Here is a 72,089-nt window from a genome sequence, read left to right on the forward strand (position 1 = left end):
GCCGTGCCTGGAGAGGACTGGGGAACCCGCCTGTACCACTCACCAGGGGACTTGCTCTGGACCCAGAGGACTCTCTGAGCAGTGCCACACTCAGATGCCCTCATTAGGCCGCCAAAGGTGACCTGGGAAGAGGGACTCCACCTCATACCCCTGCAAACTGTGCACACAGACTTCATTTCTGCAAGTGAAGCTGTGTTATCTCCAGCAAATTGCCTCTTTAGGACTTGAACATTTATCTGTCAAGTGAAGGTAACAATAAATTATAATAAAGTTAGTCTTAGATGGAGATAACGCATATAAAGGGCCTAGGTTTAGGTCAGTCACATAATACATGCTCAATGTGTTTATTATTTATCGGATCATTTCCATTAAAAAGAACCCCCAATGCCTTGACATCTGAATTGGCTCCCAGAATTTCCTTGTGAGACATAATTTAGATTCATGACTCAATCAAATGCCCTTTTTTTGAAATTCTGACCTATAAAAAAGATGATAGTTACAATTCTAAATTATCTCACAAGAAAAATTTGAAATATATACACATAAATATACTACACACACACACACACACACATCTCTCTGCCTTCTCAAGATCTCCACTAGTTGCCTCAATAGAACCCTAAATAAATATACCCAAAACTACATCCTGTCTAAAAAGGGAGCTGTACATGGTGATTAAGATCCTGAGCTCTGGTCCTGTGATCCAGGGACAACTTCCCCGGGAGAACAGACGGCGCGCCTCAGGCTAGTGTAACGTCCCTCTGGCCTCTGCCGCCGCAGGCCCGCCCCACATCCGCAACCCTCCCTTCCCCCTGCCTGAGTGAGCCAGAGCCCCCGAGTCAGCTGCTCCTTTAACCCCGTCCTGTCTGAGCGAAGAACAGACGCCCTCTGGCGACCTACACGCAGAGGCGGGGCCAAATCCAAAGCTGAGCCCCTGTGAGCCGTGAGAACAAAGAAGAGAAAGGGAAACCTCTCCCAGCGGCCTCAGGAGCAGCGGATTAAAGCTCCACAATCAACTTGATGTACCCTGCATCTGTGGAATACCTGAATAGACAACGAGTCATCCCAAATTGAGGAAGTGGACCTTGAGAGCAAGATTTATGACTTTTTCCCCTTTTCCTCTTTTTCTGAGTGTATATGTGTATGCTTCTGTGTGAGATTTTGTCTGTATAGCTTTGCTTTCACCATTTGTCTTAGGGTTCTATCCGTCCGTTTTTCTGATTTTTGTTTTCTTTAAAAATTTTTTTTTCTTAATAATTATTTTTTACTTTAATAATTTTATTTTAATTTATCCTCTTTCTTTCTTTCTTCCTTTCTTTCTACTTTTTCTCCCTTTTATTCTGAGCCGTGTGGATGAAAGTATCTTGGTGCTACAGCCAGGAGTCAGTGCGGTGCCTCTGAGGTGGGAGAGCCAGCTTTAGGACACTGGTACACAAGAGACCTCCCAGCTCCACATAATATCAAACAGCGAAAATCTCCCAGAGATCTCCATCTCGACACCAGCACACAGCTTCACTCAATGACCAGCAAGCTACAGTGCTGGACACCCTATGCCAAACAACTAGCTGACAGGAACGCAACCCCACCCATTAGCAGAAAGGCTGCCTAAAATCATAATAAGTCCATAGACACCCCAAAACACACCACCAGACGTGGACCTGCCCACCAGAAAGACAAGATCCAGCCTCATCCACCAGAATACAGGCACTAGTCCCCTCCACCAGGAAGTCTACACAACCCACTGAAACAACTTTAGCCACTGGGGACAGACACCAAAAACAATGGGAACTACAACCGGCAGCCTGCAAAAAGGAGACCCCAAACACAGTAAGATAAGCAAAATGAGAAGACAGAAAAACACACAGCAGATGAAGGACCAAGATAAAAACCCACCAGACCAGGCTTCCCTGGTGGCACAGTGGTTGGGAGTCCGCCTGCCGATGCAGGGGACGCGGGTTTGTGCCCTGGTCCAGGAGGATCCCGCATGCCACGGAGCGGCAGGGCCCATGGGCCATGGCCGCTGGGCCTGCACGTCCAGAGCCTGTGCTCCGCAATGGGAGAGGCCACAGTAGTGAGAGGCCCGCGTACCGCAAAAACAAACAAAGAAAACAAAACGAAAAAAAACCCCACCAGACCTAACAAATGAAGAAGAAATAGGCAGTCTACCTAAAAAAGAATTCAGAATAATGATAGTAAAGATGATCCAAACTCTTGGAAATAGAATAGACAAAATGCAAGAAACATTTAACAAGGACCTAGAATAACTAAAGATGAAACAAGCAACGATGAACAGCACAATAAATGAAATTAAAAATACTCTAGATTGGATCAATAGCAGAATAACTGAGGCAGAAGAACGGATAACTGACCTGGAAGATAAAATAGTGGAAATAACTACTGCAGAGCAGAATAAAGAAAAAAGAATGAAAAGAACTGAGGACAGTCTCAGGGACCTCTGGGACAACATTAAATGTACCAACATTCGAATTATAGGGGTCCCAGAGGAAGAAGAGAAAAGAAGGGGACTGAGAAAATATTTGAAGAGATTATAGTTGAAAACTTCCCTAATATGGGAAAGGAAATAGTTAATCAAGTCCAGGAAGCACAGAGAGTCCCATACAGGATAAATACAAGGAGAAATACGCCAAGACACATATTAATCAAACTGTCAAAAATTAAATACAAAGAAAGCATATTAAAAGCAGCAAGGGAAAAACAACAAATAACACACAAGGGAATCCCCATAAGGTTAACAGCTGATCTTTCAGCAGAAACTCTGCAAGCCAGAAGGGAGTGGCAGGACATACTTAAAGTGATGAAGGAGAAAAACCTACAACCATGATTACTCTACCCAGCAAGGTTCTCATTCAGATTTGATGGAGAAATTAAAAACCTTACAGACAAGCAAAAGCTCAGAGAGTTCAGCACCACCAAACCAGCTTTACAATAAATGCTAAAGGAACTTCTCTAGGCAGGAAACACAATAGAAGGAAAAGACCTACAATAACAAACACAAAACAATTAAGAATATGGGAATAGGAACATACATATCGACAATTACCTGAAATGTAAATGGATTTAATGCTCCCACCAAAAGACACAGATTGGCTGAATGGATACAAAAACAAGACCCATATATATGCTGTCTACAAGAGACCCACTTCAGACCTAGAGACACATACAGACTGAAAGTAAGGGGATGGAAAAAGATATTCCATGCAAATGGAAATCAAAATAAAGATGGACTAGCAATTCTCATATCAGACAAAATAGACTTTAAAATAAAGACTATTAGAAGACACAAAGAAGGACACTACAGAATGATCAAGGGCTCAGTCCAAGAAGAAGATATAACAATTGCAAATATTTATGCACCCAACATAGGAGCACCTCAGTACATAAGGCAAATACTAACAGCCGTAAAAGGGGAAATCGACAGTAACACATTCATACTAGGGGACTTTAACACCCCACTTTCAACAATGGACAGATCATCCAAAATGAAAACAAATAAGGAAACACAAGCTTTAAATGATACATTAAACAAGATGGACTTAATTGGTATTCATAGGACATTCCACCCAAGAACAACAGAATACACATTTTTCTCAAGTGCTCATGGAACATTCTCCAGGATAGATCATATCTTGGGTCACAAATCAAGCCTTGGTAAATTTAAGAAAATTGAAATTGTATCAAGTATCTTTTCTGACCACAATGCTATGAGACTAGATATCAATTACAGGAAAAGATCTGTAAAAAGTACAAACACATGGAGCCTAAACAATACACTACATGGAGGCTAAACAATACACTACATGGAGGCTAAACAATACACTACTTAATAACGAAGTGATCACTGAAGAAATCAAAGAGGAAATCAAAAATACCTGGAAACAAATGACAATGGAGACACGACGACCCAAAACCTATGGGATGACGCAAAAGCAGTTCTAAGAGGGAAGTTTATAGCAATACAATCCTACCTTAAGAAACAGGAAACATCTCGAATAAACAAGCTAACCTTGCACCTAAAGCAATTAGAGAAAGAACAAAAAACCCCCAAAGTTAGCAGAAAGAAAGAAATCATAAAGATCAGATCAGAAGTAAATGAAAAAGTAACGAAGGAAATGTAAGCAAAGTTCAGTAAAACTAAAAGCTGGTTCTTTGAGAAGATAAACCAAATTGATAAACCATTAGCCAGACTCATCAAGAAAAAAAGGGAGAAGATTGAATAGAATTAGAAATGAAAAAAGAGAAGTAACAACTGACACTACAGAAATACAAAAGATCATGAGAGATTACTAAAAGCAACTCTATTCCAATAAAATGGACAATCTGGAAGAAATGGACAAATTCTTAGAAATGCACAACCTGCCAAAACTGAATCAGGAAGAAATAGAAAATATGAACAGACAATTTACAAGCACTGAAATTTAAACTGATTAAAAATCTTCCAACAAACAAAAGGCCAGGGCCAGATGGCTTCACAGGCGAATTCTATCAAACATTTAGAGAAGAGCTAACACCTTTCCTTCTCAAACTCGTTGAAGATATAACAGAGGGAGGAACACTCCCAAACTCATTCTACAAGGCCACCATCACCCTGATACCAAAACCAGACAAGGATGTCACAAAGAAAGAAAACTACAGGCCAATATCACTGATGAACATAGATGCAAAAATCCTCAACAAAATACTAGCAAACAGAATCCAACAGCACATTAAAAGGATCATACACCACGATCAAGTGGGGTTTATCCCAGGAATGCAAGGATTCTTCAATATATGCAAATCAATCAACTTGATACACCATATTAACAAATTGAAGGAGAAAAACCATATGATCATCTCAATAGATGCAGAGAAAGCTTTCAAAAAAATTCAACACCCATTTATGATAAAAACCCTAAAGAAAGTAGGCATAGAGGGAATTTTTCTCAACATAATAAAGGCCATATATGACAAACCCACAGCCAAAATTGTCCTCAGTGGTGAAAAACTGAAACCATTTCCACTAAGATCAGGAACAAGACAAGGTTGCCCACTCTCACCACTCTTATTCAACATAGTTTTGGAAGTTTTAGCTACAGCAATCAGAGAAGAAAAGGAAATAAAAGGAATCCAAATCGGAAAAGAAGAAGTAAGGCTGTCACTGTTTGTAGATGACATGTTACTATACATAGAGAATCCTAAAGATGCTACCAGAAAGCTACTAGAGCTAATCAATGAATTTAGTAAAGTAGCAGGATACAAAATTAATGCACAGAAGTCTCTGGCATTCCTATACAATAATGATGAAAAATCTGAAAGTGAAATCAAGAAAACACTCCCATTTACCACTGCAACAAAAAGAATAAAATATCTAGGAATAATCCTACCTAAGGAGTCAAAAGACCTGTATGCAGAAAATTATAAGACACTGATGAAAGAAATTAAAGATGATACAAAGAGATGGAGAAATATACCATGTTCTTGAATTGGAAGAATCAACATTGTTAAAATGACTCTACTACCCAGAGCAATCTACAGATTCAATGCAATCCCTATCAAACTACCACTGGCATTTTTCACAGAACTAGAACAAAAAATGTCACAATTTGTATGGAAACACAAGAGACCCCGAATAGCCAAAGCAATCTTGAGAATGAAGAACAGAGCTGGAGGAATCAGGCTCCCTGACTTCAGACTCTACTACAAAGCTACAGTAATCATGACAGTATGGTACTGGCACAAAAACAGAAATATAGATCAATGGAGCAGGATAGAAAGCTCAGAAATAAACTTGCACACATATGGTCACCTTATCTTTGACAAAGGAGTCAGGAATGTACAGTGGAGAAAGGACAGCCTCTTCAATAAGTGGTGCTGGGAAAACTGGACAGGTACATGTAAAAGAATGAAATTAGAACACTCCCTAACACCATACACAAAAATAAGCTCAAAATGGATTAAAGACCTAAATATAAGGCCAGACACCATCAAACTCTTAGAGGAAAACATAGGCAGAACACTCTATGACATAAATCACAGCAAGATCCTTTTTGACCCACCTCCTAGAGAAATGGAAATAAAAACAAAAATAAACAAATGGGACCTAATGGAACTTCAAAACTTTTCATAGCAAAGGAAACCATAAACAAGACCAAAAGACAACCCTCAGAATGGGAGAAAATATTTGCAAATGAAGCAACTGACAAAGGATTAATCTCCAAAATTTATAAGCAGCTCATACAGCTCAATAACAAATAAACAACCCAATCCAGAAATGGGCAGAAGACCTAAATAGACATTTCTCCAAAGAAGATATACAGACTGCCAACGAACACATGAAAGAATGCTCAACATCATTAATCATTAGAGAAATGCATATCAAGACTAGAATGAGATATCATCTCACACCGGTCAGAATGGCCATTATCAAAAAATCTAGAAACAATAAATGCTGCAGAGGGTGTGGAGAAAAGGGAACACTCTTGCACTGCTGGTGGGAATGTGAATTGGTTCAGCCACTACGGAGAACAGTATGGAGGTTCCTTAAAAAACTAAAAATAGAACTACCATATGACCCAGCAATCCCACTACTGAGCATATACCCTGAGAAAACCGTAATTCAAAAAGGGTCATGTACCAAAATGTTAATTGCAGCTCTATTTACAATAGCCTGGAGATGGAAACAACCTAAGTGTCCATCATCGGATGAATGGATACAGAAGATGTGGCACATATATACAATGGACTATTACTCAGCCATAAAAAGGAATGAAACGGAGTTATTTATAGTGAGGTGGATGGACCTAGACTCTGTCATACAGAGCAAAGTAAGTCAGAAAGAGAAAGACAAATACCGTATGCTAAGACATATATATGGAATCAAAGAAAAATAATGTCATGAAGACTGAGGGGTAAGATGGGAATAAAGGCACAGACCTACTAGAGAATGGACTTGAGAATATGGGGAGGGGGAAGGGTAAGCTGTGACAAAAGTGAGAGAGTGGCAGGGTCATATATACACTACCAAACGTAAATAGATAGCTATTGGGAAGCAGCCGCATAGCACTGGGAGATCAGCTCGGTGCCTTGTGACACCTGGATGGGTGGGATAGGGAGGGTGGGGAGGGAGGGGAGACTCAAGAGGGAGGAGATATGGGAACATATGTATATGTATAACTGATTCACTTTGTTATAAAGCAGAAACTAACACACCATTGTAAAGCAATTATACCCCAATAAAGATGTAAAAAGAGAACAAAAAGCCAACAACAACAATAAAGAGATCCTGAGCTCTGAGAGCTTAAACAACTTGCCCTGTGTCACATGGCTGGCCACACAGAATTTAATTTCCATATCTGGAAAATGTGGTAACAATAATGTGTGAGACTGGCTACCTAATTTGTGTAACCTAGTGCAGAGTGAAGTTTAAAGACCATTGTTCAAAGAGCAGGATAAAGCCATTAACGGTACTAAGATATAGAGCTTTCTTCTGCAGTCTGTCTCTTAAATTGTCATGGTATTATTTTGTGTGTTTTTGTTTTTTGTTTTTGCTATTTCCTGTCATGCTCCCTCAGGGGTGGAAATCCTCATGCAGACTCCACAGGTGGCCTAGTGTCACACCCTGTGAGGGCAGGTGACAGCAGGTCAGTCAGCTGCCAGACCAAGGCAACATGTCCCAGTCAATCTCCTGTCTCTGGGCCTGCCCACCCAGTCCCGGGCCAGTGGTGACCTCCAAGAGTTTTCATTCTCTGTGCTAGAATGTGCTTGGTGCCTGGACTGGGGTAGGTGAAGGGCTCATCCCTGAAAAGTCACCCGCGAAACACCCCGTGGTGCTGCCAGCCCTGGACAGCGGGCAGGGATGGCCAACACGTGTCTGAGCTCCATCCTATACTCTTGTGGAGGGGAGGGGCCTGCTGCGGGCACAGGACGATGATGGAAAGCAAGCCTTCTCAGGCCGACATGACTCCATCATTCCCCGGGGGAAAGAGTGGCTGTGGTCATGGGGCAGGGATGGAGTGGGGAGGTCTGGTAGGACCCAGGGTGCCAGGGTACTGGGAGCAGACAGCTGAGAACCCATCTGAGAGGGGCAGAGAGGGCAAAGGAGGCAGGACTAAGCCCCGGGCAGTCTCCATTGTTCCAGCCACATCTTCAGTCATGCAATGATCAAATTATTAGGAATTTCAAAACAGACAACACAGAGCCTTAAAACCCCGGTGCAGGGCTCTTCCACGTGCCAGGCACTTGCTGACTGAGCTGGTCCTTTGCAACATGCCCACAAAACCAGCCCTTAATCCCAGCCACATAGAGTGAGGCAAAGTGAGTTCGCATACATCAAGCGCAACGCCTGCCAAATAGTGTTCTCAGTACAAACCAGTCGCTGAGGTTACCTTCCGATAGCCCCTGGTCCTGCTCTTCTACCTGGGACCTGTTCTCGTAAGAGGGTATCTTTTAAAAATGCAAATCCAGTCATGTTGTTCCTTCATTTGAAATGCTGAAGTTACTTCTCTTTGCTCTGATAAGAAAGTTCAAATTCTTCACGTGGTCTGTGAATCCCTGGCACAGTCTTCCTAAGTCACCCCCCACCCCCTCACCTCAGGCCCTTTCCTCCCCCCTCACTGTCCTCTAAGCGTGCTACTCTTCATTCTGAGGGTCAGGCTTTTTCCCCCTTAGGCTCTTGGCCACAAGGGAAGGGAGGAGTTCCAGGCAGAGGGAACGGCCTGTGTGAAGCCTTACTCATTTTTAGGTTTGAAAATATCACTTCCTCAGGGAGGTTTGCTTTGAGCTTTCTGGCTAGCTAAAACAACCCCGCCCCATGATGTGCTCTCATAATACCCTGTATTTTTTCTTTATAGAACTTCTAACACTTCTAAGTAGAATAAACTATCAAAAGATTATTTATTGAATGTGTCTCTTTCTAATTGAACTGTGAGCATCTTGCAGGCAAGTTCCATAATTCTCTTGTTCACTGCTACATTCCAGTGCCTAGTTGAGGACCAGACATGTAGATTCTCTGTAAATATTTGCTGAAGTACTTAACATCTAGTGCTTAACTAAGATGGCCTGAGGTTATTATTTGGTAAAGAATGCTCTTTATATAGGTGAATCCTGGTTAGGTTTTAGAAGGAGGATAATCTTAGGTTTCTTTTGATTCTTGCTTGCTCTCCTGGACCTTCTGGATATCACCTCTTTTGGTCTAAAAACCTTGTCTTCAGCTATTTCCCAGTACCCTTTCCTGCTGTTCCCCTGTATTATCTTTCCTCAGCAAAAGATACGTGCATATTTCTTCTCCATAGTCTTTGATTCTCAACTTCTTCCCCCTGTCATTTGTGCAGTCCCTGACCCCTCCTTATATATTCAGTTGTTACTGTCTTTACATCAACATTTTCTATAATTTTCCTGTAAGCTGTCTCATATTATTTCAAGGTGGGAAGGGTACTGTGATGCAGCTTGCAGAAGAATCTCTGCAGAAGGAAATGTCTCATAAATAAATATACTGTTTTTTAAATAACCTTGTCATATAAGCAATGATGAATTAACTTGTGAGTTTCAGCTGTCTGTATTACACAGTTCGATAATCACAGAACAGGTGCAGAAAGCAGGGCCCAGGGTACATAGCCACTGAGTTTCAGGAGTATTTTTTTTTTTTTTTTTTTTTTTTGCGGTACGCAGGGCTCTCACTGTTGTAGCCTCTCCCATTGCGGAGCACCGGCTCCGGACGCGCAGGCTCAGCGGCCATGGCTCACGGGCCCAGCCGCTCTGCGGCATGTGGGATCCTCCTGGACTGGGGCACGAACCCGTGTCCCCTGCATCGGCAGGCAGACTCTCAACCACTGTGCCACCAGGGAAGCCCTCAGGAGTATTTTGAGATGATCCAGGATATATTTGTCATTGTCTACATCCTAATAAGACTGAGCTTCCTTTTCAACTCTCATTTTATCACTGCCTATAATAAAGGGGTGGATTAATTTCATCCGTAAACACAGATATGATAGTTTTATCCTGTGGCTATGAATGGTGCTTTAAAGAGTCAAAATGATAAACCAGTGTAGTAATTTACCATAATTACAGCCATGAAATATTACGTAGAATTAGTCATGGCAGTAACACATGGCTCAGGAAGTTCTAGTGAAATCTGTGAAGTGAGAGAGAACAAAAGGGAGGAAACAAGGTATGAGGACAGGCAAAGTTTGTAGCCAGTAATCCAGACAGTTGGGGAAAATAAATGCAAGCTGGAGGACTCCAGGAAAGATCTGTCCTGGGAGGAGATGCCCTTGTTTTCTCTGGAAAGCCCGCCAAGTTTAGGAGACTTGCCACAGTTTAATTAAAGTCTGCAGCTGGTGTGAAAGCAAAGGAGAAAAGAAATTAGGGCGGTGCAAAAACTAATGAAAGTCTCATTTTAAACTTTTTTCTCTATTATGAAAGAAATGTGACTTGTCAGCTGTGGCCCCATTCACCGTGACAAAGCCCTCAGGGAAGGAACGTTCTGGACAGCAAAGAGAAAAGACCTGTAGTCAGGTCTCTTTGGACTTGATTGCCACTGCCTTTTTCAGTAAAAACTCATCAAAATCCTTGTTTGTTTTTTAAAAAACAAATTGGTAAAAGAGAGCAGTACAGATTGAACAGCTTTTAACGACAGGAACTTTGAAATGAAGAACTGACCTTTGCAATCAGAGCTGGATTCACATTCAGACTTTATCAACTGTATTAGTCAGAGTCTTCAGAGAAACAGTACCAATAGGATACATCCTATTATGGGAGCTTATGAGTCCAAAACCCATATGGTAAGCCAGCAGGCTGGAAATTCAGGGAAGAGGTGACCTAGTCTTGAGTCCAAATTCCACAGGGCAGGCCAGACAAGCTGGAAACTCAAGCAGGTTTTTTCTTTTCCCCTTAAATTGCTTTATTTTTAAAAATTTTCATTTCATGTTGGAGTATAGTTGATTTACAATGTTGTGTTAGTTACAGGTGTACAGCAAAGTGATTCAGCTATACATACACATCTATCCATTCTTTTTCAAATTCTTTTCCCATTTTGGTGATTACAGAATATTGAGCAGAGTTCCCTGTGCTATATAGTAGGTCCTTGTTGGTAATCTGTTTTAAATATAATAGTGTGTATATGTCAATCCCAAACTTATAGTTACCCAAGGGGAAAGGTGGGGGAGAGAGATACATTGGGAGTTTGGGATTGACATCAAGCAGAGTTTCTATGTTACTGTCTTGTGGCTGAAACCCTTCTCCTTTAGGAAACCTCCGTCTTTGCCTTAGCCTTCAACTGATTGGATAAGGCTCAGCCACATGACGGAGAGTAAACTGCTTCATTGAAAACCTACTGACGTGGATGGTAATACCTCCACAGCAACAACAGCTAGACTGACGTTATACCAAACAAATGGGCAGCATGACCTAGCTAAGTTGACACATGAAGTTGACTATCAAACCAACTAATGTTAAGAATAATATGTTAGTTAATGTTTCTGTAACACTTCCTTTTGGCCAGGCACAATGAACTCATTTAATTCTCACAACGACCCTATGATCTGGGTAATATTATTATTCTCATCTTATGGATGAGATAACTAAGATAAAGGGAAAGTTAAATAACTTCCCAAGTTCACAGATGATAAGAGGCAGAGCTGGGATTTGAACTCACATAACCTAACTCCAGAATTTGGGTTCTTAGGCACCACAATATGTTGAATTTTGGCGATTGAATGAAGTTCCCCGACCTTTGTTCCTTTATGGGAAAACACATATAATAGCAGATAATGTGTGATTTTAGGGGAAGATTAAATTAGAAAATGCATGTGAAGATCTAACCATAATACCTAATAGATAGTAGGTTCTCCATAAGACTTAGCTCTCTTCCCCGACCTTAAAATTAATTGCTTTTATATTGTGTCTTAAGTTTAGAAATCCCTTCATTCTAGAGAGCCTCACTAAAACATTGAGGTCTTAATTTTTGTAATTATTGACTTACTATTAATTTCTCTAGGTAATCCCCAAGTTTCATTTGGGCTAGAGCCTGTGTTACCCCATGCGGATCTTCAGCACTAAACTCAACACTTGGCATATTGTAAGGTCTTCAATTTATGCACTAAATCAGTAAACAGATTTAGAAATTAATGCCTTTTATTGTCAGTTGATAGACAAGAAACTGAGGCACAAAGTGGTTAAATGACTTGCTCAAGGTATATGCAATCTATAGACTGGTATATCCAGGTCTCCAGAATTTCATTGTTTTTATTTGTTTGTTTCCTTCCAAAAGGCAGTGTTGGATGTAAGCAGAGGCATAGGCAATCTTAAGGTTCATCACCTCCCTGCCCAGTTGGAGTGTGAGAAACTTTAAATAACTTCCATGCCTGCTTTGGGTCACGATCAGTATCTGAGAGTTGTTGACTCCAAGAGCCCTCATTTGGAGTGGGCTTCTTCTCATCAGGCAGGTGAATAGCTTTAGAACTCAGTAATTAAGGGGTCAACGATTCACGCAAAGCGTTCCACATTTTTTTTTTTTTTGCGGCCTCTAATAAGTTTATTGTGTCTTCGAGACACTACAATGTAGACTCCTCTCCCAGAGAAGAGTCTTTCAGAGACAAGGGACCGTTATCCAGATGAGTTGTTCATTTGTCATTTTCATAGGCAGCTGGATTCTTCCTCTTGGATTTCTCAAACTCCTGTGTTCCCCACGTGTAGACAAAATAAAACACTACAAGTGGCGGCACGACGCGAAGGGTGCGCGCCTGAGTGCGGTGCAGCGTGTTGGGCATGCCCTTGCTGAAGCAGTGCGGGAAGGCGCGCTGCTCCAAGGGCGACAAGCTGTCGGTGATCACAGGCCGCGCCCGCATCAGATGCCCAGACTCGCGGCCCATGGTCGCTGCGGCGCCGAGGTCGCCTCTCCCTCTGCAGCGCAGGATCCACCGGCCTCCCATTCCACATTTAGACACAGATAACACGCACTTCAAAAAAGAGAAAAAACCCTCACCTTTAACCAACTTTTATTCCTCTTGCTCTCTCACTTTCCTGGAAACTGATGAGACGTACCTCTGTAACTTAAGCCTAATGACAAAGTGCAAAGTCATTGCCTACTTTTATTGAATTGTCTTCTGCTTTATGGACTAATCCAAGGAATGACGCACTGCTACACAAACCCATGTGCTCATCCCCATTCAGCCCAGCTTTCTCCTGCCTAGGATTTGCTGTCTTTGCTGTAGGAGACTGATCGTGGACTTGAAACACAACCACGGGACCAGTTCTGCCTTGGCCATTTATACTCTGAGTGGCCTCAAGTAAATGACTGAATCTGTCTCTGCCTTGCTTTCCTGACATAGAAAATGTGGGTGATAATTTCTACCCTAACTTCTTCATGGATAAGTGAGATTTCAATTAGGTAATTTATTTAAGAGTCCTTTGAATAAAATAATAAAACATATAAATAAAAAACAAAGTGTACAGACATAAGCTATTATTATTGTCGCCAAGGGTTTTTTGAAAGGAAAATGTATCCTACTCGGTATTTGTTTCCTTTACGCTATGACTTCAAAGTCCAGATGTTAAGTAGGGGTAAATAGATGACCAGCTCACATTCTTCCAGGCATTACCACCTTCTCATCATTCTGAATTTCCTCAGAATGCCAACGTTCCAGTCACCCTGTGTTTCCTGATCTCCTATAGATTCTTGGTTCCTATTATTTATACTTTCTTTTCAACACCTCAAATCAAAACTTTATTGTTTTCCGAGAAGTCCTGCTGTTTCCAGTCTCTCCTAGACTGATCTTCATAATGGCTTTCCACTGCCTGGAGAAAATTCCAAATCCCTTAGAACTCTGCAATTTGGAACTGTCAAGACATCACTGCTTTATGTTTCCAGGTTCCATAAGGAACCCCTCTGCCCCGCCCCCATCCACAAATCTGCTCGTTTTACTATTCCTTTGGAACTTCAGTGAGGCTTATTAGAGTCCTTCACAAAATCCTTCCTTCCTTAGCCTACAAACCATTCAGTACACTGGGGTCTTACACGTGCTATGAAAACTCTAGGATTATCATTTCTCTCCCTCTCCTGAAAACTTCTGTCAGACCACACTGTCCTTAGACCAGTATCCCTGAGAGGATTGTTAAGGTCCTTTATAACGTTCTTAGCTTATGCACTTCACCCCACACTTCTTCCCCAAACAAATCATTTCTTATCAAACTTCAACACCCCTTTGTTTCCTGACACTGCTCCCTGACCAATCTCTTTTCCTGGTTCAATTTCTCTTCCTGCCCCTTCTCGGCTTATCAGATTCTCAGCAGTCTTTATAAAAACAGCTCATGTAAAAATCTCCTCACAAACCTTGCTCTGTTGCTGCATGTTTTCCTTCACCGACCTCCAAGAATACAGAGGAGGTAGGATGGTGTAGGTATCTAGGTATTCTAGAAATAGAATTGCATTTGGGGTCACACAGAGCTGTGGTTGGAATCCCAGTTTGGCTTTTAATATTGGTGACTCCTTGGGAAATTTTCATAACGCCTTGAGCTTCCTTTTCCTTATCTGTAAAATAGAAGTATTAATTGTAACCTTACTTTGATTGTAGTGATAGAATGAGGCAATTTATATAAAACATCTGCAACATAATAGTTATTCCGTAAGTGGTAGCTACTTTCATTACGAGTACTGCCTCTGTCGCCCATTTGGCATCTACCATATGCCACCTTGTGTTATTGTTCAGCTACTTTATGAGTTTATATGTCTCCTCTAAATATGGTTTTCATAAACGTGCTGTGTATTACACTTATTTTGAACGTCCCAGAGTGGTAAGCCCAGTGATGGTATCCCCACATTTATTAGAAACCTAAGAAGCCCATCTCTTGAAAAATTCATTTCAATCGTATGTCTTGCAAGTTTAAGTACAACACTTATAAAGTGTCGGTAAGTAGAAGTCCTTTAGGGTTAGTTTGGCATGTTCATTGAGCATTGCTTTATAGTCCTATCCTGTTGTCTGTATGTCATCAGTTGAAACTTAGGAAGGGACTCAGACCATCTCTGAGGGTGATGATAGATCATTGAGTCCCCTCACCTCAACCACACTGAAGCAGTTTATAATTTACATATGTACTGAGCACATTGAGGGATTCATAATCACTCTGAAGTCTGAGAGCCCTTGATACAGAGGTAGCTGAGCAGCTTTGAGCCACACTATACCTCTCTGAACCATAATTTATTTTTTAAATATAAATTATCATAATTCTTTCTCATAGAGCTTGTATAAAAAAGAAGCTCTTAACCCATTGTCTGGTATGTGGTAGTTGCCTAAAAGCCATAGGTGTTATTATCCTTGTTAGATTGGAGGCTGTGACGATTGTGACCCAAGGAAGATGACTCAAAGACTTTACCAGCTAGATCCTTCTCAAAGACTAGTCTAGGACCAGAACCATGGGTGTCCTCTGAGAGCTTATTAGAAATGCAGAGTCTTAGGCTCTATGACTTAACAACTGAATTCAAATCTGCGTTTTGACAAGAGATCCAATGGCGCATTAAAGTTTGGGAAGCAGTGGTCTAGATCAGATTCTGAATCAGTAGGTCTAGGAAGGGACCCAGCCCTCCGCATTTCTGACAAGCTCCCAGTGCTAGTACCAGTGCTATTCACCACATACGACGCTATGAGTTACCAGGTTGGATCGCTGATCCCAAACTTGGCTACACACTAGAACCAACTTGGGAGGGGGCTTCAGAAATATGGATGATTAGTTTTCACTCTCAGAGGTTTCATTGGAATGGGATGCAGCCTCAGCCTCCAAACTTGTAAAATGAACTAGTTTATTCTAATATACAGAGAAGTTTGAGAACTGCTGCTGTGGATTAATTTGGCTGGGAACTTTTTTTTCGTGCATTAATCAAAAGCAGCATTTCAGCCAAGATATTGCATAAATCAAAAAAATTTAAAAATCCATCACTGAGATTTCACTAGGAATATTTCTGACAGAAAAACAAAAGTAAACATATATATGTACAAACACAAAGACATATGGACCAACATATATATGTACAAACACACAGACATATGGACCAACATATATGTGTACAAACACACAGACATATGGACCAACATATATGTGTACAAACACACAGACATATGGACCAACATATATGTGTACAAACACACAGACATATGGACCAACATATATGTGTACAAACACACAGACATATGGACCAACATATATGTGTACAAACACACAGACATATGGACCAACATATATGTGTACAAACACACAGACATATGGACCAACATATATGTGTACAAACACAGAGACATATGGACCAACATATATGTGTACAAACACACAGACATATGGACCAACATATATGTGTACAAACACACAGACATATGGACCAACATATATGTGTACAAACACAGAGACATATGGACCAACATATATGTGTACAAACACACAGACATATGGACCAACATATATGTGTACAAACACACAGACATATGGACCAACATATATGTGTACAAACACACAGACATATGGACCAACATATATGTGTACAAACACACAGACATATGGACCAACATATATGTGTACAAACACACAGACATATGGACCAACATATATGTGTACAAACACACAGACATATGGACCAACATATATGTGTACAAACACACAGACATATGGACCAACATATATGTGTACAAACACAGAGACATATGGACCAACATATATGTGTACAAACACAGAGACATATGGACCAACATATATGTGTACAAACACAGAGACATATGGACCAACATATATGTGTACAAACACAGAGACATATGGACCAACATATATGTGTACAAACACACAGACATATGGACCAACATATATGTGTACAAACACAGAGACATATGGACCAACATATATATGTACAAACACACAGACATATGGACCAACATATATATGTACAAACACACAGACATATAGACCAATTTAAATCCTTTTAACTCCTGTCTTGATTCTTGCGTGACAATAACAAAACAAAGTTGAAAGCCTGTGAGAGATTGTTCCAAGGTAGAGTTAGGGTGTGGCTTGAGTTGAAGGATTTTGGAAGGAAGCGTCACAGAACACTTGAAACATTAGGGAATTTGTTCACTGAGTTTCTGCCAGATTTTCACTTGTCAGTATATCAGAATTAAGGTTGAGCCAGATAAATTGTTAACAACGTCAAATTTGATTGTTTCAATATGTTCTAAATCATGGCTGCCAGGGTGAATCTTGCTGGCTTTTGCATCTTCCTCCCTAAACCTCAAAAGAATGATAGATGGACATATTCTTTTCAAAGCGTAAATGATACCTTTATTTAGAAACAAGTGACACTTTAGTGGGTGGGCTTGTGTGAAAATATTCCACCTACTGGTAAGACCCGTGAAAAATCGTATCAGGAGTTTCGTCTTTAAAAAAGATTGTAGCATCTCATCAGGATGGATATTTGTCCAATTTTAAGCAAAAGCGATATATTTTAAAGAAATTTGTTAGATCATACACCATTACTCTAAAAAATTCAGTGGTTGATAATACTCCAGATACGCCCTTCGTGCTAAAAAACAAAGAAACCCTGAAGTTAAAAGTAAATCCCCAAATTTTGGTTATTCACATTAAATAATAATATACCAAAAGGCAACTTGGAATATACCTAGTATGTTTTCACTTTTTAATAACTTCACTGATGCTCAACTTTACAGGGAAAAAAAATTACCAAATAAGTTGTACCCATTCATTCAAAAATATTCATTGAATGTCTACTACGTGCTGGACATTTTTTAAAGACCTTAAAATAACACTCTCTTCTATGCACTTAAACTTCCTCATGCAAAATGATTTCATTATGGGTAAAAGGTGATGTTAATAATGATGAAGATTTGTTGAGACCTGAAATGTGCCAGGCACTGTGCTTGGTCCTTTATGGCCATCATCTCTTCAGTGGTCATGGCAACCGTGTGGGGATGGAACTAATATTATCCAAGCCTTAGGATGAGACAACTAAGGAAGATTCAGGGACTAGAAAAATAGTAAGCAGCGGGGCCAGAATTTGAAATCTGACAGTGTGAATCTGAACCCAACTTCTTAATCATGATGGACGAAGCAAGTATATCTTAATTGTACTGGACGTGGTGTTCAAGCTGAAGGACTCCTCATCCAAGTCATACTCTATTTATTGTAAAATAAAAGTGACTCTTGTTCACATGGAGAATTGTCTCTACTCAGTCTAGAAAGAACTCCATAGTATCAATGCCCTCCAGCTAGAGCCCATCCTGAACACAATGGTAGTTGAAAAAAGTCTTGTTTATTACTCGTTGCCGTGAGCAAAAACATACACCATGGGGCCAGTGGGGTTTCTCAATAAGACAGTGTTATAAAGAACCTATTAAAGAATTTGGGCTTTAGTTGGGTAACAATAAATGAATGCCTATTGTTTATTAATATAATACAGTAACAACAACAAAAAACTTCCCAATCAAAAGCATTGTGGTCTTTGGACATCTGTTTGAGCAATAAAACGTATTGACTCCAAGAGCTTTGTGGAGCTTGTATCACCAGAATGCCAAGTTAGCTTTGAAAGCTGACCAGAGCGAATGACCCCCTAGGGTTTTCCGCATTTAGTACAACGAAATTATCATGTAGCATTGCAAGCACGAGGCTGGATTTCTCAGACTCCTGGGCATGGCTGAGTTTTGATGGTGGTGTGCCGGAAAATGAGAAACAGAATGAAAAATCCTCATCCCCTTAGGAAATATTCATCCTGTTCTAATCTGCCACAGTACCTCTGGATTTCTCCGGTATTGATAGCCCTCTTTATGCAAGTGAATTCTGAAAGCTGTCTCATTAATGCGGTGAATGGATAGTGGTGTTTAACCGATGCCGTTTTCCTGGTCTCTCTTATCAACGTGTAATAATCCATCATGGAGGTCAATTTTATTCCTAGGCATTTCTCACGGCAGAACGTGTCTTCTAGAAACCAAAGCTTCCCTTCCACTTCCCTTTATCATCACTCTTTTACAGAGGAGTTACTCCTGCTCTGTCTCTCTTCCTCTCTCCCTCTCTCTGAATTAACGCCCTCTGGGGTCATCTTTATGCTGCTTATGACGTGTTTGACAATCACTGATGCCTCCCTCGGCTTCAGCTCATGGGGTAAGCGATGGAAGCCTGAGCTTTCCTGACAGATTAGAAGGTGCTTTGTAACAAGGGGAAAATCAAATCAAATGCTTGTCATAGGGCATTCCAAGCTATGTTAGGAGGCAGAAAGGGCATGAGAGAAAAGGAGTAGCTGGGAGAAAGTGAAAATGCAGTCTAATATACGAGAAGAAAACTCCTGAAAAACAGCATCAATTGGTGAAACGATAGAGACACTGCTCTATTGCGTAGCAAGAAAGCTACGTAAATTTAGAAAGTACAAGGTAGAGAAGTGGTTAACAGTATCACCAATCAAAGGAATTTATGCAGCCATTAAAAATGTTACCATGCTACCTTATATTTGTATAACATATGCACAGCATACCAATACAAAACAATTGAAACTGACGAGACGCAAAATGACGCAAAAGGAAAATAAGTAAAAATGTCAGATGGAGCCACTCTAAGGTTGGTCTACCACATGCATGCCTTCTTCACATCTGCTGAGCCAGGGATGGAGCTGTTTGGGCATCAGTGGGAAAAGGAAAACAAAACCATTTCATACAACATAGTGAATAAAGTATTAAAACAAAAACGAAAGTGTTTAGGAAGCAAGTTATTTCTAGTAAAGAAACACCAAGAATTATCCATCATGGGTTATTTTAGACATCGAGTTCATGGGATGGTTACAAATGTGAGCCCAGGAGCCACGCTGCTTGGGTTTGAAACCAACCTGACATTTCCTCACTGTGTTGTCTTGGGCGAGACTCTTCAAACCCCTTCAGGCTCTTCTGCTCATCACTAATTTGTAACAACAGCGCTATAGCCTCATAGGATTGTTTTGAGGATTATGTTGAATAGTCCATGAAAGGAGTTCAGCATTATGCGTGTTCATAATAGTAGCTAAAACTTAGTGAGTTTATTTTTTATTTTTATTTTTTTGCGGTACATGGGCCTCACTGTTGTGGCCTCTCCCGTTGCGGAGCACAGGCTCTGGACGCGCAGGTTCAGTGGCCATGGCTCACGGACCCAGCCACTCCATGGCATGTGGGATCCTCCCGGAGTGGGGCACGAACCCGTGTCCTCTGCATCGGCAGGCGGACTCTCAACCACTGCGCCACCAGGGAGGCCCTAGTGAGTTTATTTTTAACGTAAGCAAAATTTTCCACAATTTTCACTAATCAAAATAACATGATTCAAAGTGCATTGATATAAAGTGATAGTGTTGAAAAGGCTTTCGGTTCAGTAACTGCAGTTCTATAGAGTAGCAGGAGGCTGGGCAACACAACAGGATTGGGTAAGAAGTTTTGGAGGTATAACCTAGGAGCATATATGGGAACAGCTGGAGCAACATTTCCCTGAGTATACTACATTGGGTTTTGTGTAAAAATGGTTCCTTACCAAATAGATTGGGAAAATTCTAGGTTAATAAATTGATGCGTTTTTCTCTACTTCACAAATTCTCAAATATTTTTGTACACCCTTTTGTATTCTGAATCAATGGACGGTAATATACAAAATAATTTGCCAAACTTGATTGACCGAAGAATTCTTTCTTCACTGGACATCTTGTAGATTTATGTCCCAAAAGACACACTTAGGAAACGCTGATTGAAGGAGGTGACAGATTTGCACTTCCTCCAGGCAATTGGTCATAAATATTGTTTCTGTCAACTGAGATTTTGAGTTTGAATTTAGGGTTTGGGCACAGCTGCAGTCTGACTCCAGTTAAACATCTCATTTCTCAGCCTAGTTGGAAGAAGTGATTGACATTTTCCTGTAAATATTGAAGAAACTGAGGAAGATGTGTCATTGACTAATCTATATCATTTTAAACCAACAAACTGGTTTGGGTTAGATTTGTAAATCACTTTCCTTTCCCCCTGTGTTCTCTGGGATTTTGGTGGCATCTTATGGAACTGTGAGATACCATTACCGCACTTTAATGTTCCGTGTTAATGATATACATCTATATAAGTTTATGCCATGAATACACGCACACATATGCTAATTGTAAAAAAAAATCCCAAATTTTGAAGTATACAAAAGAAAAAAAGGTAAAAAAGGAAACTTTCCTTTTAATTAGGCCTTATATTTTTTCTGTCCATTCCTTTAATTGAATGAGTATATAAACATGTAGTTTAGAAAAAAAAAAACAGAATTGTATGGTATATATCTTTCTACACTTGGCTTTTGTACCTTAAAATATTTCCTGTGGATCTTTGTCTTTGTCTTTTTTTTTTTTTTTTTGTGGTACGCAGCCTCTCACTGTTGTGGCCTCTCCCGTTGCGGAGCACAGGCTCCCGACGCGCAGGCTCAGCGGCCATGGCTCACGGGCCCAGCCGCTCCGCGGCATGTGGGATCCTCCCGGACCGGGGCACAAATCCACATCCCCTGCATCGGCAGGTGGACCCTCAACCACTGCGCCACCAGGGAAGCCCTCTGTCTGTCTTTTTTTGATCATGGAAAAAAGAGGACCTGTGGAACTATAAAGCATGATTTCATAAAGAGAAGTTTGCATAGGGAGGTATGAATTGAATAAAATTCTGGGTTGAGGACTTTTGAGATTTTATAGGAAATGGGAGTCACCAATAATTCCTAAGCTGTCGCAAAGCATCAAGCAGCAGAGTTTTAGACCAGTTCTGGCAGTGAGAGGTGTGATGAAATAGCGTTTCTTATGATGCCTGTTCATCCTTTTATGCACTGAGGATCGTCATTTTTAAAATAAGTAAACACAGTTATAAATTGTGAAATGATGGCCGTCAAAGTCACACTTAAGTTTTTGTCTGTTTCTTATTTGGGAGAATGCTCTCAGTTTTCAAAAACATTGGAAGGTTACAAACTTCCATGTTCTCTGAAAGTTAGCTAACATGTCAGTCTTTTCTACTAGACAGAGTTCAGCCTGGGGATTCTTCTGGGAAGCGTCTTCCCTCTTCCTGGACCAATGAGTCCCCTGAGATGTCCAGGATGTTTACAGACACCTTCTGAGTTCATGCATTGAGGCCATAATACACTTAGAGTTTGCCTGGTTATTTCACCTGGTCCAAACATCAGGAGGTTTTATTCTCCCCAATGCTGTTTGTGGCCAATCACATTTTCTGCTTCTTCAGCACCTCTCCGTAACTCACGGCCTGCCATTCTTGATGAGCATCAACAAAGGCAATGCCGTGTGTGCTGCTTGTCGTGTTTGAAGAGGTGCATGATACCCTTTGGTTACCGCTAACTGGGGTAAGGGATGACTTTCTTGCACAACAGCTAATTGATGTCAAATCACATCACCTCGCATTGTGGAGACAGGCACACATCAGAGCGGCCCAGGCTTGTCCCCGTCTCTGCCCTGCCAGGACCCAGCTGGTATTCCAGAGTTGCCACAATTTAGCATTGAGCCCCCCCCAACCCCCAAGCTTCAGAACCAAAACAAATTTTGCTTTAAATTGCCTTAATCTTCAGGTCAAACAGATTTCAGGGACTCAAACAACTGAGCCCATATAATTACCGCAGATGTCTTCCTCTTTTCGGTAGCCGACTCTAGGAGGAAGTGGGCTGAATGTCGAACTTAGAACGAAGGTTAATTAAGGTAGGGGAACAGCTTTGCTCCCACGGAGTGCTTTTCCACTGGTGTTTTTTGTTAGGTGCCTTGATCCGTGTGCACTCAAGCTACTCGTGTCTTAAACTTACAAGAAAAGAGGATAAATGAGTCACTTTGAAAGCAACCTCTTCATTTCAGAGATTCCCTTACAGAGCTCTGCGAAATTTCTACTTAGAACTCTTCGAAAATGTGATTTCTTATTGAAAGGAATGACGAAGAATAGAGACAGTGATCTCCAAGAGACAAATAAGTTCCACTCAAATTCTTGGAGCCCCATCCCAGGAGCCTTTCTTCCAGGACCACTTTCTCCAGCTCTCCAGGCTCCTTCTCAGGCCACATGTCTAAATTCCAAGGCACTCCTCACCATCTCCACCTTGTCTAGTGCCCCTGTCTTATCCTCTGTGGCAGAGGATGTATCCCAATATTTATTTTCTTTATTAATTGTTCTAATTGCGTGTGATCTGTTTCCTCCACTAGGATGCAAGCTCCCTAAGGGGGCAGGGCATTTGCCTGTATTGTTCACCACTGATTGATCAGGGCCGAGCCTGTGGTAGGTGCTCAATTAATATTTAAGTGAAGTGGAAGAAAGGGGTAAAGGAAGGAAGGACAGAAGGGTAAAAAAGAGGGTGAGAGGAAGGAAGGAAAGAAAGAAGATGGGGAGGAAGAGAGGAGGTAGGAAGGAAGAGAAATGCATATTTGCATCTTTGCTTTAGTGCCTGGTGTGTAAGTCAAGGTTTTTCAGAGAGACGGAACCAGTGGGATATATCCATACATAGAAATATATGAGATTTATTGTAAGAATTGGCTCACTTGATTATAGAGGCCAAGAAGTCCCACAATCTGTTGTGTGTGAACTGGAGAATCAGAAAAAAAAAAGTAGTATAATTCAGTCCAAGTCCAAAGACCTGAGACCAGGAGAGCTGGTAGTATAAGTCCCAGTCCGAACCTGAAGCTCCAAGAACGAGGAGTGCCCAAGTCTGAGGGCCGAAAAAAGATGGATGTCCCAGTCCAAGCAACAAGAGCAAATGTGTCCTTCCTCTGCCTTGTTATTCTCTTCAGTCCCTCAGTGAATTGGACGATGCCCACCATCCAGTTCATTGATGGATGCCGGTGATGTGGATCTTCTTTTCTCAGTCTACTGATCCATATGCTAATCTCTTCCTGAAACACCCTCTCAGACACACCCAGAAAAAATGTTTTACCAGCTCCGTGGGCATCCCTTAGTCCAGTAGAAGTTGACACATGAAATTAGCCATCATAGCTCATGTTAATGGCAGCTCAGGACCACCTCTCCTTGTGATGCGGGCAGGCGTCTCTGCTGTCATTGGCCTGGAGGCCCTGCCTTAATCTGGTTTTGGATGATGAGATGAGCTGCAGCTGTTCATGCTGTTCGGCTTCTGAGCGGAAAATGGCCAAGCTTCCTTCTTATTGCTCATGCGTTTGTCATAAGTTTTATATAACAGAAAAAAAAAAAGTCAGCTGTGGGACTCAGGGATGAGGCATCCAACAAGGAAGGGCTTGGCAGCTAGTCCTGTGTATGTTGAGGGGTGGAGGAGGGGACAGAAGAAAAGCAGGCCAGCTCCTCCCACACAGCTGATTCTAACTTTTGTTCTAATTTCACCACTGACGCCCAGTTTGCCACATGGCTTCCTGTGTCAGGTTGGCTGCCAGCTTTAAACACCAGCTTAATTAATTTAGCTGGAGATTTACAAGAAGAAAAATGAAAGAGAACTAAGCCAAGTGCTTAACTTTAATTCAAAACGAATAACCTGATTTTTTTTTTTTTTTTTGCGGTACGCGGGCCTTTCACTGTTGTGGCCTCTCCCGTTGCGGAGCACAGGCTCCGGACGCGCAGGCTCAGCGGCCATGGCTCACGGGCCCAGCCGCTCCGTGACATGTGGGATCTTCCCGGACCGGGGCACGAACCGTGTCCCCTGCATCGGCAGGCGGACTCTCAACCACTGTGCCACAAGGGAAGCCCTACCTGATTTCTTTTAAGGAAAAGCTCCTTAAGCTTCGCAGAAGTATTGGCAGCTTTTTTTTAAAGATACATCTTAATACGTGGTTATTTCCACGTGACTTGTAGAAGCTGCAGTTCCTTCAGCGTGAGCCTAAAAAGCTTGCATGAGGACCTTTTGTTTTGTTTTTTAACTGCTGTGGAGATAGGAAGTGCTTCTTAGAAATACCAGAAACTCCTGTTCCGACAAAATATTGTTTTAGGGCTGATGCCACATATTATGAATTCTGTGTTTGAGATGCTGGAATGCATTCAGATTAGAACCCATCGTGGCAACCCAAAGGTTTGGTCCGAAAGGTACAAACCCAGTTTTCTCCGAGATGCTCTGGAGATACTTTGCTCTTTGTGGCACATAAGACTCGCCTGAGAAACTTGTTAAACTATAGATTGCTGGGTCCCACTCCAGGGATTCTGATCTAGTATGTAAGGAAGGAAGCCCAGGAATTTTTACTTGTCAATATGCCAGATCATCATGGTATGATGTATTTTAGAAACACTGCTCTGGGGGATTAAAAGAAAGCAATATAATATAAATCTTGTGTGTATAAATGTAATAAGTGTATTCCTGAAACTGCCTTCTAAACAGCCCCCAAACAGGCAACTTCTTCTCAACAAGTGGACCTTGTCCTTCTTCCACTTGAGACCCTTCAATAGCTCCCTGAATCTTTCAAGGTTCCTTTCAAATGTCTTTGCTTAGCATTTGCTCTTCATGCTTTGTAAGAAGAGTTTATTAAACATGTAGATTACTGGGCCTCACTCAATCAGCTTTCCTGGATCTGGACAGAAATCTCTTCCTTTGTAAATTCCCTAGGTGATTTTGATGTATATCAAAATTTGAGACCTTCTATTTGAGATTTTCTCTGGCCTGTTTCCCACCACTGATTGCATGCATTTTCTGCACAAACATTCTAACCTGCTTAAAATGTCTCTAATACCTCAGACTGTTTCAAGTCTTCTGGGAAGTCCCACCATATCTCCCAAGCAGGTAATTCTTCACGTTGCTCACAAACTTAGCTGAGGCCCCACATCCTCCAGGAAAGCCTGTCTTGCCTCCCCAGTCTGAAGCCCATGCATCTCTTCTGTGTTCTCATAGCATCCTCTAAATATCTCCAGCTAGAACTTCTCCTGCTGGATTGACATTGTCAGTTTATTCAGAATTCCTTGAGATCTGGGAGCGTATATCATTTATATGTATCTGTAATCAACACAGAGCTTGTATGCATATGCAAGTGTTTAGTTTAATGGCTGTGGAATGAATGAGCTAGAGCTATAAGGCAGAACAGTAGACAAATAGCTGTACATAGAAAGATGTGGTTTTACATTATAAAATCTCAAAGTATATTTGACTGGAGAAGTTTTTGTTATAGGATGGAATGGATTGGAGATCATTGCTTGAAGGGGGTGAACCCTGAGCCGGGCCTTGACCAAAGAATATGGTGAGAAGAAAGGAACCAGTTGACATAATCAATGGGAGGCAGTTGGAAGAAGCTAGCATGTGGATACCTCAAGAAGAGCTAAGTATAAATGAAGTAGCAAGGTCAGAATCTGGTCCAGAGAGTCAGAAGTCTAGAGGAAGACTTTATTTAGACCATGGGTGCCAAGGATGCTGGTTTGCCTTAGAGGTCTTAGTTTTCACTCTGAGAATGTCATCTGAAGATTAGCCTTATCTGTGCAGCCTTAGCTCACATGGTACTTTCCGTGAACTGTGTGATTCCTGGGCAGAAATCAGTGACGATGATCTATTATCTGATAAATCTTTCCTTTTCTTCTTGCTTACCTTGAGGTAACTCAGCTCCATGATATACAACCTGTTTTTATCTGTAGAATATCAAGGAACGATGTCAGAATATGAGGATTTCAGTTTGTTTATTATGTAAAGAAAGCCAATATCCTGATCTAGAAGATCGAGAGAGGGATTGAGAGAGAGAGGAGTGCAGGAGAGGCAGGGATAAAAACAATGAGAGAAAGAGAAGTTTAACAAACTCTTGGCATTATTTATTTCAAGCATGTTTATTTCTTAAAGAAAATCAGAAGTTCATGTCTTTCACTTTTCATTGAGAAACCCAAAACTTTGAGATGAGAAGTTTTGAGAAAGAAAGAAGCGTTTTCAAAGAAAGCAAAGAGAAATGTATATTAAAGGTGGTCAAGTGAATTAACAAGTGAATCCATAATCTAAAGGTGGATTGTTTCACATTTATCTAATTTCTTTTGTAAATCAATGGTGCCCTTCTGTATCTTTGGCTGTGAGCCAACTTAAACTGCATGGTGTCTCCTGCCAGCGCCTCCTGCCAGCGCCTCAAGTTTGCTTCTGTCATGTCTGCAGGAACTTTTTTGTCAGGATCTCTCAATCAAACCTCTCCATCAGACCCAGGATTAGAATCAGACCACTTAACGGATCACGCCATTTTAGGTGGCACTGATTTTTTTGGACTTAACCTTACTTTTAGCTTAGGTCTTAGTTTTAGATTAGGTCTAGTGAAACTGAGATTTTTGAGGGTCATAATATTGAATTTCATAATCATCAGAAGATTAAGGAAAAAATGAGATATCAACTACCTTCAGAAAATAATCCTTGAAATTCTGTAATGCTGGAAGACCAGCTGGTTTGTAGAGTAGACTTACAATAAATAATGGATTAATATTCCTCCCACAGCCTTCTATATCTTGATTCTAATCTGTCATTCCTCTCTTCATCCAGATCAGAAAACTTGAAATCAATTTAGGTATTCTATCAACCTATCCAGTTTGTCACTCAGTTTTATCCCTCTGAGCTCCTCCAAAGCTCTTCGGTTCAGGTCCCCTCCGCACTGCTGCTCCTCCCTTTAGACTTTCACTGAGGTCAGTGCAGATGCCTTTTGACAATTCTCCATGCCCTCCATTCCCCTATCTCCACACTCATTCTTCCTACTGTTCCTAGACTTATGAATATATAAATATGATTATGTTATAGCTTTTAATGTTTTCCTATAACAGGCCATTTTTATGGTCTTAAATTTTAGTCTTGAGGATCTAGCCTTTGTACCTACGCATCTTCAAGTTTCTCTGTCCTCCGTCTCATGCACCTTCCTCTTTGTCACCAGGACTGCTTATAGATCGTCGGCTGCGGCAGGCTCTCTTGTCTAACGTTGTCCTCATGCTTGTACAGTTATTTGCAACACGCACATCAGTCTTCTTCATTTGCCAACCCCTAAGCATCCTGCAAGATTTAGCTCCTCCAGGAATACTTTAGGTAACACTCCTCTGATTGGCCTTCATCTGTGCTCCAAGAACACCCTGAGCTTAAGGATATTCAGTAATTATCACATCAAACTAGAATTGTCTTGTGTCTGCTTCCTTCACTAGCTACAAGTTCCTTATAGGCATGTCTTTCACCTCTGTATGCCCAATGTCTAATATAATGACTTGTCCATTTGTGTAGTGTGTTGCCTAGAACAGAACCCTTTCTTTCAGAAATCACATAGGTGTCATTTTATATGATTCTGGTGTGTCTGATCTAGGGCCCTTTAAATTTAGTGATGGCCATAAGCCCAGGTCAGGATAATCAGTAGCCTCCCCAAGACTGTTATGAGAAAGCTTTGGGAAAGATGTTCTCCTCTTTTAGAGTCCAAAGCTCTAAGGACATCCAAGCTGAACATCTGATGGCTATCTACCCCTTCTGAATGGAGAAAATCATCTTTAAGAAGACACTGAGGCCAATACTCCAAAAGAAATGGAACCTACAATCACAGGAGTTGAGAGAGAGAGAAAGAGAGGGAGAGAGAGAGAGAGGGAAGGCCATTTGAGCTTTTTCTTCAATACCCTGTATGCAGCCATAGATAAGATTATTCCATACCTCTATATTTCTCATTTATATAAGCAAATAAACACTTCAAATACTGTAATTAGAAAACAAAATAAATGAGGAGATCTATTAAGGCTTATAAAATGGATGAATTTAAAAAGACATCTTTCATAAGGTGAAGTGGGGGGAAAGACAGGGAGGGTTAAGAAGGATTTGGGCATCAGAAGGCATATGGCAGTCAGGATAGAATCCATATCCTAGAAGAGCTTCTAATACAGAAAGAAAAACGCACACACAGAAGGGAAGGACATGTATAAATTCATGGCTTATGGACTAAGGATTTGTAGTTGAAGAAACTTAGAGCAATCTGAGTGGCATGAAGTTCGGGGCATAGACACACTGCTTACAGACTGACAAGTCAACGATTCTTCTGAAAGGGGGAAAATTAGGATTTAACATCATAAAATGCATTTAGTTAATTTATGTCATAATTCTATTTCTAGCATGTACCAAATTTAGGGTTAAATTTGTAGCATCTCTGTAGAAGTGTATCCTGACATATATTCAGAGTTACACTTTCGGTCAAAGAACAAAGTGATGCAAACCACCAGGAATGGGTTCAGAATACCGTGAGCCTGACTGGGTCCCATTTGTCTTGGTGAGTGAACGGTGGTAAAAGAGGCACAGACATTACACTCAGAAGCTAACTTCAGCTTCTGACCCTTTGTGACCACAAACAGCCAAAGGAAGGGCACAGCCAGAACGAAGGGGCCAGCGTCAGCCGTGGGAACTGTGTCCTCTCTCTGCCCTCCACATGGCAATTCTGGGAATTCATATCCATTTCCTGACTCTGTCAGCTTATAATTTGCACACACAGAGGATAGGAAAACCCTTTTCACCTTTAATAAGGCTATTTATGGGTAATGAAAATGAGTTGATTCTAGCAGATACTTACTTTGCATGAGGAAGTCAGTTTCTATCTTAAGACTAGGATACGAAATGTGCTTACAAATCACATGGGGGTACTAATTCTAACCATGATTCATCTGGTTAGGGAGCTAGTTACAAGACTAGCAGAATACATATCTTTTCCACTAAGAACTAACCTTGCAAGGAGAGGGTTTCTATGGGGAACAACAACAAAAATGGGTAGTTCCACAGGTAAATAGCCAATTAATTCACTTTTGAAAATCATAACATCTTCCATCATCAGTTCTAAAAACATAGTAAGGAATATAAACATTCATTTATTAAAAAGAAAAGCAGTAAATATATTTTTCTAACACACGATCAGTTGAGGAAGAAGAGGGTCCTGAAACAACATAAAATTTTGAAATTTGTCAAAGTTTTAAGTGACAGAGGTAAGATAGTATCATATGTGTGATACTTGCCTAATATTGCCCATTTCCTGGGGGAGAAAAGCCAGCAAAGAACAGCAACCACTACTCCAACCAATAAAGTAAAAATAAATAAAATTTTGGCACACAAAGTGAACAAGTATTGTGAAAATTTATTTTTAAACATATTTTAATTTTTCCCTGAATTTAAAATCTGTAAATAGTTATTATTTTCATAATTTTAAAGGAGAAAAACAAAATGTTTTCCCATTTTCTAAAATGTTCTATAGTGTACACAGTCATGAAGATAAAGTTCTTTTCTCATGGGACAGTCATCTCATCTTTTAGAATTTTTAGGATCTTAGGACTAAAGACTCATTTTATTATTAGCATCCGTGGGTGTAAATGGTTTCACACAATTGGCCATCACCCAAAGGACAGAATTTTGAGAATTGCAATGTTGATATTTGGCTTGTAAAGGGAAGGCAGTGGTGGTGGTATCGTGTGATGGTGAAAGCCCCCTACCATTTTCCAAGCAGCACCAATCCAGATCTTTTCAAATTCTTTCTCTAGTGATGTACAAACCATATTAATCTGCAATTAGTTCTTCATAAAAATATCTTTATTTTGCAGAAGTTTGGAGAGCTCCATGTCATCCTCCTTCAGGGAAATCAGGTTTAGAAATTTACTCTGAAGCTTAGATGAAAAATTTTTGGAGATTTTACCTTAGGATGTACCAGTGCTTGGAAGGCCGGGTCTGTCTTGGCAATGCCTTGCTTTTAGTAAAGCTTCATTTCTTCCAGAAAGTGACTGTGCTCTGAATGAGACATTAGACAAAATATTTTTATAATATCACAGTATGCATATTATTCCTCATGCATTGGTGCCTTCCTGTCTGCCACCAAAGTAACTCAAGGTCGGAACCCCACCCATCTGATCTTATTATCTGTTACTCCTCCATATGAAGATTTCTTTCTGTTCACTGTCTCATTAAAATGTGGGCGTCACCTCCAACCCCCTATCATTTCCAAGCCATGGAGATCGCCCTTGTTTTCTGAAGGGTTGAGTATGTGTTAGACAAACACTAAAACAATCAGGAAATATTTAAAGGCTTTGTGTGTATAGTATACGTGTATGGAATGTGTGTGTGTAGAGGGTTGCTTAAATTCTCTCTGCCGTTTAAGTTGCTGCAACCTTTGAGTGACACCTAGAAGTAGAGCAGAGAACACTTGCCAGGGGTTAGAGCTGAATTACATTACTTTGTGGGAATAGTTATGAGGCACAGGATAATCATTAGAAATCACTGCGATGTGAAATTTTTTATGTGTGTGCCATAAGTATACATTGTTTAACACTGCAGCTAGTTTGTATTGTGCCTTTGTTCCATCTGTATGTGTATTTTGCTCTGTAGGAAACCTGGAGGACAAAACGTTACCACTAATTTGCTAACATTACTGTGATTTATGTTGCAATACATAAAGTGAGAGCGTCTTCAAAGTGTTGAGAAAAGGCATCATTCGTACAACAGGTGTTTTAATAACAAGATGTGCTCTAGTTTAAATGACCAGAACCATAACCTGAAGGCAATGCCATATCTCTGATGTGGATAGAGCCTCTCCCTCACCACATAAATGGCCTCTTACTGTATCCGAGACTTCTTCTCAATTCATGGTCACTTCAACCCAATGAGGGACTGTGTGGCTGGGTTACCTTCAAAAGTTCCTAATTGTCATTTTACGATGTTGTTTTCTGTATGAATAATCATAATAAATATGCCTTAATAATTAATTTAAGCCATTTAACATAAAATGATGCCATCAAAACTAAATTAAATGTCTAGCCCCAGATCTTAAGAGAGCTTATTACCCCCCAAATGCAAAATCCCCTATCAATTAGAACTCTTTGCAGCAATAAATGTAATAATAGTTGCACCAACCCACTTACATTTCTCTCCTATCATCCTGAACGTGTCTCTCATCTTGGCACTGTAGGAAATCTTTGTGTTGGCAGGATGTTAGTGAAGCGTGTTGTAGTTAACACTAATTAATTCATGTTGGTCTCTTCACAATCTAATGAAACAAAATTAAACCTGTACTTTGTTCATCTGGTTCATAGTTTCCAAATGAGACACCTAATGTAGACTTTGTAAAGGGCATATAAACTCTGCATAGTTAGTCTCTTTGGGTTTCTTTCCAAAGGGAAAACCCTGAATACCATGCCAATAATAGTGATAATGATTATATAACAAAAATGGAATGAATTATCATAGAGTGGCTGAAGATTTTTCAGTACCAATTTCTAGCTGTGAATTTATAACTAGGCAGCAGTTTCTCCTTAGAATTGATATTTAAGGAATGAAATTAAAGCACTAAAATTGTTCAAGGCTTCCTTCCATATATAATATAGGAAGGCTTAGATCTATACTGCCAAAATCATTTTGAAAGTGGAATAATTATTCAGGTAATTTAAAAATTTTGGCTTTTATTAGAATTTACAAAATTAATATCCATTTGGACATCATGAAGGTGAAATTTTCCATTTTTATTTGCTTGATTTTTCATTGTTATTTGGTTAAGGAAGAACTTCCTTGAAAATAGCAAAAATTAAGTTGGCTATAATCTCAGAGATTTACATACACATTAGATCCTGCAAAATATAGTCAAAAGACAGCTTAAAGATGATTTTTTTTCCTGGTTTATTTTCACCAAGCATAATTGTGTATATACTTTGGAAACTACTCTGTAATGTTTGCCAAGTCACTTTCTGGCTATGTTTTCCTAAAGTTTTTCTTTAAAAATGAGCTTGTTGATCCATGTGATTTCTCAAGACTAAAATTCAAAATTATATGATTCAAAATGCAGCCAAATGATAAGCAGCCAAAATTTTATTCAGAGGAAAATTCATAGTCCTATACATTTAGTACTTGTTACTAGAAAGTATAAAAATTGCTACTAAAAAAAGTATAAAAATTGTTACTAAAAACTATAAAATAGTGTTTATTTATATCAGTAAAAAATGTTTACTGATATAAATCTTTTGACCCTATAGACAGAAACTCCTTTAGATACGGAGACTAGGCTGCTTTCTTGTCTAAACCAGAGGCCCAAGCACAATGCCCAGACAGTGAATCAAGAAGAAAGAAAGATAAAGTGGACTAGCATCTGAGGTGATGGGAAATAGACAGATTCAAGCAAATATTGCAGATTTTGAGGGTTTGTCCCTGGACAACTGCCAAAAATTTTTATCTAAGATAGTTTCTGTCATCAGAAGGCTTTACAATGCAATGGAAGTAGTGTATAAACATTGATTGTTTTCTAGGAATGAAGATGTGTAAGATTCCTATTGTGTAAAGTTCAGAACATTACTTGGGTATTCCCTATCACCTCCAGCCCAGCACAATCCTCTCTATTCTCTTTAATGAGTCTGCTGTCTTGTTCTGTGTAATGACATTACTCCCCTCCCATGACTAAAGTAGGAAATCACAAAGTTATTTTTATTTCCTCTCTTTCTCTAGTCTCTTACATCCCATCACTAACCAAGAGCTTTTGTTTGTACAGAAACTTTTTTTCAAATCATTTTTATGACAACTTCTACCCTATTTTTGTCTCAAATCTTTCTTGTTATATAGGAGGTCAGTATTGGTATTGTTATTTAATTGCTGATAAAAAATAAGACTGTAAAATGTGAAATGATTTGTATGATATCACATTTGATAGTATCAGTTAAGAAGTTTGGATCCAAGATGCAAAATCCTTGTGTGTGGCCTGAACAGGTTTTTATGCCTCTCATTACTTGCATCTGCTAACCTACAATTCCTAGTTTGCCCAGGACTCTATTGAGAACTTCAGGCATAGGGCCATAAGTAATTCAAAACAAAAATAAAACTAAACCATAAAATAAGGTGAAAGGCCAATGTAGACCTAAGCTTCTCCAGGACAATTTTGATGCTTAAATATATTAAATATCATATTGTTTCCATCTTTACCTCATTTATTTCATATTCCTGTTTTACTGGTACTCTAAGTACAGGGTTAATCTTCCTATCAATTAACCTATTAATCATACCAATACATTTGCATACTGTCCCTTTGGACTTGAAGAAAGAGTTATATATATTATATATAATGCATATGTAAATATATAATTATTTTATATATTATATGTCTGTGTGTGTGTGTATAAGAAGTGTCCACACATGTGAACTCCTCTGTTACCTTCTGTCTCTATCTTTCTCTCTGAGTCTCTCTCTCTCCCCCTTCTCACATGCAAACACAAAAGCAGCATGCAATTTACCCAGTATGTTTTATTAAATTCTCAGAGGGCATTTTCAAAGCCACAGAATTCCTTTATCATCATCTGTCATATATGTGAAGAAAGAGTCTTAAATTCCTAGAGAAAGAAGCCTTAGGCAACTGGATTTTCCTAAATGGAAAAGCTCCCTTGGAGGCTGGTCCAATTCAGTATTTGTACCATACTCTAAAGGCTTTAATTTTAACGTAAAGATAGAAAATGTTTGAAGAGTCCAGTCTCAGTTGCTTCATCAAGTAGTTGCTGTCAATGTCCAGAAGGAAGGTTATAACTCATTTCCAAATTCCAGCAGCTCTTCACTGAATGCTTTGGGTGTCCAGCACTGCACTGAGCGCATTAATAGATGGTAAGACAGGCAAGGGCTCTTTTATTCACTCAGTGAGTTACAGTACAGTCATGGAAACCAGGTTTCAACAAAATGAAAACAGTAGAAAGCAGTGAGAAATTAAAAATGGTAATCAGGGGGGACCTTGAAGATGGCGGAAGAGTAAGACGCGGAGATCGCCTTCCTCCCCACGGATACACCAGAAATACATCCACACGTGGAACAACTCCTACAGAACTCCTACTGAAGGCTGGCAGAAGACCTCAGACCTCCCAAAAGGCAAGAAAGTCCCCACGTACCTGGGTAGGGCAAAAGAAAAAACAGAGACAAAAGAATAAGGACGGCACCTGCACCAGTGGGAGGGAGCTGTGAAGGAAGAAAAGTTTCCACACACTAGGAAGCCCCTCCGCGGGCGGAGACTGCGGGAGGCGGAGGGGGGAGTTTCGGGACCGCGGAGTGTAGTGCACAGCGACGGGTGCGGAGGGCAAAGCGGCGAGATTCCTGCACAGACGATCGGTGCCAACCAGCACTCACCAACCCGAGAGGCTTGCTGCTCACCCACCGGGGCGGGCGGGGCTGCGAGCTGAGGCTCGGGTTTTGGTTTTGGACGGAGCTCAGGGAGAGGACTGGGGTTGGCGGCTTGAACATAGCCTGAAGGGGTTAGTGCACCACGACTAGCCGGGAGGGAGTTCGGGGAAAAGCCTGCACCTGCCGAAGAGGCAAGAGACTTTTTCTTCCCTCTTTGTTTCCTGGTGCGCGAGGAGAGGGGTTTAAGAGCGCTGCTTAAAGGATCTCCAGAGAAGGGCGCGAGCCACGGCTAAAAGCGCGAACCCCAGAGACGGGCGCGAGCCGCGGCTGAGGGCGCGAGCCCCCGAGACGGGCGCGAGCCGCGGCTGAAAGCGCAAACCCCAGAGACGGGCGCGAGCCGCGGCTAAAACCGCGGACCCCAGAGACGGGCGGGAGACGCTAAGGCTGCTGCTGCCGCCACCAAGGGGCCTGTGTGCGAGCACAGGTCACTCTCCACACCCCTCTTCCGCGGAGCCTGTGCAGCCCGCCACTGCCAGGTTCCCGGGATCCAGGGACAACTTCCCCGGGAGTACGCACGGCGGGTCTCAGGCTGGTGCAACATCACGCCGGCCTCTGCCGCAACGTCACGCCGCCTCTGCCGCCGCAGGCCCGCCCCGCACGCAGTGCCCCTCCTTCCCCCATACCCCAACCCCCGGCCTGAGTGAGCCGGAGGCCCCGAATCAGCGGCTCCTTTAACCCCGTCCTGTCTGAGCGAAAAAACAGACGCCCTCCAGCGACCTACACGCAGAGGCAGGGCCAAATCCAAAGCTGAGCTCCTGTGAGCTGTGAGAACAAAGAAGAGAAAGGGAAATCTCTCCCAGCAGCCACAGAAGCAGCGGATTAAAGCTCCACAATCAACTTGATATACCCTGCATCTGTGGAATACCTGAATAGACAAGGAATGATCCCAAATTGAACAGGTGGAATTTAGGAGCGAGATCTATGATTTTTTTCCCTTTTCCTCTTTTTGTGAATGTGTACGTGTATGCTTCTGTGTGAGATCCTGTCTGTATACTCTTGCTTCCACCATTTGTCCTAGGGCTCTATCCGTCCATGACTTTTTTTAAAAAATTCTTTTTCTTAATAATTAAGTTTAATTGTGATAACTTTATTATACTTTACCTTCTTTCTTTCTTTCCTTCCTTCCTTCCCTCCTTTAGACAACGAATCACCCCAAATTGAGGAGGTGGTCTCAGGGAGCAGGATTTATGATTTTTCCCCCTTTACCTCTTTTTGTGAAGGTGTATGTGTATGCTTCTGTGTAAGATTTTCTCTGTATAGCTTTGCTTCCAACATTTGTCCTAAGGTTCTATCCGTCCCTTTTTTTTTTTTTTTCTAAATATTTTTTAATTCAATAACTATATTATACTTTATTTTATTTTTACTGTATCATCTTTCTTTCTGTCTTTTTTCCTTCTTTCCCTCCTTCCTTCCTTCCTCCCTCCCTCCCTCCCTCCCTCCTTTCTTTCCTTCTTTGCTTCTTTCTTCCTTCCTTCCTTTCCTCCTTTCCTTCTTTCTTTACTCATACTTCTACTAATTCTCCCTACTTTTTCTCCCTTTTATTCTGAGCTGTGTGGATGAAAGGCTCTTGGTGCTCCAGCCAGGAGTCAGGGCTCTGCCTCTGAGGTAGGAGAGCCAACTTCAGGACACTGGTCAACAAGAGACCTCCCAGCTCCACATAATATTAGACGGTGGAAATATCCCAGAGACCTCCATCTTAACACCAGCACCCAGCTTCACTCAACGACCAGCAAGCCACAGTGCTGGACAACCTATGCCAAACAACTAGCAAAACAGGAACACAACCCCACCCATTAGCAGAGAGGCTGCCTAAAATCATAATAAGGCCACAGACACCCCAAAACACACCACCAGACGTGAACCTGCCCACTAGAGAGACAAGATCCAGCCTCATCCAGCACAACACAGGCACTAGTCCCCTCCACCAGGAAGCCTACACAACCCACTGAAACAACCTTAGCCACTGGAGACAGACATCAAAAACAACGGGAACTACGAAAGTGCAGCCTGCAAAAAGGAGACCCCAAACACAGTAAGATAAGCAAAATGAGAAGACAGAAAAACACACAGCAGATGAAGGAGCAAGATAAAAACCCACCAGACCTAACAAATGAAGAGGAAATAGGCAATCTACCTGAAAAAGAATTCAGAATAATGATAGTAAGGATGATCCGAAATCTTGGAAGTAGAATGGACAAAATGCAAGAAACAGTTAACAAGGACCTACAAGAACTAAAGATGAAACAAGCAACGATGAACAATGCAATAAATGAAATTAAAATCACTCTAGATAGGATCAATAGCAGAATAACTGAGGCAGAAGAACGGATAAGTGACCTGGAAGATAAAGTAGTGGAAATAACTACTGCAGAGCAGAATAAAGAAAAAAGAATGAAAAGAACTGAGGACAGTCTCAGAGACCTCTGGGACAACGTGAAACGCACCAACATTTGAATTATAGGGGTTCCAGAAGAAGAAGAAAGAAAGAAAGGGACTGAGAAAATATTTGAAGAGATTATAGTTGAAAACTTCCCTAATATGGGAAAGGAAATAGTTAATCAAGTCCAGGAAGCACAGAGGGTCCCATACAGGATAAATACAAGGAGAAACACGCCAAGACACATATTAATCAAACTGTCAAAAATTAAATACAAAGAAAGCATATTAAAAGCAGCAAGGGAAAAACAACAAATAACACACAAGGGAATCCCCATAAGGTTAACAGCTGATCTCTCAGCAGAAACCCTACAAGCCAGAAGGGAGTGGCAGGACATACTGAAAGTGATGAAGGAGAATAGCCTGCAACCAAGACTACTCTACCCAGCAAGGATCTCATTCACATTTGATGGAGAAATTAAAACCTTTACAGACAAGCAAAAGCTGAGAGAGTTCAGCACCACCAAACCAGCTTTACAACAAATGCTAAAGGAACTTCTCTAGACACGAAACACAAGAGAAGGAAATGACCTATAGTAGCGAACCCAAAACAATATATAAAATGGAAATAGGAACATACATATCGATAATTACCTTAAATGTAAATGGACTAAATGCTCCCACCAAAAGACACAGATTGGCTGAATGGATACAAAAACAAGACCCTTATATATGCTGTCTACAAGAGACCCACTTCAGAACTAGAGACACATACAGACTGAAAGTAAGGGGATGGAAAAAGATATTCCATGCAAATGGAAACCAAAAGAAAGCTGGAGTAGCAATTCTCATATCAGACAAAATAGACTTTAAAATAAGGACTATTAAAAGGGACAAAGAAGGACACTACATAATGATCAAGGGATCGATCCAAGAAGAAGATATAACAATTGTAAATATTTATGCACCCAACATAGGAGCACCTCAATACATAAGGCAAATACTAACAACCATAAAAGGGGAGATCAACAGTAACACATTCATAGTAGGGGACTTTAACACCCCACTTTCACCCATGGACAGATCATCCAAAATGAAAATAAATAAGGAAACACAAGCTTTAAATGATACATTAAACAAGATGGACTTAATTGATATTTATAGGACACTCCATCCAAAAACAACAGAATACACATTTTTCTCAAGTGCTCATGGAACATTCTCCAGGATAGATCATATCTTGGGTCACAAATCAAGCCTTGGTAAATTTAAGAAAACTGAAATTGTATCAAGTATCTTTTCCGACCACAACGCCATGAGACTAGATATCAATTACAGGAAAAGATCTGTAAAAAATACAAACACATGGAGGCTAAACAATACACTACTTAATAATGAAGTGATCACTGAAGAAATCAAAGAGGAAATAAAGAAATACCTAGAAACAAATGACAATGGAGACACAACGACCCAAAACCTATGGGATGCAGCAAAAGCAGTTCTAAGGGGGAAGTTTATAGCAATACAAGCCCACCTTAAGAAGCAGGAAACATCTCGAATAAACAACCTAACCTTGCACCTCAAGCAATTAGAGAAAGAAGAACAAAAAAACCCCAAAGCTAGCAGAAGGAAAGAAATCATAAAAATCAGATCAGAAATAAATGAAAAAGAAATGAAGGAAACAATAGCAAAGATCAATAAAACTAAAAGCTGGTTCTTTGAGAAGATAAACAAAATAGATAAACCACTAGCCAGACTCATCAAGAAAAAAAGGGAGAAGACTCAAATCAATAGAATTAGAAATGAAAAAGGAGAAGTAACAACTGACACTGCAGAAATAAAAAAAATCATGAGAGATTACTACAAGCAACTCTATGCCAATAAAATGGACAATCTGGAAGAAATGGACAAATTCTTAGAAATGCACAACCTGCCAAGACTGAATCAGGAAGAAATAGAAAATATGAACAGACCAATCACAAGCACTGAAATTGAAACTGTGATTAAAAACCTTCCAACAAACAAAAGCCCAGGACCAGATGGCTTCACAGGTGAATTCTATCAAACGTTTAGAGAAGAGCTAACACCTATCCTTCTCAAACTCTTCCAAAATATAGCAGAGGGAGGAACACTCCCAAATTCCTTCTACGAGGCCACCATCACCTTGATACCAAAACCAGACAAGGATGTCACAAAGAAAGAAAACTACAGGCCAATATCACTGATGAACATAGATGCAAAAATCCTCAACAAAATACTAGCAAACAGAATCCAACAGCACATTAAAAGGATCATACACCATGATCAAGTGGGGTTTATTCCAGGAATGCAAGGATTCTTCAATATACGCAAATCTATCAATGTGATAAAGCATATTAACAAATTGAAGGAGAAAAACCATATGATCATCTCAATAGATGCAGAGAAAGCTTTCGACAAAATCCAACACCCATTTATGATAAAAACCCTCCAGAAAGTAGGCATAGAGGGAACTTTCCTAAACATAATAAAAGCCATATATGACAAGCCCACAGCAAACATCATCCTCAATGGTGAAAAACTGAAAGCATTTCCACTAAGATCAGGAACAAGACAAGGTTGCCCACTCTCACCACTCTTATTCAACATAGTTTTGGAAGTTTTAGCCACAGCAATCAGAGAAGAAAAGGAAATAAAAGGAATCCAAATCGGAAAAGAAGAAGTAAAGCTGTCACTGTTTGCAGATGACATGATACTATACATAGAGAATCCTAAAGATGCTACCAGAAAACTACTAGAGCTAATCAATGAATTTGGTAAAGTAGCAGGATACAAAATTAATGCACAGAAATCTCTGGCATTCCTATACACTAATGATGAAAAATCTGAAAGTGAAATCAAGAAAACACTCCCATTTACCATTGCAACAAAAAGAATAAAATATCTAGGAATAAACCTACCTAAGGATACGAAAGACCTGTATGCAGAAAATTATAAGACACTGATGAAAGAAATTAAAGATGATACAAATAGATGGAGAGATATACCATGTTCTTGGATGGGAAGAATCAATATTGTGAAAATGACTCTACTACCCAAAGCAATCTACAGATTCAATGCAATCCCTATCAAACTACCACTGGCATTTTTCACAGAACTAGAACAAAAAATTTCGCAATTTGTATGGAAACACAAAAGACCCCGAATAGCCAAAGCAATCTTGAGAACGAAAAAAGGAGCTGGAGGAATAAGGCTCCCTGACTTCAGACTATATTATAAAGCAACAGTAATCAAGACAGTATGGTACTGGCACAAAAACAGAAAGATAGATCAGTGGAACAGGATAGAAAGCCCAGAGATAAACCCACGCACATATGGACACCTTATCTTTGATAAAGGAGGCAGGAATGTACAGTGGAGAAAGGACAGCCTCTTCAATAAATGGTGCTGGGAAAACTGGACAGGTACATGTAAAAGTATGAGATTAGATCACTCCCTAACACCGTACACAAAAATAAGCTCAAAATGGATTAAAGACCTAAATGTAAGGCCAGAAACTATCAAACTCTTAGAAGAAAACATAGGAAGAACACTCTATGACATAAATCACAGCAAGATCCTTTCTGACCCACCTCCTAGAGTAATGGAAATAAAAACAAAAATAAACAAATGGGACCTAATGAAACTTCAAAGCTTTTGCACAGCAAAGGAAACCATAACCAAGACCAAAAGACAACCCTCAGAATGGGAGAAAACATTTGCAAATGAAGCAACTGACAAAGGATTAATCTCCAAAATTTACAAGCAGCTCATGCAGCTCAATAACAAAAAACAAACAACCCCATCCAAAAATGGGCAGAAGACCTAAATAGACATTTCTCCAAAGAAGATATACAGAATGCCAACAAACACATGAAAGAATGCTCAACATCATTAATCATTAGAGAAATGCAAATCAAAACTACAATGAGATATCATCTCACACCAGTCAGAATGGCCATCATCAAAAAATCTAGAAACAATAAATGCTGGAGAGGGTGTGGAGAAAAGGGGACACTCTTGCACTGCTGGTGGGAATGTGAATTGGTTCAGCCACTGTGGAGAACAGTATGGAGGTTCCTTAAAAAACTACAAATAGAATTACCATATGACCCAGCAATCCCACTACTTGGCATATACCCTGAGAAAACCAAAATTCAAAAAGAGTCATGTACCAAAATGTTCATTGCAGCTCTATTTACAATAGCCCGGAGATGGAAAGAACCTAAGCGCCCATCATCGGATGAATGGATAAAGAAGATGTGGCACATATACACAATGGAATATTACTCAGCCTTAAAAAGAAATGAAATTGAGCTATTTGTAATGAGATGGATAGACCTAGAGTCTGTCATACAGAGTGAAGTAAGTCAGAAAGAAAAAGACAAATACCGTATGCTAACACATATATATGGAATTTAAGGGAAAAAAATGTCATGAAGAACCTAGGGGTAAGATAGGAATAAAGACGCAGACCTGCTGGAGAACGGACTTGAGGGTATGGGGAGGGGGAAGGGTGAGTTTTGACAGGGCGAGAGAGAGTCATGGACATATACACACTAACAAACGTAGTAAGGTAGATAGCTGGGGGGAAGCAGCCGCAAGGCACAGGGATATTAGCTCGGTGCTTTGTGACAGCCTGGAAGGGTGGGATGGGGAGAGTGGGAGGGAGGGAGACGCAAGAGGGAAGACATATGGGAACATATGTATATGTATAGCTGATTCACTTTGTTATAAAGCAGAAACTAACACACCATTGTAAAGCAATTATACCCCAATAAAGATGTTAAAAAAAAAAATGGTAATCAAATGCCAAATTTTAATTATTTTGACTACTTTAGTAATATGAATTTAGAGAAAGAAGATGCTAAGGATTATAGTTAGTAATCAAGGAAGCCCTCCGGAAGGACTTTTGCAAAGGCAGCCGTGCTCGCTCCTGTTCCTGCACAGTATATTGCCATTGCAATCAACCAGACATGTTTAACTATCTATCTGTGCAAGTTGCTGTGCACACCTGATCATTATAGAGTCAGTATTACCTAGCCCCATAAAGCAAACACCGAAAGAAAAGTATAATCTCAAGCCATCAAATAAGAACCTGGGGGCTTCCCTGGTGGCGCAGTGGTTGAGAGTCCACCTGCCGATGCAGGGAACACGGGTTCGTGCCCCGGTCCGGGAAGATCCCACATGCCGCGGAGCGGCTGGGCCCGTGAGCCATGGCCGCTGGGCTTGCGCGTCCGGAGCCTGTTCTCCGCAACAGGAGGGGCCGCAACAGTGAGAGGCCTGCGTACCGCAAAAAAAAAAAAAAAAAAAAAGAACCTGGAAAAATATGGCCTGTAGGCCAAGTGATGTTCCTTGAACCCTCAGACTAAATGGTTTTCATGGCCCATATAAAGGTCCTCATGTATGACCAACAGGTGTGCCTGCTTCCCTGATAGAGAACCAGCTTTTCAGCCACTGCTCAGTTTTCCATTTATTCTCTGAAGCAGAAGTGACGAAGATCAGGCTGGCTACACCTCACATAGTAAAGTCAGTCTCTCCCTACATCTCTGGCAGCCTGATGAACTAAGTAGATGCTGGAATAGGAGTCTGGGAAACCCACTATACCAAGAAACTAATTCAATATTCTATTTTCCCAGTGGCACTGACTTTACGTATCTATGGGACTCATTTCAGGAGTGGAAATAGGAAGTGAATCTTCAAATAGAGGTAAAGTTATTTCACGGAACCAAAGTAAAAGAGAGTAGAGGATTGCGGTGCTGGCCAAATCTTCCAGGACCTGGATTCCTAGCTGCCAAGTACTTCTGGTTTTTACTGTGTTGTTAATCTTAACTAGATGGACAGTTCATCACCTGAGAGCTTATTAGAAATACAGAAGCTTAGATCCCACCTTACCTCTACTGAAACAGAATCTGCGCTGAACAGTATCCTCAAGGGATTGGTATGCATGCTAAGTTTTCAGCAGCCCTGCAATAATGAACATCTAAACCGATGCCTTCATCAACTTACTATGAGGATTATGAACAAGAAAATGAGTTATAAGACTAGTCATAACAGTGGTAGGCATTTCTTGAGCAATGATTAATTATCGGACATTTTCCTAAGGGTTCAATTTGTGCTCATTGTGTTTGTTACCTTGTTTAGCCCTTATTTTGAACTAATGTTATAGTACCATTAACCTCATTTTACAGGTAAACAAACTGAGGCTCAGCAGTTTTATTTTAGCCAAAGTCACAGTTAATTGTAAATGATGATGTTGAGATTAAAACTGAGGATTATCGGGTACCACGGCCACCCCCTCAACTACTACATTCTACTGATAATTTCTAAGAGAACAAAGTCAGGCTTCTGACTGAAGAAACAAATAACTCAGGTTTTCCAGAGAGGTAATGAGTAAGCTGAGAAACAAGAATGAGGAAAAATTAGCCAAAGCCGTGGTGTCCATTTACCAGAAACCGGGCCTTCCTTTTGTTGACCAGTCCCATAGTGTGTCCCTTAGCTACTCAAATGTCATTTCTCTTGCATCTTCTCTTTGATCCTCTCTGCTCGCTCTACATTTGTGAATAGGACTGTGCTTCTCTGGACCTCTTCCTCTTTTCTTCTGTCTCCTCAAGGATGCTTGTTTCCGCCATTAGGATAATGATTTAAATCGCTTAAACAGGTGCAGTCTTTATCTGCGAGGTTTCAATCTTACCCTGGCAATTTTTTTTTTTTTTACTACAAGGAAACTAGCACATATATTTTACAATAGCTACTAAATATCTCAGTTTAGTCAGTCCTCCCTACCCCCCCTTTTATACTCCATTTTTATTGGAGTATAATTGCTTTACATTGTTGTGTTAGTATCTGCTATATAACCAAGTGAATCAGCTATACGTATACATATATCCCCATATCCCCTCCCTCTTGCATCTCCCTCCCACCCTCCCTATCCCACCCCTCTAGGTGGTCACAGAGCACCAAGCTGGTCACCCTGTGCTATGTGGTTGCCTCCACAAGGTAGCTATTTTACATTTGGTAGTGTATATATGTCAATGCCACTCACTCACTTCATCCCAGCTTACCATTCCCCCTCCCCATATCCTCAAGTTCATTCTCTACGTCTACGTCTTTATTCTTGTCCTGCCCCTAGGTTCTTCAGAACCTTTTTTTTCTTTTCTTTTAGATTCCATATAAATATGTTAGCATACGGTATTTGTTTTTCTCTTTCTAACTTACTTCACTCTGTATGACAGACTCTAGGTCCATCCACCTCACTACACATAACTCAATCTCATTTCTTTTTATGACTGAGTAATATTTCATTGTATATATGTGCCACATCTTCTTTAACAATTCATCTTTCAGTTGACACTTAGGTTGGTTCCATGTCCTGGCTATTGTAAATAGTGCTGCAATGGACATTATGGTATATGACTCTTTTTGAATTATGGTTTTCTCAGGGTATATGCCCAGTAGTAGGATTGCTGGGTTGTATGGTAGTTCTATTTTTAGTTTTACAAGGAAACTCCATACTGTTCTCCGTAGTGGCTGTATCAATTTACATTCCCACCAACAGTGCAAGAGGGTTCCCTTTTCTCCACACCCTCTCCAGCATTTACTGTATGTAGATATTTTTAAGATGGCCATTGTGACCGATGTGAGGTGATACCTCATTGTAGTTTTGATTTGCATTGCTCTAATGATTAGTGATGTTGAGCATCCTTTCATGTGTTTGTTGGCAATCTGTATATCTTCTTTGCAGAAATGTCTATTTAGGTCTTCTGCCCATTTTTGGATTGGGTTGTTTGTTTTTTTGATATTGAGCTGCATGAGCTGCTTGTAAATTTTGGAGATTAATCTTTTGTCAGTTGCTTCATTTGCAAATATTTTCTCCCATTCTGGGGGCTGCCTTTTTGTCTAATTTATGGTTTCCTTTGCTGTGCAAAAGCTTTTAAGTTTCATTAGGTCCCATTTGTTTATTTTTGTTTTCATTTCCATTTCTCTAGCGGGTGGGTCAAAAAAGATCTTGCTGTGATTTATATCATAGAGTGTTCTGCCTAGGTTTTCTTCTAAGAGATTTATGGTATCTGGCCTTACATTTAGGTCTTTAATCCATTTTGAGCTTATTTTTGTGTATGGTGCTAGGGAGTGTTCTAATTTCATTCTTTTACATGTAGCTGTCCAGTTTTCCCTGCACCACTTATTGAAGAGGCTGTCTTTCTCCATTGTATATTCTTGCCTCCTTTATCAAAGATAAGGTGCCCATATGTGCGTGGGTTTATCTCTGGGCTTTCTATCCTGTTCCATTGATCTATCTTTCTGTTTTTGTGCCAGTACCATACTGTCTTGATTACTGTAGCTTTGTAGTATAGTCTGAAGTCAGGGAGCCTGACTCCTCCAGCTCCTTTTTTGTTTCTCAAGATTGCTTTGGCTATTCGGGGTCTTTTGTGTTTCCATACAAATTGTGAAATGTTTTGTTCTAGTTCTGTGAAAAATGCCAGTGGTAGTTTGATAGGGATTGCATTGAATCTGTAGATTGCTTTAGGTAGTAGAGTTATTTTCACAATGTTGATTCTTCCAATCCAAGAACATGGTATATCTCTCCATCTCTTTGTATCATCTTTAATTTCTTTCATCAGTGTCTTATAGTTTTCTGCATACAGGTCTTTTGACTCCTTAGGTAGCTTTATTCCTAGATACTTTATTCTTTTTGTTGCAGTGGTAAATGGGAGTCTTTCCTTAATTTCTCTTTCAGATTTTTCATCATTAGTGTATAGGAATGCAAGAGATTTCTGTGCATTAATTTTGTATCCTGCTACTTTACCAAATTCATTGATTAGCTCTAGTAGTTTTCTGGTGGCATCTTTAGGATTCTCTACGTATAGTAACATGTCATCTGCAAACAGTGACAGCTTTACTTCCTCTTTTCCAATTTAGATTCCTTTAATTTCTTCTTCCTCTCTGATGGCTATGGCTAAAACTTCCAAAACTATGTTGAATAATAGTGGTGAGAGTGGGCAACCTTGTCTTCTTCCTGATCTTAGTGGAAACGGTTTCAGTTTTTCACCATTGAGAACAATGTTAGCTTTGGGTTTGTCATATATGGTCTTCATTATGTTGAGGTAACTTCCCTCTATGCCTACTTTCTGGAGAGTTTTTATCATAGATTGGTGTAGAATTTTGTCTAAAGCCTTTTCTGCATCTGTTTAGATTTTCATGGTTTTTCTCCTTCAATTTGTTAAAATGGTGTATCACGTTGATTGATTTACGTATATTGAAGAGTTCTTGCATTCCTGGGATAAACCCCACTTGATCACAGTGTATGATCCTTTTAATGTGCTGCTGGATACTCTTTGCTCGTATTTTGTTGAGGATTTTCACATCTATGTTCATCAGTGATATTGGCCTGTAGTTTTTTTTTTTTTGTGACGTCTTTGTCTGGTTTTGGTATCATGGTGATGGTGGCCTCGTAGAATGAGTTTGGGTGTGTTCCTCCCTCTGCTATATTTTGGAAGAGTTTGAGGAGGTGGGTGTTAGCTCTTCTCCGGATGTTTGATAGAATTCGCTTGTGGAGCCATCTGCTACTGGACTTTTATTTGTTGGAAGATTTTTAATCACAGTTTCAATTTCAGTGCTTGTGATTGGTCTGTTTATATTTTCTATTTCTTCCTGGTTCAGTCTCGGAAGATTGTGCTTTTCTAAGAATTTGTCCATTTCTCCCAGGTTGTCCATTTTGTTGGCATATAGTTGCTTGTAGTAATCTCTCATGATCCTTTGTATTTCTGCAGTGTCAGTTGTTATTTCTCCTTATTCATTTCTAATTCTGTTGAGTCTTCTCCCTTTTTTCCTTGATGAGTCTGGCTAATGGATTATCAATTTTGTTTATCTTCTCAAAGAGCCAGCTTTTAGTTTTATTGATCTTTGCTATCATTTCCTTCATTTCTTTTTCATTTATTTCTGGTCTGATCTTTATGGTTTCTTTCTTTCTGCTAACTTTGGGGTTTTTGTTGTTGTTCTTCCTTCTCTGATTGCTTTAGGTGTAAGGTTAGATTGTTTATTTGAGATTTTTCTTGTTTCTTGAGGTAGGATTGTATTGCTGTAAACTTCCCTCTTAGAACTGCTTTTGCTGTATCCCATAGTTTTAGGGTTGTCATGTTTTCATTTTCAATTGTTTCTAGGTATTTTTTGATTTCCTCTTTGATTTCTTCAGTGATCTCTTGGTTATTTAGTAGCATATTGTCTAGTCTCCATGTGTTTGTAGTTTTCGACAGGTTTTTTCCTGTAATTGATATGTAGTCTCACAGTGTTGTTGTCAGAAAAAATACTTGATAAGATTTCAGTTTTCTTATATTTACCAAGGCTTGATTTGTGATCCATGATATGATCTATCCTTTAGAATGTTCCATGAACACTTGAGAAGAAAGTGTATTCTGTTGTTTTTGGATGGAATGTCCTATAAATATCAATAAGTCCATCTTGTTTAATGTGTCATTTAAAGCTTGTGTTTCCTTATTTATTTTCATTTTGGTTGACCTCTCCATTGGTGAAAGTGGGGTGTTAATGTTACCTACTATTATTGTGTTACTGTTGATTTCCCCTTTTATGGCTGTTAGCACTTGCCTTATGTACTGAAGTGTTCCTATGTTGGGTGCATAAATATTTACAATTGTTATATCTTCTTCTTGGATTGATCCCTTGATCATTCTGTAGTGTCCTTCTTTGTCTCTTGTAATAGTCTTTATTTTAAAGTCTATTTGATCAGATATGAGAATTGCTACTGCAACTTTCTTTTGATTCCCATTTGCATGGTCTGTCTTTTTTCCATCCCCTCACTTTTGGTCTGTATGCGTCCCTAGGTCTGATGTGGGTCTCTTGTAGACAGCATTTATATGGGTCTTGTTTTTGTATCCATTCAGCCAGTCTATGTCTTCTGGTTGGAGCATTTAATCCATTTACATTTAAGGTAATTATCCATATGTGTGTCCCTACTACCATCTTCTTAATTGCTTTGGGTTTGTTATTGTAGGTCTTTTCTTCTCTTGTGTTTCCTGCCTAGAGAAGTTCCTTTAGCATTTGCTCTAGAGCTGGTTTGTTGGTGCTGAATTCTCTGAGCTTTTGCTTGTCTGTAAAGGTTTTAATTTCTCTGTTGAATCTGAATGAGATCCTTGCTGGTTAGAGTAATCTTGGTTGTAGCTTTTCCCCTTTCATCACTTTAAATATGTCCTGCCACTCCCTTTTGGTCTGCAGAGTTTCTGCTGAAAGACCAGCTGTTAACCTTATCGGGATTCCCTTGTATGTTGTTTGTTGCTTTTCCCTTGCTGCTTTTAATATTTTTTCTTTGTATTTAATTTTTGATAGTTTGATTAATATGTGTCTTGGAGTGTTTCTCCTTGGATTTATCCTGTAAGGGACTCTCTATACTTCCTGGACTTGACTATTTCCTTTCCCATATTAGGGAAGTTTTCAACTATAATCTCTTCAAATATTTTCTCAGTCCCTTTCTTTTTCTCTTCTTCTTCTGGGACCCCTATAATTCGAATGTTGTTGCATTTAATGTTGTCTCAGATGTCTCTGACACAGTCCTCAATTCTTTTCATTCTTTTTTCATTATTCTGCTCTGCAGTAGTTATTTCCATTCTTTTACCTTCCAGGTCACTTATCCGTTCTTCTGCCTCAGTTATTCTGCTATTGATTCCTTGTAGAGAATTTTTAATTTCATCTCTTGTGTTGTTCATCATTGTTTGTTTGCTCTTTACTTCTTCTAGGTCCTTGTTCAACATTTCTTGTATTTTCTTGATTCTATTTCCAAAATTTTGGATCATCTTTACTATCATTACTCTGATTTCTTTTTCAGGTAGACTGCCTATTTCCTCTTCATTTGTTTTGTCTAGTGGGTTTTTACCTTGCTCGTTCATCTGCTATGTGTTTCTCTGTCTTCTCATTTTGCTTAACTTACTGTGTTTGGGCTCTCCTTTTCTCAGGCTGCAAGTTCGTAGATTGCATTATTTTTCTTGTCTGCCCCCAGTGGGTAAGGTTGATTCAGTGGTTTGTGTAGGCTTTCTGGTGGAGGGGATGGTTGCCTGTGTTCTGGTGGATGAGGCTGGATCTTGTTTTTCTGGTGGGCAGGACCGAGTCCAGTGGTGTGTTTTTGGGTGTCTTTGAACTTATTATGATTTTAGGCAGCCTCTCTGCTATTGGGTGGGGTTGTGTTCCTGTCTTGCTAGTTTTTCAGTATGAGGTGTCCAGCACTGGAACTTGCTGGTCATTGAGTGGAGCTGGGTGTTAGTGTTGAGACAGAGATCTCTGGGAGATCTCTTGCTGATTGATATTATGTGGGGCTGGGAGGTCTCTGGTGGTCCAATGTCCTGAACTCAGCTCTCCTGTCTCCGAGGCTCAGTCCTGACACCCAGCTGGAGCACAAGGACCCTGTCAGCCACACGGCTGCTAGTTTTGGAGGGTCTCCTCTAGAGGCGGAGAGTGGTTGTGGATTCAACAGAATCCTTTCCTTTAATGGTGTCTGTCTATAGATTACTATTTTACTTTCCCTTGAATATGTTGAAATCTGCTTTTACCACATGTTGAGATCTGTGTCATTTTACCACATGACATAGATCTGTCTCCTTCTTTAGTTTCTTTCTTGGCTTTTTAAGGTACTTCTCAAAATATCATACCTACCTCTGAATCACCAGCTTGTTCTTTCTTGTTCAGCAAAATTATGAGGGAAGTGGCAGCTAACTCATTTATGTAACAGATAACTTATTCACCAAATACACCCATTTTATCCTGGCATTATGCAACTGGTAAGAGATGAAGCTAGGTGTTATGACTGATATATAGGTTAAAATATATATATTTAGTAATTATTAGCATATAGGTGGTAATTAAATATAAATTTTGTACAATTACAGAAAAAGATGCCTAAGGAAACACAACAGCAGAAAAATTAAAAGCTCAGAAATATGCATTTTCTATACCAGTTGTTCATTCTTCCAGTTTTAGTATATGTGCTGCTGAAGCGAGCTCCAGTTGTTCATTCTTAATCACAGAGATCAGAATTGGAAGAAATATCTTTTCCAATTTTCTGCTTTGAACAAGAAATGTGGGCTTGTGTCTCTTGCTTTTTATTTTGTTTTGTTTTTTTAAAACTTTAAAAATATTTGTGTGTTTCTTTCTCTACTTTATCATGGGTACTTCCAGGACAAAGTCTTGTGATTTATTGTAATTTCGACAATTTTCAATATGGTCCCGTACCTATAACAGGCACCCATAAAATAGTTGATGGTTGATTAAATAGGTCAATTCCATATTATATGCCAAGATTCCTAGAAAATCTGGTACACTGTTCTTAACCAAATTTGTCTTTACCATATCTTACGCCTATATGGACTATGTGGGTGGATCTTTCCTTGTATTTTTTTAAACCAGACTCTAAAAGTGAGTTATCTACACAAATACCTTCCAATGCCTCTACCTCTAAGGTAAATGATACTTGTGGGAGTAGTTGAATATTATTACTGGAGGTAAATAAATACATTAGGAGGATCTTATGTGACGAATCTGAACAGGTTACAACTTTCCTTGATTATTGGTGGGAAATCCAAAATGAGAATATCATAGTTGTAATAGTCCAGTAACCAATAAATGGGAGGCACTTAGAAGAGATAGACTAAAAGATTCCAAGTGAAGCAGAGAATTTAAAACAATAAATGAATTTTTAACAAATAAGCAAGCTAAAAAGCCAAAAACTATGTCTTTTTTCTTAGACTAACACCTATTATACATTTACCAAAAAAAAAAAGTCTGGAGCACAGTACCCTAAAGCATTTAGCTTTACATGTAGTCAAGTAGTCAAGTAGCGCTAATTAATGTCCTTTGGTATCTTCAGATGTAGTGGAATTGTTTTAATATCTTTAGTGTTATATAAATAGAAGAGCATTTAGTTTGATTCAATGCCCTGAAAATAAGCGGTAAAAATATATTTAAATGAGGTGGGCTTGAGCTAGCCCTCTCAAAGGAGCTGTTCTATTTACAGTTTCATCTCTCTTCACTTTTATTATTAATAATATTTTTTGCTTATGTCTTTTTTCTAAGCTCCTTAAAATATTCTTAAAAATAATATTTTTAATTAAAAAAAATTAAATTTCTAGCTTCCAACATCCTTGCAAGGTACTATTATATTTATTTTATATGTGCTAACCTGAAGCTGCTGGAAATGAAGGGAACAAACATCACAATACCTCAGTGTGGCGCGGAGAAGAACCAGATGTAAGAGCCTGGTGTCCTTATCACTGCTGCAGGATTTGACACCACCTTGTTCAGGCTCATTCAGAACAGAGAAACTCCAGACAAAGGTTTAAGCCCAAACTAGGCATGGAAGAATGTTTGGGTAGCTGCACAGGCTGACTCTGAAGCGACTGGGAAAATAATTCCTGACATGATACCATAATTCTTGTGTTTACAAGGAAGGTCTTCAGAGATAATAGAAGAGTTCTGAGGCAAGCAGAAGTCTTGGGTTACTGGATTATTTTATCAAATGGCTAAGAGTAGCTGTGAGCCTCTGAGAATAAGAATGCATAGATTCATAGAGTTCTGATGCTGTCGTCAGAAATCAATAGGATTGTGAGATGTCTTGGAATAAGGCATCTTTTCCTGATCCATGTGTTTGAGGCAGACAAACTCAAGGAGTCAGGGGATCTTTGGCAGCCAGTACATTTATGGCTGCCTCAGTTAGTGCTGTCTCCGTTGTGTCTATTGGCTTCGACAGTTAGAAAAATCAGGACACTCAATTATATAGCATATCCAAAATAAATGCCACCTGTTCTGGAGCTTAATTTTATGTACCTTGATTCTTTTGTTCCATAATCCTCCTTGCATAAAAGAACCTATTTACATGCCCCAAATTTGTTTCGAATTGTCTTGAGTTCTCAGTTGACTTGAGTACTCAGCGGTATTTAATCATTTCACATGTTTTCATTTGCCTTTATTGACAGAGTGCTGCTGTCAGTGTTCATGCTTATGATGAACTTCCTTGACTTCTTGTTAGTCATAAATAATAGGAAGGTGAAATAGCCTTCTACCAGCTGCATCAGTATTTCCATTTGGTAAGGGTCTTGGGGTGACCTTAGGTACTCTTTTAACTGCTAAATAAAAGAAAGCCTTCACTTTAGGCTGTTGATCATCTTCTTGAAGTCATCAACTGCTGTTCCATCTATCTGAAACATTTTCTCACTATTTTCTCTTAAGCTAAAAAATTCCTGCTTATCTTTTAGAACTGAGTTCTAAAGCTTCCTCTAGGACTCCTTTTCGATACTCTCTAGAATAAGTAGCATGTTTCTTTCATCCATATCTAGCCCCTATCATGGTTTACTGTTACTGATAATTTAATTGATTTATTTCTCTTCTAGCCTTTAAGCTCCTGAAGGCAGTCATATATCTCCATTATCATCCCCTATGTCTCTGGTACCTAGTTCCTATCCCTTGGTATATATTCAGCAAAAACTTATTCAAAAAATGAATGGGTGGTTGGATGCATGGATGAATACTCATTGACCCAAGATACTTTCACTCAGCAGACAGTATGAACAAAAGTAAAAATAATACCTTGGTTGTACATTAATTAATATACATTAATTAGCTTGCTAATTCTATGACTTTCTGGATACTGGGAACTTCTGAAGAGTTGGCCTTGCTTGTCTTGGATATTTATCTTGGACTCAACTTTCTGGATCTACCAGATTTTATTGGTTAGTGGAAATCTCAGTTATGATTATTCTTGGATTTTCTTGATTAGCCTGTTCTTATTATCTGTATATCTTAATGGAATAATAAGTGCATTTTCCCCCCAAACCTCAGACATCCTCTCTGTTCTGCTTTCAAAAACCAAATATCTGTAGCTTTCACTTTTTTCTGTAGTGTTTTTCCAGCATATATTTACCAATTATCTATAATATTCTAGTCAAAATATTAAGAATATATGGTCCTGACCCCAGTGAAAATTATGTAATGACCAAGATAAAGCAAACATAGACAATATAACTACTAATAAGTTATTTTTAAGTTCTTTTTTAAAAAACATCTTATTTTAAAAGTTGTGTATAATACCATTCTGAAGCTTCTTGACTTAGCATGATCCAAGCTAGAAGGAAAGAGAAATCCTTTATTTCCACAAAGCTAAGAAATAAGTAAATGATTTTAATGCAGTGTGTAGAATTCTAGATTTTGTAGTATAAAATAATAACCTAAGTTGAACCAACCACTTGATCAATATTATTTAAACTAATTCAGGGGTTGTATGCTTTTTTTCTTTTTTTTATGAAGTCTCTGGAACTTATTTAAAGTTTTTAGTACAGATTTGGGTGAGAAATTTTTCTCCCCAAGTATAAGCTTTGACTCAATCCAGCCATCTATCTATCTTCATGCCCTTTTCTCTGTCCTCACACGTTCCACAGAAGTTTGTTGGGAGCAAATATTTGTTAGGCACAAATCATAAATTAATTAATTAATTTATTTATTTATTTTGCGGTACACGGGCCTCTCACTGTTGTGGCCTCTCCCGTTGCGGAGCACAGGCTCCGGACACGCAGGCTCAGCGGCCATGGCTCACGGGCCCAGCCACTCCGTGGCACGTGGGATCTTCCCGGACTGGGGCACGAACCCGTGTCCCCTGCATCGGCAGGCGGACTCTCAACCACTGCGCCACCAGGGAAGCCCCATACTCCTAATTTATCCCCCGCGATCATTTTTACTAGAGTTTTACTATGTTGAGCCCAAGCTGACAAAACACCCTGAAGATAATCAGATACATGAAAATGAAAATTTAAAACGTGAATTGTATCATTTCAGATAATAACCAGTGATATATACATGGGTGTATAAACAGGTACATAAACAAGCTTTAGCTCAATACGGGTGTTAAGAATTCCAAGTCAAGATACTCTCTTTACCGATTTGGAAGCTAATATCCTGAGAGACCACAAGCTTTGCTACAGATAACACTGTGTCTTTTGCCGCTTTCCTTCTAATAATCATGATAATGATGCTGATAATAATAAGAAGAAACATTTTAAGTATATTCTAGATGCCAGACATTGTAAAAAGCACATTACATATGTTATCTCAAATTTTCCTGACTACTCTATAATGTAATAGTTTTTAAAGAAGGTAGTAGAGGTAGAGAGAGGTTATGTCACCCGTCTATATGGGGTTTTGTATTCAGATGAAAGAAGGTCTTAGAAGGTTATTTTAATACCATTTACACCATGCTGTTACTGTTCCATTATTAGAGGGAGAAAGCAGTACCAGAAAAATAAGCATAGGCATCTATCAAAGGCATAGAAGCAACTGCAAAGCACTTTACAACTTAAGTATATTGGTATTGCATATACTCCTCCTTTAGGTGTGGGAAGTAAGTTGTCATTCAATCCGCATAAAACTCCAAAACACTTAATGTACACAACCACTTTGCCCAGTGCCAGGTATTTTGTGGGATCTCAAAAAATGTCAGCTCTCTTCCCCTATCTTCCTTATGCCAGGTCTATAAATTTAATTTTCTTTCTATTTCAACACTTGGTACTCAGTTCAAATCTTTAATGAATGCTTTCTTGGGACAAAACTTGTACTTGGCCTTAGGGATAAATGAGAAATTGTTAACAAATATGAATAAACTTGTTTACTGTTTCAGTATTTCTGTCCGTATATTAGGAGCCATAAAACATTATAACAAATGCCTGGAGTTCTAAGCAAAATATGCCAAAAAGACAGAATGGGTATAAAGTTTCAGTTATGCAAATGAGTAAGTTCTAGAGACCTGCTGCTCAGCGCAATGCCTGTAGTTAGCGTATTGAATACTTAAACTTTTGTTAAAAGGGCAGAGCTCACGTTAAGTGTTCTTACAACAACCGAACTAAACCAAACCAAAGAACTACAAGAAAACAAAATGAAACAAAAAACCCAAAGAACTACAAGAAAACTTTTGAGGTGATGGATATGTTCATTAGTTTGCTTTGGAGTTGGTTTCACGCATGTTTGCCTATGTTCAAAGTCATCAAATTGTATATATTAATTATGTGCAGCTTTTTTTGGTATATCATTGTACCTCAATAGTTGTTTTAAAAAAATAAATTTTCTCATTTCATCTGAATTGTCAAACTTATTGGCAAAGTATTCTTAATATAATCTTATTTTCCTTTAAATAGCTATAAGATGGGTAGTGATGTTGTATTTTCTATTCTTGATTCTAACTCATGTTTTCTCATTTTTGTTGACCAGTGTAGCTACAGGGTATCAATTTTATTCATCCTTAAAAAAAAAAAAAAACTTGGCTTTTTAATTATATCTGGTATTTGTCTCCCTTTCATCTCATTGATTTCTGCTCTAAAATGTATTTGCTTTCATTTATTTAAGTTTATCTTTGTTCTCCTTCCTTAAGGTCAAAGTTTGGATCGTTGAGTGTAGTTCTTTCCTATTTTCTGATAAAATCATTAAAACTATTTTTTCGCTAAGAACTGTTTCAAATGCAGCTCACAAATTTTGATATGTTGTGTTTTTATTACTCAATTCAAAGTGTTTTTCAATTTTCTTTTTTATTTCTTCTTTCATTGATGAATCATTTATAATTGTGTCGCTTTGTTGCAGTATTGGAGATATTCCAGAGTTCTTTCCGTTATTGTTTTCTAATTTAATTTCACTGTGATTAAAGAATGTCCAGTATAAAGGTTCAGTTCTTTGAAAAAATTTAAGACTTGTTTTATGGCTCCTTTGTTTCTTTTTACATGGTCTTTATTGGTGAATATTTCATGTGTATGCAAAAAGTATGTTTATTCTTTAGCAGTTAGGTGTAGTGATCTATGAATGTCAGTTAGTTCATTTTAGTTGATAGTTTTGTTCAAAACTTCAATATTCTCATTGAGTTATTGTTCTATCAATTACAAGGGAAAATATATTACAGATCTATTTATAATTATAAATTTGTCTGTTTCTCACTGGTTTTTCCAACTTTTACTTTTCGTATTTTAAGCTCTATTACTTGGTGCATACACATTTAGATTGGTTATGCCTTCTTGAGCAATTGACACTTCTATATTTATGAAATATCCATTTTATCTCTGGTAATACTTCTTGTCTTGAAGTATACCCAATTTCTTATACTTAGTACTGTCATGGTTTATCTTTCTCTCTCATTCACTTTCAACTGCTGTCATATTTTATGCATATCTGCTTTTTTGTTCAGTCTGAGGATTTTACCCATGTAGCTGGTTTTTCCTCTGGTCTGATAATCTGCCTTTTATATGAATCTATTTGCATTTAACATAATTATTGATATAATTGTGTTTAAATGTACCATTTTGCTATTAATTTTCTATTTATCCTGTATATATTTCTTCTAAGTATATCTCTTTTTGCTATCAGTCCAGCTCTCAACTTGCATTGCCATAGGCTGATAATTTATAAACAGTTTTAAAAGTAGTTGAATTTGAAGGAGGTTTGTTTACAGTTTGGGTAAGACTAATTTCATCTCTGGCTTCAAATACTTTGAATGTGTTTCAGACTTCTCCCTCTAGTAGAGCCTTCTAGACCTCAAAACTGTGAGCCTTCAAGTATGGTAGATTTAAAAACTGTAAAACTCCTAGAGTCTTAGACTTCTAGAACTTGAGTCTTTATGAAACTGTGAGACTTCTAGATTTGGATACCATGAATTTGCAAAGTTTAGAGATCATGAGACCATAAGACTGATTCCTGGAACCTTTAGTATTGCAATACCATGGAATGTGAGACTGCCAAACCATGAGATTCTGAGTCTGTGAAATTGTGAGAGTGTAAATCTGCAAGACAGCAAGACTTTGAGATTATGAGAATTTGCAGCTCTGGAGGTAAGAGTCAGAGCCCTACTTCTACTTTTTAGTCTTGCCTTCACATTTGCTTACCCACCCACCAAAAAAACAAAACAAAAACAAACAAAAAAATTCCCTTGTATGATAATTACTCGGCAGAGTGAATTCTTTCGTGTGTTTGATTAAAATTCTACAGGTTAATACATGTGTTCATCAACAGTTCAGTTGGGTACAGACTTTCCCTTCCCCTGCACCTCCACATTAGTAACTCACCCCAAGCATGAAAATGTTCTTTGTCTTGCTCACCTAGGAAGAGTTTATCATTCTAGATTTCAGTGTTTTAGATTCTTTTTGCCCTCTGATCTTCAATGGCTCTAAAGAAAGGTGCGATTTTTTTTTTTTCTGTTGATTTCTTGACAGTTTGGTGAGAGTAAATGTCTTTAATCTTCTACTTCCTAATCAGAAGTTGAACTTTCCTTGGGCTCTTAATTTCAGTTATTATGCTTTTTTAGCTTCCATTTCATTTGGCTTTATAGTTGCCAGTTAATTTGCAAAAATACTCTCCATTTTTCCATTTAAATTCTTGAGCAGTAATTTTAAAATTAAAAAATCACAGTTATTTTAAAATAAGCGTTTGACAGCTCCAGTATCTGGATCCCCTCTGCTTCTATACTATTGTCTGCTTTTTCACTTGCTCTTGGTCAATCATGTTTTTTACACACTTGTTATAGCAGTTATTGGGCTATAATTTCTCAGCCTCAAGTCCACCGTTCTGTATTCTGCTCTGAGGAGGGAATCTGCAGAAAACATTGCTGATTTGCCCACTGACTTCCCATTAGGCTCTGCCTATACAGGACCCTAGAGGGAGAGAGTAAGATTGGAAGGAGAAGAAGGGACTTTTTCCTGCAGATTTGCTTCCTGTTTCTATCAGTATCATCGTACCTAAATTTCTTCACCTCAGAGCAGGTGTTTGTTTAAGTAGCAGCAATTAGTTCCAGTTTCTAATTCTTCAGACAAACAAAGAACAGGCCTTAACATTACTGCTCAGAGACTCCAGCTCTGGCCAGGCATCATTACCTCCTAAGAAGTCTGGTCTTGGTCCCATAAGAATCCTCCTCCAAGCTCAGAGAGGATACTAGCCAAGAAGCAACCCCTCTCTTAATGTCTTTGTTTTTATTTTTGAGGGACCTCTCTTCTAAGATTTGTTGAAATATTTCTAACTTCTTTCTCCTGTTCAGTTGTAAATGAGATGGCTGTGTCCATATTTGCTACCTCTGTGACATTTTGATATCCTCCCTTCTGCCTTCCAGTTCTTCAATTTCCATTGAAAAACTCTTTATTTTAAATTATTTCTACTGAAATGCATTGTATGGCTTCTGCTTCCTGAGTGAACTCTTACTGATATTCTTTGTTGTTGTTTTTTTAATGGATACTAGATATTTTGCATTGCATAGCTTAGAGATAAAAGACCAAGGAGGACTTTTGCTAGAGGAGCTACTTTAATCAGGATGTGAGCTGATTCAAAGCTGAACTTCACTCCTATAGCAGCGGGTCTATATCTGGTTCACACTTAAGTTTACAAGGCAGCTTTTCAAGTTCCCAATTAAAGTTCTCATTTGTAAGTAAGAGCCCCTCATTTTTGATGGCTCCTGGACTCCAATTTTGCCCCCAGACCTGTGAGACTGCCAATCATTTTAGCTTTTACTTTATGCTCAGATCTTTAGCTACTCAGCTGCTGCCTTTTAAATCAGCAAATGCCTCAGAGAAAAGTAGTACTGAATGTTGGACTCACCATTCTGGGCTTCCCTGCTTTCTGAAAAGTTGACGCTAAACTTTTGACTTCTTGATAGCTCCCCTATAACTCCAAAAAGTTAAAAAAAATTGTCCAAGCTATATATATTTTTCTCATTGGGAAGTTTAGACTAAAACAAGCTGACATTCCTTTCCGCTTTCTAATGCCAAAGGAAAATTTCAGTAGTCCTTCTACTTTCTTTCAACTGCCCTGGACCTTCTGTATAATAACATTATTTTTCTAATAGTGCTATAAGGTAAAATTTAGAGATTCATCCCCTAACCCTGCCATGATTTCCTGATGTTTCATTTTAAATTATGTTCTCTTTAGAGAAAGCGATAAAAAAATCCACCTAGATATCAACTGTAATTTGAGCTGAAATGCTAGAATATAGGTTAAGAATTCAAATTGTCTTTATTTTTGGACTAGGGGAGATATCAGGCAGTGATACGAGGGGCCAAAATCTTTCTTGTTTTTACATATAGTATAGTAAATTATCTATTTCAGGGATTTATAATCATCACCACAACTTCAAATTATAAATCCAAAAGTGACTTTGAAATTAAGAAGTCTGCATTTATCTATACAATGTGACAAACTAAGTTACTTTTTAAAATGATGTTTGAAGAAAATGTTCAAATTATACCAGCTTAAAATTGAAACATATTTTGGGTAAAGTGTAGGAAATGTAATATACTATAAAATCTCAAATATGTTTTAAAATTATAGAACAGACTAATTGACTCTGAATAAAGAAGAGTGTATAAAATTTTATCTTTGATATTGTTGTACTTGTCTAGTTTCCCGATGCCTGTAATAAACATATATAATTGTGATAATCAAAAAATAGTTTGAACAAACAAATAGTATAGAACAAACAAAACAACTTTTCCAATTTTTTTTTCTTTTTTAATGTCATCGTAAAAGTGTTTTTCCATAATCATTTGAGACATTTGCAATAAATTTATTTATTTATTTTGCGGTACGCGGGCCTCTCACTGTTGTGGCCTCTCCCATTGTGGAGCACAGGCTCCGGACGCACAGGGTCAGTGACCATGGCTCACGGGCCCAGCTGCTCCGTGGCATGTGGGATCCTCCCGGACCGGGGCACGAACCCTTGTCCCCTGCATCGGCAGGCGGACTCTCAACAACTGCGCCACCAGGGAAGCCCAATACATTTATTTTTAATGTGGAAAAAGAAAAGAGAAAGTAAGAGAATGAGGCCCTCTTCATAGTGTTAACTAACCATCTATTTAGTTTATCTGATTTTCATCAGCCTCATTAATAATTATAATATCCTCTCTGCATCCACACATCTTACAGCTGTCTCCGCCCCAGTTTCTTCACACTGATGTCTGAGACTATGTGAAGCCTATTTGCATTAAGTAGATTCAGTCTTCTGTGTGTCCCCTTGAGGCAGTCAAGGCAAGCCAGTTGTAAAGGTAATATTTGTTGGCAAAAGTAGGGAGCCCATAATTCACTGGGGTGAGAGTGTAGAACACTGTGGCCATTCTGGAGAGCATCATGGCAGTACTTCATGAAATTAAATGTACAGATATCCCATGACACAACCATCCGTGTTTTATACAGATTCACATGGAGATATGAATCAGTATATTTAGCGTTGGAAGCAATCCATTATTTAAAGAAAGGACAATCGTAGTGTGGTGAATGCAAACTGTGGAATATTCTGTGGCAAGTAGAAGCAAAAAATCATATACACACAGTCATGCATACACAATAAAGATGAATTATCTTAAAAACAGGGCTGAGAGTAAAAAACTAATAAATAGAAATAACTCTGTTATATGATAAACATTAAAAATACATATAAAATGAAAAATATAGAAATTAAGTATATAAATATAAAAATAAAATATTTTTAAGTAAAAATAATTAAAGTTTAAAAATATCCCCTAAATGCATGCATTTTACAAAGTTATATACAAATGTATAGATATATTTAAAACCCATTAAAATAGTGGCCTGTAGCTGGGAGAAAAATGCTATTTAGAATGAGGACACATGGGGAAAAAAACAAGTAAAAAATGGAGGATCCAAAGATGGGAGTGTTCTGGCATAAAGAATATGAGTAGCTTTTCATTTGTCCTGTTTATTTATTTATTTATTGCGGTACGCGCGCCTCTCACTGTTGTGGCCTCTCCCGTTGCGGAGCACAGGCTCCGGACACGCAGGCTCAGCGGCCATGGCTCACGGGCCCAGCCGCTCCGCGGCATGTGGGATCTTCCCGGACTGGGGCACGAACCCGTGTCTCCTGCATCGGCAGGCGGACTCTCAACCACTGCGCCACCAGGGAAGCCCTCATTTGTCCTGTTTAAAAAGAAAAAGAAAATAGAAAACTCTTTCAAATGAACAAACCAAAGAAAAAATGAATTAAGGGAATTTGGTCACATTTCTCATTAGGCTGAAGGCAAGCTAATTTTTTTTCATGATTTTGTCACCTCATTTCATATTTGGTTCCAGAGTTTGGTTGTCTTAACTGAAACATGTTCCTGCTATTTTGAGTATTTTAGGTAAAGATATGGGGCTTAAATTATAGTTTAATTTTTTTTAGGTGCCTAGTTCCTCTCAATCATTATGAGCAATAGCTTCTTTTCCAAATTGCCCTTGGATGTGATTTTGAAACAGTTTTTCCAAGCAACAGTCTAAGTCACTGAGCACAATGTCCAATAGTGTGGAAGTTTGATGGTAATTTTCCTTGGCCTCTCATTTTCATGACACAGCTGGCACAGAGCAAATACAAGCTGAGACCAGACCCATTCTCCAGTATTTGTTAAGCTATAGCCAAACCAACCCTGTTCTCTCTGATTATTACTGCAGTGCCAGGACTACAGCCCAGAGTTGTTTGGTGTTGTAGGTTTTTTATTGTTCAAATGTGCACAGCCAAGAGAGTAATGAGGACTGAAATCCAGCCTGCACCCTGCTAACCTGGCTGAGTGCACACAGGCTACATCCTCCCAGAGTGGAAATCCTTTCTCCGGCTCTTGGAAGGAGCCATATGAGCAGCATCTGTCTTAGTGCTTCCTGTCACCGCATCTCTTTGCACCCTGTTCCTTCCCATTATTTATTAATGCATACCTGCCCCCTACTTGGGGAAAGGAAAGAGCATCTAATATACCTTTCTTCCGCATGGAGAAGGTGAGAGAGGGCTCCAAAGTGAGAGAGGGCTTCAAACTCTACGAATGAGTAGAATGTCTACAGGAGAACACGCTGGTATCTCACTCCCATAGTGGTAGATTGTTCAGTTGTAGACTCTGAAGACAGTGGAAAGGAATAGAAATGAGTTTTAAATTTTTGGTAGAGCCTGACACTTTCTCCCTGGAGTTGGGGAGAATTCCCAAAGAGACGAGGGATTGCTTCTCATCTGGAGATGTTTGAAGGTAGAGTCACCCAGAGCAATAGAGCAAGTTGACATTATTGGATAGTGTGCTTAGTATGAAGCGGATGGGGACTCACACCCAGCTGAATTCTCATGGAAAAGAGTTAAATAAAGGTTAATTAACTTAAACCAATCACAGTTCTGTTCTAAGGCAGAGAGAGCAAATCCTACCCAAACTCAAAGCACACAGGTGCTACACAACGATGTGGGAGGAATTGATTCCCAAAGGAAAACCTGGGTGATGTCAGCAAGTGGATCTGGGTAGGAATGAATGCCAGGGAGAGTTCCAGAGTCCTACACCTGTAGGGTTTGGAACGACATCTCTGAGGCCCCTCGTGCCCTCAGGGGAAGTGAAAAAATCTGGAATAGAGCAAAGGCAAGGAATGTGAGGAGGCTTACTTGGCTTCCAAGGCAGGGGCAACTGACCTAGAAAGAGGAGTGGGTGTGTCTAAATCTCAGAGCTAAAACAAGATACAGCTGTTTCTCTCTGCACCCTCAGTATTGGAGGAGCCAGAGTGAAATGCAACTTCTGCCTCAAGGAAACCACTCGCATGTTTGCAGATATCCACATTGGTGGATATTATATGAGCAACAAATGGAATTAGCTGAGTCATGGTAAGACCATGGATACCTTCCTACCACTGACACCCTTCCTTCTTTCCTGCTCCTTCCTGTCCCCTCCCCCTGCATGGAGGGGCTGGACACAGAGGTGGGAGGAGAGAGGAGTATTCCAGAACCAGACCAGCTAACCCCTATCCTTCTAAAATGTTGGAATGTGAGGGTCCAAGATCAAACCACATGTTCCACTCATAGTGAGGCCCATTGCAGGGGAGGGAGGAATTGCCATTGAATTGTGTTTGAGACAGAAGTCTTAAATCCTTCTTGGCTGAGTGATTTTTCTAATAACCTAAAGTGATTGTAAAGCTATGGTATCTGCCTAACATATTGTTAAGGGATCAAAAGAGTGGTTGACAGACTGTGGTTAAACACAGGGAATAAAAAAGAGTAATTAAACCATTTTATTTTTACACTTGAAGTTCAAAATGTTCAGTAAATGGGAAATATCCAGTATCAGGTAAACCTATAAATACTTCCCCTTGAGCCTTATAGAAAAGATATAGAAAAATGGAGGTGATGTAAATTTAAAGGCTCTGTATTACAGTGGAGTGTTGTTTCCGGCCTTTAAAAGCTTTCCATCAGCTGTTCCCTGGAGAAGGCCCTTTATAGGATTGATGTTAGGAGAGCGTGGGCCACTTTTCAATCCATCTGCCATTTGTTTATCCCAACAAAGATTTTTCATTCACTCTCTGTGTGGGCCCTGGCTCTGCATGTTGAAGTGAGGAGGAAGAGATTCAGTATAGGAGAAGAAGCCTCTCATATGGAAAGATTTGAGTCCAGAGATTCAAAACTGAACCAAAGCCAACACTCAGTCAGTGACCAATAAACAAGTTCCAAATGGCATGAGCAGATCATGCTACTCTTTTATTAAAGCTGTCAATAGGACAGCTTTAATTAAATTTAATTAATTTTATTAAAGCTTTTAGAATAAATGCAAGTTACCTCCACTCCACCCATGGTGTAATGATCTCGCATGATCTGGCCCTTCTAGCCAGTCATCTAATTAGGCTACTTGTCTTTCTCTCTCCTGTGCTCCTTCTGCGGTAGTTTCTTATGGCACTTCTTAGGAATATGTTTGATTTTTTCTGCTTTAGAGCTTTGTCCTTGAAGTTCACTCTCCCCCAAACACTCTTTGCTGGCTTCCCCAGATGATCAATTCAGCTCAACTTTTACGTAGAGTGATCAACTCATTCTCGTTTGCCTGGGACTGTACCAGGTTAGCACTCAGTATCCCCTCTCCCTAGAAACACCTTAGTCCTGAGTAAACCTGGGTGATTGGTCACCCTACATTCAGGTCTGTCAGACTTAATGTCACTTCCCAGAGAGATGTTCCCTCAGCACCTTATTTAAAATAGCTTCTAAATAAATAAATGCAAATTTGGTTTCATCATAATGAAAATATGTCCAAGAAAAATTCATATAATCAAAGCAAAAAAACAGATGACGTAGTGAAAAAAACAAACATTGGCAACTTTTGTCATAGATAAGAGTTAATATTTAAAGAACTTCTAAAAAGACAAAAGGAAAAGTTTACCTCATAGGATGATGAGCTAAAGAAATAAAGAGTTCATAGGAAAAAAACAAACTGCAAATAACTCCTAATCACAGGAAACTGTGCTCAACCTCACTTACATAAAGGAAATGCAAATTAAACTTCAGGGTGATGCAATTTCTCATCTATTGGCCAGAATTCTAAAGTTTGCCAGAATACTCTTTTTTTTTTTTTTTGGTATGCGGGCCTCTCACTCTTGTGGCCTCTCCCGTTGCGGAGCACAGGCCCCGGACGCGCAGGCTCAGCGGCCATGGCTCATGGGCCCAGCCGCTCCGCGGCATGTGGGATCTTCCCAGACCAGGGCACGAACCCGTGTCCCCTGCATCAGCAGGCGGACTCTCAACCACTGCACCACCAGGGAAGCCCAGAATACTCTATTTTTGAGGTTATGCTGATGATGATGCAGAATGGTACAATACCTATTATGGTGAGAAATTTGACAATATCTAGCAATATAACATATCTATTTCCTCTTTGACCTGTTGATGCCACTTTTAGGAATCTATTCCTAAGATGATAAAAATATAAATCCTAATTATTAAAGAATTATTAGTAATAGCAAAAGTTTAGATACAGAGTTGGAGATGGTGATTAAATTGTTAATCCAAGAGTTTTTGAAAGTGAATAATTCCTGAAGCAGTTTTCAATTAAAACAGCAGCCATTGTTTAGGTTAGGCTACCAAATGTTATGGCAAAAACTAAACTGAGGCTTAGATAGGAAAGTGGAAATGTATTGGTATATAATCTTTTGCCTGCTAACCATCTGGAAGGAGGAAAACAGGATCTATTTCAAAGCACAAGGAGTCTTTTAATTTCCCCCGACTGGAGCAAGTCCGTTTAATGTACGATAAAATGAGAAATAGAGGTTTCAAGCCCAACTCTTCCTCCATTTCTCCCTCATACATGCAGAATTAAATATAATGTTCAAGCTAAATGAATCCATCTCTAGAGCAGGGGAATTATTGGAATATTAAAACTGGAAGGGACCTTCAATATTATGAAGTGTTTTATGTCTAATTTTATAAAACCATTAATCATATAGAAGAGAAAATGGAAGCCCAGAGAAGTCAAATACTTTTTATAAGATCACACAGCTGGGGTTGCAGCTAGATGGATTTAGATTGGATCAACTGTCAGTGGGCTTTTTTTTTTTTTTTTTTTTTCTTTGCAGTACGCGGGCCTCTCACTGTTGTGGCCTCTCCCGTTGCGGAGCACAGACTCCGGACGTAGAGTCTCAGCGGCCATGGCTCACGGGCCCAGCCGCTCCGCGGCATGTGGGATCTTCCCGGACCGGGGCACGAACCCGTGTCCCCTGCATCGGCAGGCGGACTCTCAACCACTGTGCCACCAGGGAAGCCCTGTCAGTGAGCATTTTAACTACCACTTCTATCTAATAATAGGAGAAAGCCGAGACACAAAAATGGAGCAAAATGAGAAAGTGGGTGTAGGTAGAACATGAAAGCTCACCAAAGGTGAGACCGCTGGCCTCATTGATTTATTTCAGACTGCTTCTTGCCTGGATTCCCATTCTCCATCCCATTTCAAATCTCACGTTTATATGAGAAACTAATGTACACTTACAACCTCTTAATCCCCAACTATAGACTGTATCTTCCATGTTCTCGATCTATGTATAGCAGCCTCTAGGCTCTGCTCATTTTTGTTCAATGACTGGCACATTTGGAGGTAGAGTAGACATTCATTTGTGACCTTTCCAGCTCATATTTCCACCCACCTCCATTTTCAATACCACTCAGATTTTTCTTTGAGGAATGATCTCCCCACATCATTGTTTAGCACTTATGTGTTTGCGTTTGGGTGGGATTTATGCTGTGCTGACTTCAGAACTGGACTCTGATTGTTCTAATGCAATCAACAGTAGTTTATTTGCCCTAGTGATTGGTAAAAAATGGACATCAACACTAGTTGAAACTAATCAGTACATGGTATTGCCTTAGTCATAGCGCTTGGGTATGGAAAGTGCATTTAAATTACATTGACCCATCAGAACTAAGTCCAGGACTTGTGTTTGTAACTTTCTCTCTACACTGTTTTTTCTTTCCTCTTTTCTTGTGGCTATCTTTCTCTCCCAGAAGCTGTTAATAGTTATGCTGTGACATAGTGTGAGCCGTTCTTAAGACAAAGAAAAGTTACAAAAAGAGAGTGAAGAGATAGAAAAAAATCAGTTAATATTTCTGAACTACTATATCAAACCAACCAACCAACCATCATACCTACCTATCTACGTTTGAACTTACTATGTACATAAACTGATAAATTCTGTTATTGTTCAAGTCCATTTGAATTCAAGTTTCAGTTATGTGAAACTAAAAGCATTGAAACTGATAATGGAAGCAATATGATTTAGGGGCAGGAATTCCCATCAGACCCAGATTCTGCTCTAGCAACTGACTGTGTGACCTTGGGGTAATCATTATGCCTTTCTATAATACATTCTCCTTTGCTGTAAATCTGTAATGGCGTATTTCCCTTGCCTGACATTATGTGGCATCGTGAGCACCACATGAAATGTTGATTTTGAGTGGGAAACCTGAAAACCCTTTGCAATTGAATTGTAGGTGATATTATTACCATTAGAAGATCTCACAACCATCAACATGCTTATTATAGAACACTACTTCTTTTTTCTGCATTGCTGGAGACAGGAATAATTTATCAAGATTTGCACTTCTACAAAGCACTTGACGAAAACAAGAGTGGAAGTTTCTAAAGCAAAGCAGATTTCATTAGGATGCTTAATATGAGTATTTATAGCCAAATTGTTTCCCAGTTGACTCTGCAATCCTCAACTGTGATTCATAATTCTTGGTGAATAATTGCAATTATCATCTGTTTAATGAGACAATTGTTCCCTCTCTCCCCCATCTTTAGTTTCCTTTTCGTAAAACCTTGCATTCAATGCTGTGTATGTCATAGAAAGTCAGTCCATTAGGAAGCTGAATTCCTGCCAGATACCCAGAACACCAGGCCCAGAGGCAGAAGAAAAGTTCCAAGTGTGAACCAGGAGAATGCATATAAACTAACCTATAAATGTTGTTTCTTCTTTCAGATACATGCACAAACAAAAATTTTTATGACTGAACTGGGTTCAGGGGTGTCTGCATTTATTCGTGCAGTGGATTGAATATTTGTGTCCCACTGCCCCCACCAAATTCATGCTGAAGCCATAATGCCAATGTGATGGGTTTCGGAGGTGAGGCCTTTAGGAGGTAATTAGATCGTGAGGGGGAGCCTACATGAGTGGGATTCGTAGCCTGATAAGAAGAGGCCAGAAAGCTAGTTAGCTGTTTCCACCATGTGAGGATGCAATAAGTCAACTATTTGCTACCCGGAAGAGAGCCTTTACAACCTGATCATGATGGTACCATGATTTTGGACTCCAGCCTCCAGAACTGTCAGAAATAAAGTTAGGTTATTTATAAGCCACCAAGTCTATGGTACTTTGTTACAGCAGCCCAAACAAAGACATTGCATGTGTTTTATACATATAAAGCACCTTTGAAGAAAACTCTAAATAATACAAGAAAATAGGCTCAACTCACTCTGTTATCAGGAGAAGTTGTGTTTACCTGGACTTTCTTAGCAGCAGTCCCTATAATCCAGACCCAGGTTCCCACGGTGATTGCGTGAGTTAGGAACCATATATCAGTCTGTGCTGATGGTCCCCATATCTGATAACTGAGTTATCTTCAGGCAGGATACACTCATTCATAGAGCTTGGGGAGTGTGATGTACGGAGACTCAGATTCCAGTTTGGATCCTAACTTTGCCCAGTGTTGAAGTGCAAGCAGGTATTAAGCATTTCACCTCTCCAAGGAACAATTTCTTCAAACTTAAATTGCAGTAATTCAACCATCCTCTTTGTAGGTTGTTTGGAGGATTAAATGAAATGAGTGCCATAAAGAAAGCACTTTGCCCACCCCCCGCCCATAGAAGCCACTTATGTTGCCAGTGAACATCATGTATCATCTCACTGCACGTCCCTTCAGCGCCTTATATTTCCAAAGAGGAGACGAAATATCTGTTTCTCAGCCTCTTTTCCTGACGCAGGAAGGAGCAGGGTAGGTATTGGAGACATCACTTTATGGTCACTCTTTCATAGCTCCCTTCTCCTTCCCTGGGAAGGTGAGCTGTCACCCAATAAACCAGTAGGTTCTTTAAACGTTAAGCACCTACTTGTCTCTTTCTTGCAGTCTCCTAGTCTTGTGCCTGAAGCCCAAGGAGCTTGACAATAGGCAGACCCAGTATGTTCCTTCAGCATTTCGGTCTACAACTGAGGGTTAAGTCCGATTGGCTCCACTCTGCAAGTCTGGCTTTTTTGAATCTAGGAGGAAGGGATAAGAAGCCTCTTTTAGCCTCAGCACGAAGCCACACTTTCCAAATCCAATATTACTTTTATTAAAATTGGTATTTTAATCCCTATTTCACTCAGTTCCATGTGTATATACTCTGTTAGCCTGAACCCTGGAAAGGAATAGGGATAAGAGTCTCTGAACTTCTTTGAACTTCACCTTGAACTCTCAAAACACTTTGAGGTGTGGTAAAAATTAGAGGTCATGTATATAAGCACCTAGTCTATAACAGGTTCTGAATAAATGGTCTCTTATTATTCAGTCATGAGCCAATGAGCAGCCACTGTTTTTGTTCTTTTATTTTTTTACTGTTTTTAAATACATGGCCAAGAAAAGGAGGTGGTAGAGCTGATCCACATTTCACTTCAGGGACTGATCAAACCATAACTCATTCAGCTAAGATGATTCAACATCATTATCATACACACACCTTAAAAAAGGTGATTATGGGTTTGTTTGTTTGTTGTTTTGTTTTGTTTTGTCATCTAACAGAAGAATGTCCAAGGCCAGAGAAATAATCTACCAAGGAAACTGGCCGACCACCTCGAAATAGCTAGTGATGTGTGCCTTTACTTTGGCTATTGACGGAATAGAGACATACAGTCATAGACGATAGAGCTGGATTTTCAGCCTCCTTGGCACATTTTGTAAGTTGTAGTTATTCTTTAGCACCATAGAATTGCTTGAGCTTTACACTACCCATGGACTTTAGGAAGAGCAGCTACCACAAACTCCATTTCATAGATAAGGAAACTGAGGCTCAGACCAGAAAAATGATTGGGTCAACCTCCAAGAGCTGAATCTTCACTCCTTTTCTGTTAGCTCTACACTGTGCTGTCTTCTTGGAAAAAATCACATTCGTGTGGTTATGCCTAGAATAGCCAGAAATGATTCTGGTTAATAAAATGAAATTATATTAGTGGCATATGGGATAAAATGGCAAGCACACACACACACACACACACACACACACACACACACACACACACCCCATATTTCTTTTGTGAGCAAGAGAAAAAGAGAATGATTGTAGATTTTGATTGTGAGAAATATTTAAAATAGCATTTATAGGGAAATTGCTATGTGGCAAATATATTCACATTTTTTTGATATTGTTACCTCAATACATTCATACTGCTCTGTAAAAAAGGAATCCATTACAATTTCTTTACACTGGGTCACAAAGAGGTAAAAGAAGTTGTCCTAAGTCATAGGGCTGGTCACTGGCAGAGTGCAGGTTTTAACCTGAACTGCCCATCTCAAGAGCCTTCATTCTCAATACATCACAATACTGCTCTATTTTTAGGACACCATTTTAAGATGTTAAAAATAACATTTCATTTTTTCTGAAAAAAAGTGTCATACATAATCATCATCACGTTTTTTTGTCGTTTTCCCCTATATTTTCTATAACCACACCACCCAGAAAGAGAGCAGCAGTTCTCCATTTGGGCTGTAGACGACGCTAACATATTGCTCTCGGTATCCACTTATGAGAAGAAAGAGCCTTTAATTAAGCAGCACACCTCTCTGTCTGTACAGATGATAATGATTAAGCAACTTTGGAATATGAGGTCACCAAAAATGTGCATGGAACATACACAGACTCACCTATATGAGCCTAGTAATGAAGGAGCCAGGGCAAACATTAAGAGAAAATTCAAACTGTGAGCAACTTTGCCTACTAGTGTACTCAACACTCATCATTCAGTTATGGCCCAGATTGCATATGATTTTGTGAATGTGAATCTACTCTGTGTCCATTCCCATGGAATTTTGGTAGAGTGAAGGTCCCTCTACCCTATCTATTATTCCAGAATATTATTATTATTATTCCAGAATAATATTATTATATTCCAGAATAGAATATTATTCCTATTCTATTATTATTATTATAAAAGAAACATTTTATTCATACAAACTAGCATAAAATTTAACTACTGTACTTGTTCTCAAACAGTTTCAATTCCAATGTCAGAGGAAAAACCCAGCACTGTTTGAGTTCTGAAAACTTTTTTATTTGAAATAATTATAGATTCACAGGAAGTTGAAGAATAGTAAGAAAGCCCCCACCTATCCTTCACCCAGTTCCTCCCCATGGTTACATCTTAGCTAATTATAGCACAATATCCAAACCATGAAAGTGACATTGGTATAATGCAAGTGTCGTTTTATCACGTGCAGTCTTGTGTAACCACCACTGCGATAAAGATACAGGAGTATTCCATGGCCACAGTGACCTCCCTCACTCTGCTCCTATATAATTTATAGTTGGGTTGCCCTAACCCCTGGCAACCACTAATCTTTTTTCCACGTCTGTAATTTTGTCATTTTGAGAATGGTTAAGTAGATGTATTCTTATAGTACGTGACCTTTGAGATTGACTTTTTTCTCTCAATAGTGCCTTTAAAATCCATGTAAGTTTTTGCATGTATGAAGTGTTCATTCTTTTTTTATTGATGAGTAATATTACATGCTAATTTTAATCATGTAGTGTTACATACTACATGAGCCACGGGTTAACCATCCACCTAAGGGATTTTTTTGGTTATTTTCAGTTTTATTCTGTTATAAATAAAAGTTCTATGAACAGTAGTGTACAGGTTTTTGGACAGAAATAAGTTTTCATCTCTAGGACAAATGCCCAGAAGTGTGATTGCTGGGTTATCTTGTAAGTGTATATTTAGTTTAGTTTAGCTAGTTTTATTAGTATTATTATTATTTAGAAACTGCCAAAATATTTTCTAGAATGGGGTACCACAAATTCTCGCCAACAGTTTATAAGAGGTTAAATGTCTCCTCCTTAGCATCAGCATTTGTATTGTCACTATGTTTTATATGTTTTGTTTCTTTTATGTGTGTTGTTCTAAAATGTATGTAGCAATATTTCAACATATTCTTACTTGCATCTGCCTAATAGTTAGTGACATTGAATAATTTTTCATGTACCTATTTGCCTCCATATATCGTCTTCATATTTGTTGCCCCATTTCTAATTGAACTATTTGTATTTTTATGTTGAATTTTGAGAGTTCATTATATATTTTAGGTATAAATCCATTGTCAGAGATGTGGTTTGCAA

At 39.4% G+C, this 72,089-nt stretch overlaps 1 protein-coding gene across 1 annotated transcript; it reads right to left on the minus strand.

The window, feature by feature from the left end:
• Positions 1-12,614: 12,614 nt before the first annotated feature.
• LOC116741195 (cytochrome b-c1 complex subunit 8-like) lies at positions 12,615-12,863 on the minus strand. Its single transcript, XM_032607326.1, has one exon. It carries the CDS (start codon positions 12,861-12,863, stop codon positions 12,615-12,617), a length of 249 nt encoding a protein of 82 aa, XP_032463217.1.
• Positions 12,864-72,089: the final 59,226 nt, after the last annotated feature.

The sequence above is a fragment of the Phocoena sinus genome, chromosome 16 (genome assembly GCF_008692025.1).
Source record: "Phocoena sinus isolate mPhoSin1 chromosome 16, mPhoSin1.pri, whole genome shotgun sequence".
Taxonomy (NCBI): Eukaryota; Metazoa; Chordata; class Mammalia; order Artiodactyla; family Phocoenidae; genus Phocoena; species Phocoena sinus.

Bases quoted from the DNA above. Each gene is read 5' to 3' on its own strand.
- LOC116741195 (XM_032607326.1), bottom strand. From the start codon at position 12,863: ATGGGCCGCGAGTCTGGGCATCTGATGCGGGCGCGGCCTGTGATCACC.